Source organism: Oryctolagus cuniculus, chromosome 18 (genome assembly GCF_051225735.1).
Source record: "Oryctolagus cuniculus isolate XC-2025 breed Fujian yellow rabbit chromosome 18, ASM5122573v1, whole genome shotgun sequence".
Taxonomy (NCBI): domain Eukaryota; kingdom Metazoa; phylum Chordata; class Mammalia; order Lagomorpha; family Leporidae; genus Oryctolagus; species Oryctolagus cuniculus.
The window spans coordinates 51114646-51181979 of NC_142884.1; the positions used below are offsets into that span (position 1 = coordinate 51114646).

Consider the following 67334-nt stretch of genomic DNA (forward strand, 5'->3'; position numbering starts at 1 on the left):
GGCACCGGGCAAGCTGAAGGACACCGCAGCCACAAGGGGTCGCTCTGTGCAGTGAATCCGTGGGCTCAGATCCCCGGTGCCGCAGGCTGGAGGGGCGGGGAGATGGGGAGCGACGTCTTCCAGCGCTGGGGTTTCCTTTTGGGTGGTGAAAACTTTAACGTTTTGAAAATTTACTCGCGGGGCCGGTGCTGTGACGCACTAGGTGAATCCTCCCCTGCAGCGCCCGCATCCCATATGGGTGCCGGATTCTGTCCCGGTTGCCCCTCTTCCAGGCCAGCTCTCTGCTGTGGCCAAGGAGTGCAGTGGAGGATGGCCCAGGTCCTTGGGCCCTGCACCCCATGGGAGACCAGGATAAGTACCTGGCTCCTGGCTTCGGATTGGCGTAGCTCCGGCTGTGGTGGCCATTTGGAGAGTTAACCAATGGAAGGAATACCTTTCTGTCTGTCTCTCTCTCTCTCACTGTCTGTAACTCTGTCAAATAAAAAAAATCTAAAAAAAAAAAAAAATTACTCAGCAGCGTTGTGGTGCAGCAGGTTAAGCCCACACACCATATCAGCGTTGGTTCAAGTCCCAGCTGTTCCACTTCTGATCTGGCTCCTGCTATGGCCTGGGAAAGCAGCAGCAGATGACCCAAGTGCTTGGATCCTGCACCCACATGGGAGACCCCGAAGAATCTCCTGGCTCCTGGCTCCAGCCTGGCTCAGCTCTGGCCATTGCTGCAGCTTGGGGAGTGAAAACAGATGGAGGATTTCTCTCTTTCGCTCTCTGTAGCTCTGCCTTTCAAATAAATCAATCTTGGGGGGGGGGGGATCGAGGGAGGAAGGGAGAGGACGGAAGGGAGGAGTTGCTTGTCCTCACCCCCACCCTGCCCTGTCCTCCCCAGACCTGTCCCATGTGACAAGACAGCAATGCAAGGAAACAGACTGAGGGGACAGAAAGGACAGGGCTGCAGCCAGACCGGAAGCGGGAAGCTCGCCGACACTGCCTTGTGCACGTGCAGCCTGTCTCAGCGTGCAGGTGCCAGTGCCGGTGCAGGGGAGATGGGATTCGCTGCACCTCCTGCCCAGCGCTGCCCCCCGTAGGGAACCCTAAGTGATCCCCAGCGAGACTATTCCTTCCAGTATGGAGCAATGCTGTACCTCCTTTCTTCCAGTTTCTAGAAAATTTCTTGGATCATAACTTTCAGTAATTTTTTTTTTTTATTTCAGAGAGTTACAGAGAGAGGTCTTCCATCTGCCAGTTCACTCCTGAAGTGGCCACAAAAGCCAGAGCTGCGCCGATCCGAAGCCAAGAGCCAGGAGCTTCTTCTGGGATCTCCCATGCAGGTGCAGGGGCCTGAGCACTTGGGCCATCTTCTACTGCTCTTCCAGGCCATCAGCAGAGAGGTGGATGGGAAGAGGAGCAGCTGAAACAGGAACCGGTGCCCATATCGGATGCCGGCGCCACAGACGGAGCCCTGGCCTACTATGCCACAGCGCCAGCCCTCAGTCATTTTTTGTATAATTTTTTAATATTATATTTGTATTTTAGTTTTTAAAATGTTCCACAGGATTTATACATTTCTGTTAACATGTCCTAGTTTTTTAAATTTATTTGAAAGAGCAACAACACTTCATCCAGGGTGCAGGACTCGAGTACCCGCGCCGTCAGCTGCTGCCTGCCAGGGCGCACGTCAGCAGGAAGCCGGGTCGGAAGCGGAGCTGGGACTGGAACGCAGACACTCCAGTGTGGGGCGTGGGCGTCCCCGGTGGCACCTCGCCTACTGCACCAGATGCCCGCCCTCTCTGCCGAGGTTGGACAGCAGGCGGCCCTCCCAGCCTCATAAGTGGAGGCCACACGCGGGGGAGCCCGACACTGTTCCTGGCTCTGTTATTCTGAGCTTGAGAAAGGCTAACAAGTCCTTCCAGAAGTGCTACCTTCCAAAGCCACAAGATGTGAGGACGTGACATCACCCACGCATCTCCTTGCTGTACCAAGTTGTGGCCGAGTTCCACGGCCCAGTTGTGCACTGCTGATTGGCGGGCAAGGCCTCTCCCACCATCCCACACCCCTGCCTCTGAGCTGACTGGCTCCCCTGGGGACCTAGAGTGCCCCAGCCGCCACCACACGGGGCCATTAACTATGCCAACCATAGCATCATGGTTTTTGCCAGCAGTGGCCACAGCTCAGGAGTGCAGGCAGCCAGGCTCGTGGTGTGGCTAAGCCTGTCGCAGGTGGCTTTCTGGGTTGGGCTCTCGTCCTCAACCTGGAGGTAGCGTTCCTGGCCCTCTGCCTTGGCTGCCTGACAGATGTTAACATGAAACCCTCCCAGGGGCTGTCCTGTCTCCTGCTGCTATGTGACATGCCACCACAATTCAGCGCTTGAAGCTCCATTGATGAGCGGTTTCTGGGGGTGGGAGGCCAGGCAGGGAAGGGTGGCCTCTGCTCACACCTCCCCAGGCTGCAGTCACGGGTCGCCGGGCTGTGTCCTCTCCTGGAACTCGGGGTCCCCTCCCAACCCAGCGCCCTGCAGCCGCCAGCCTGGGGTCCCCATGTCCCGGTGAGCACCTGCGCCTGGGCCTCTCACTTGACAGCTTCTGCCAGGCCAGCAGAAGGACCTGATGAGGCCCTGGCCACACAGGGTGACCTCCTTTTAGCTACCTGACTCCGCAGGCCTCTGACTACACCTGCAAACCCGTCCCGCTGCTGCAGAGAATGGCAGTTGGCTACGCCACGGCGGGCACAGGCCGTGCTCACGCTCAGGGCAGGGACTGGAGCAGGGCCTGGGCACCAGGGGTCACTAACGCTGACCGCAGGGGTGTCCCAGTGAAACCAGAACTCAGCCACCCCCCTGACTGAGCGCCACTGGCAGGCACCGGGGAGAGCAAAGCTACCCGAGGACCAAGTCAACCTTCCCAAGGCAGATACCACTTGTATCACCAACTCCAGGGCTCTCGAAGGCACACAATCTGGGGCGTAGCGGGTGAAGCTGACCGTGTGCAACACCAGCGTCCCGTACGGGCGCCTGTTCATGTCCCGGATGCTCTACTTCCGATCTGTCTCTATGGCCGGGGAAAGTGGCAGAGGATGGCCCAAGTGTTTGGGCCCCTGCCACCCACATGGGAGACCTGGAGGAAGCTCCTGGCTCCTGGCCCAGCCCTGGCCATTTCAGCCATCTTGGAGTAGACCAGTGGATGGAAACTCTCTCTGTTTCTCTCCTTCTAACTCTGCCTTCAAATAAATAAATCTTTAAAAACAAAAAAAAAAGCACATCATCTCTCCAAATATTTGGCCAGCTGGAGTCCCAGTCTGTGCGGGTGGGCAGCAAGGGGACCACAGGGCTGCACAGCACAGCGCTGGGCCTCGCCGCCCAGCCCTGCCCTGCTTCTCCGCACGCCCCAAGCCACAGAGGCTCTCCCACAGCAGATAACACACACACACACACACACACACACACACCCCTCTCTACAAATGATTGTAGAAGTCTGCGGGTTTAATACCTGTAGGTTAACAGAAATGAAACAGGACACAGATCCAACACTACAGTCAAATGGGATGGTGGGAAGGGACAGAGGGACGCTGGACGGGACAGGGTCACAGCAACCAGTGAGCGATGGCTCCTGTGGTGCCCTGAAGACAAGAGACACCAGCCCGAGGCTGCCAGGCCCTGAGGGGTGCGGGGCAGCAGCCCAGACCTCCCCACAGGCTGTAGATTCAGGGGCTCTGGTCAGCGTGTTAGCAGCCGGAGAGGGGTTTCTGTTTCTCCTCACACTGGGGGAAACAGGCCCCCGCGTGGGTTCAGCAGGCCCCACAGTCCTTGGTCTTTGGATCCATAGCAGCACTGCGCACCACTGCGCCCACAGCCAGCAGCCCTGTCTGCTAAGCACCTTCTGGCAAACGGATTGCAAACGGAGTGGAGCACAGCCGGGGCGGCCTTGGAGGGGCGGAGTCGGCCGGAGGGCCCCTAGGCGTCGTGAAGGTTGCTGGCGCTCAGGAGCACTTTCTCCCCGGGCTTGAAGGCTGGCATCCCGAGGTAGGGGCAGCTGGCACAGCGGAAGGCATCGCCCAGGTAGCACTGGAGACAGGAGAGAGAGCCCGCAGGGAAGCCGAGGTCAGGGCAGCCCGGAGACATGGCCGCAAGGAGGATACTCCCGACTGCATAGGCGGCCGGGGGAGCGGGGACGGGACATGTCTTTGGGTTCAGGGCAGCGCTAGGCAGGGCGCGGTCCTTACGAGGCCGCGTGGCCTCAGTCTGAGAGCCTCAGAGCGCAGCTAAGCTCTTCAGCGGCCGAATCACCTCAGGACCCACCAGGAGGCAGGGAAAAGGGCTCCTCCCGCACAGGCCCGAGCGCGCCCTCACGCATCCCCGCCGCATGTGCATCCTCACACGCTCGCCCAGTGTGAGGGCAGCGGGCAGCGGCAGCGAGCGCCTGGGAGGCGGGCCCACGCCTGGGCTGGGGAAGGCTGACTCACGTTCCCGCAGGCCGACTTGGGCTGGGAGCTCTTCTGCTGCACCGACTTCTCCTTCTCCAGTTCTTCCGCAAGGCCGCAGGTGCTGTGGGGACAGCGGTCGCAGAATGGGATTCACCGCTGCCCAGACGCGAAAGCCTGAACGGCGCCAAGATGCGCCGCCATCTCCCATTCACACCTGGGTGTCCTAACTCAGCCGCGGGGGCGGGGGACGGGCAGACAAGGCTGACAGCGGGGAGACGGGGAGACGCTAAGGGCAAAGCGGAGCAGGAGGGCCTGCGCCCGTGGGCTGTCGCTGTCCTTGTCGCCGTGCGGGAGGCAGATCTAACGCTGTTGAAGAACAGAAGAGCACAGCGCTTCCTGGACGCTCACTGGGTCCCTGACCACGAGCGCCGGCAGGCACACACTGACACAAACTGCTGACGAAGCACGCCTGCACCTACAGGGCGAACGTACGGAACAGCACCGGCTCGGGTTCTTCCTAACTGAAGGCCATGTTGTCTGCGGGTTCACACCCGGGGGCGGGGGGGGAACTACTAACAAACCCAGGGATGAAGAACTCGAACTCAGGAAACCAGGCCCCTCCCGGGTTCCTGCGACTTCTGAGGCTCAGCGATGCTTAGGCTTCCGAACCTGGGTGGGCGGCACACGGGGATTCAGTGTGTGGTTCTTTAAAAGGTACCTGTTCAACTCCTGGCCCATGCCAGGGTGGGGACCTTTTTTCTGCTGACGGCCATTTGTATATTTATAACATAATTCACAGGCCATACAAAATCATCAACCTGGGGCCAGCGCTGTGGTGTAGTGGGTAAAGCCACCGCCTGCAGTGCCAGCATCTCATACGGACGCCGGTTCAAGTCCCGGATACTCTTTCTGACCCAGCTTTGAGCTATGGCCTGGGAATGCAGTAGAAGATGGCCCAAGTGCTTGGGCCCCTGCACCCACACGGGAGACTGGGAAGAAGCTCCTGGCTTCAGATCAGCACAGCTCCAGCTGTTGCGGCTATCCAGGGAGTGAACCTGCAGATGGAAGACCTCTCTCTCTCTTTCTCTGCCTCTCCTTCTCTCTGTGTAACTTTTTCAAATAAATAAATAAATAGATCTTAAAAAAGTCCACCTGAAAACTAGCCGGCTCTAGATGCACTGGATTTCGGATCCCACCTGCAGCTGTCTGGGCGGGGCCTGCCCAGCTGATGTCGTGCCTTCAAGTACAACCTGCGGGCTGGACATTCCCCACTGCTGCTCTACGTATAATACATCCAACATAAAACAGGCATTTAAAAAATAGTGAAGGATTGGGGGCCGGCATTGTGGCAAGTGGGCTAAGCCTCCACCTGTGGTGCTGACATCCCATATGGGCACCTCCTCAAGTCCTGGCTACTCCACTTCTGATCCAGCTCTCTGCTGTGGCCTGGGAGAGCAGTGGAGAATGGCCCAAGTGCTTGGGCCCTGCACCCACGTGGGAGACCCAGAAGAAGCTCCTGGCTCCTGGCTTCAGATCGGCCCAGCTCCGGCCTTTGTGGCCGTTCAGGGAGTGAACCAGCGGAGAGAGGACCTTTCTCTGTCTCTCTGTAACTCTGCCTCTCAAATAAATAAATGAAACCTTTAGAAAACAAACAGTGAAGGACTGAGATTCCTCGGGAAGCAGAAGCCGCCGGACGCCGCGGGGGCTGCCCCGCCCACACTCACCAGTTCTTGCAGGCCTTCCTCTTCTTCCCTTCCCCACAGGAGGCAGCCCTCAGGGAAGCTGGGTCTGGCTTCTTCAGATCTTCCGCGTCCAGCAGCTCGTCGGAGTCGATGAGATCCTGGAGTGTGTTCAAGGCCACCAGTGACGATTGCGGTCTCCGCCAGCGGCTGCACCCAGGCTGCCAGAGCAAACTCACGCGGCCCTGGGGCAGCCGGCCCCTGCCCCCGTCCCCGCCCCGTCCTGCTCTGGGTTGGTCATCTCGCTCAACCTGAACTACCCCATGTCCACAGAAGACGCTGCAGGACGGGAAGGGCCTGAGAACCGATCTACACGAGAAGCAGCTGGAACACTGGCTGGGGCGGGGAGGAGAGAGAGGCGTTGTATTTACTTGCACATGAGGTCATGTGAAAGAGGGAACTGAGTGTGTGCTACCTAATTCCAGAGAAGGGCAATCATTACAGACGCTCGTGGCTCTGGGCGGTGAGAACACGGACCAGGACCTGTTTTGCTCACCACTGTGGTCTCAGCAGTGCAGAACTGAAGCAGTGCAGAAGACAGGGCTGAGCAGAGATGCAAAGTGTTGTTTTTAAAACAGCAAGCATTTGGCAACCTGCCCAAAGGGCCCATAAAAATACCCTAGCTGACAAACTCCTTCCGGGTCTATACAGAGCCACAGGAATCCTTCCCGTACAGTATGGGGGGGGGGGGGGACAAGACACTCTACAGGAGAATGGAGACGTCAAAGGCCGCCACGTGGAGTTTCCTTCTAAATCAGAGACAGCAGTGAAGCCACAGCGTCGGGCTCTAAAAGCATTCACACCTCCAGGTCCAGAAAGGTCACCACGAACCACGGCCGCTCACCAGGGCGGGGCAGGACAGCAATGCAGCGGCCCGGGGCAACTCACCGTGCTCTCGTCATCCATGTCGTTGGCCGAGAGGGTCCAGAGTTTGGCCACGGCAGGGTCCACAGCAGGCTTCGCTGAGTCCCCCAAGAAAAGGAAAAAAGCCCTGGTCAGTGTGGAACAACGAGCCTGCCTGAGCACCCGCCACTGAGCGCCACAAACGTGGGCTCGAGGCCGCTCTGCCACTTAGAAAAGGCATGGCGGGGCTGGCGCTGTGGCGCAGTAAGTTAATCTTCCGCCTGCGACACTGGCATCCCATATGGGCGCTGGTTCTAGTCCCAGCTGCTCCTCTTCCAATCCAGCTCTCTGCTATGGCCTGGGAAGGCAGTGGAAGATGGCCCAAGTCCTTGGGCCCTGCACCCGCATGGGAAACCTGGAAGAAGCTCCTAGCTCCTGGCTTTGGATCGGCGCAGCTCCGGCCATTGCAGCCATTTGGGGAGTGAACCAATGGATGGAAGACCTTTCTTTCTGTCTCTCCCTCTCACTGTCTGTAACTACCTCTCTAATAAATAAATAAATAAAATCTTTAAAAAAAAGAGAGAGAGAAAGAAAGAGAAGGAGTAGCCCAGGCCACCCACTGTAGACAGCCACAGAGCCACCACCTGCTGGGCGGGCACTCCGCACCAGACGCTACACCAGGCACTTTACAGATGCAGCTAGCTTAGTCCCGCTGACGGCCTTAGGTGGCTGTCATCCCAATCTGACACCTGTGGACACAGGTTCAGCTCCTGAGGCCAGCCACACCAGGCCCCAGGTACGAACCCGTCTTAGGCTCTGAACGTCTGCTCCCTACTGCTTTCTCCGCGGAGCTTGGTTTCCACCCCATTCCCATAATCATGGGGCTGAGAGCGACACCCTCCTCCCGCAGCAGGGGTTCTGAGGACGCATGAGAAACGTATCCAAGGCTTCTTAAAGAGAAAAGCAGCAGCCTACTAACGCCTGCTACCCACAAGAAAACAGGCTCAGAGCTGCTGGCAGCAGAGTAGCAACAGACCTCACAGCCGCCGTCTAGGTCAGGACAGGGGACGGAGGAGGGTCCTGCGAGAGCAGAGACCCAGATACAGTGAAGGCCAGGCCTCAGACAGGGGAAGAGCTGGGCGCAGCGGTTACGACGCCGCCGGGGACACCAATATCACCTGTCGGAGTGTCAGGGTTCAGTCCCAGCCCTGCTTCCCCAACGAGCACCATGAGAGGCGGCAGGTGACGGCTCAGGACCTGGGGCTCTGCCACCCATGAGGGAGACTCAGAATGAGTTCCTGGATCCTGGCTTCAGCCTGGCTCGGCCTCAGCTGTTGTGGCATTTGGGGAGTGAACCGTGGATGAGAGCTCTACATCTTGGCTTTTCTAGTAAAAAAACAAAAATAAAAAAATTCTCGGACAGGCCTTGTGTAAGTGCACCCCCTAGTGACTGCTGTTAGAACTTCCAGGCCAGCTGCTCCAACCCATTCTTTTTTTTTTTTTTAAAAAGACTTATTTATTTATTTGAAAGGCAGAGTTACAGAGACAGGGAGGAGGAGATGGAGAAAGGGCTCTTCCATCTTCTGGTTCACTCCTCAAATAGCCCCAAAGGTGAGAGCTGGGCCAATGTGAAGCCAGGAGTTTCTTCTGGGTCTCTCACATGGATGCAGGGGCCCAAGAACTTGGGCCATCTTCTACTGCTTTCCCAGGCCATAAGCAGAGAGCTGGATTGGAAGAGCAGCAGCTGGGACTTGAACTGGTGCCCATACGGGATGCTGGCACTGCAGGCAGCAGCGTTAACTGCTATATCAGCCCCACCAACACATTCTAGAATCGAGATTCCAAAGGATTTCTTGAGACGTGGCTGACTAGCCCAAACAGTGCAACACTAATGTACCGGTAAGTGTCTGTTTAGTTGTGTGTTCCTCACAGCTGGGGCAACTTGGCATTAGACAGGAAAGCTTAGAGTGGTGGCAAAGCATGTGTGTGCACACAATTTTCTGGGAGGAAGAAACACAGTTTTACAAGTATCAAAGTGTGGAAGTCTTCAAAGTAAGAAAAGCTGCCTTTATCAGTATAGGAGAAAGCACGTGGGACCAGGATGAGGTCTTCTGAAGACAAATGCGGTGACTCTGGGGCCTGGAAAGAATTCATTATGGGGTGTGTGCCATAATGGGTTAGGCTGCCACCATCTGTGTTCTGGCTGCACCATTCTAATCCACTCCCTGCTACTGCACCTGGCGAAGTGCCAGCGGCTGGCCCATGTGCTCGGGCCCCAACACCCAGAATGGATTTCCTGGCTTCTGCACTCAGCCTGGCCCGGTCCGAGCTGCTGCAGCCATTTAGGGAGTGAACCAGTGACGGAAGAACTTGGTCTCTTCCTCTAACCCTACCTTTCAAATAAATAAATCTTAAAAAAAAACCAAAACAAAACAAAACAAAAAAACCTAGGAGAAAAAGAGACTTCATTATCTACACTACGTGACCCTGGAGGCCTCAGGTCCTCCGGAGCAGCAGGGACTGAACCATAAGATCTACAGATTCTGTCAGCTCTGGATCCTAAATTGCCTGGGATAAAACACGTTAGATACATCCTTCCCTCTGGAGGCGACAGAAATGGAAGGCCCAATCTCAAACCATCCGCGTCCCACCTCCATCCCTGGCCCTCCGGCCATTCGCCGAGAAGGACGTCCCTGAGCCAGTCTTACCTGGAGAAGGCTTCTTGGCGGAGGAAAGCCTAAGCTGACTGGAAGAACCCACTTCAAAGTCCGGCTTTTTGCCCGTGATCTGAACGGAGAGCAGGCCGTCACTCGTGTAACCCAGGTGCTCTTGGACGCACTGTGTTTCCTCGGGGCTCAGGGACTCACGCTGCAGCTGGAATTCAAGACACCCACAGGGTCACCCGCGGTGCCTCTGCGGACGTTACAGGACGCCGCTGTAGGCAGGGACTGGGGTGTGGAGCAGAGGGACCCATCCTCACTTCACTGCTCACGCCCAGAGTCTCGCTAGTCAGAGCCTCGAGTGCCATCTGCCTGCCTGTTCACTGGGAAGTCTCCACGCGCTTACATTAGGTACAAGGCCCTGGGCTGCCTGACCATGATCACAACGGTGCGGCAGACGGTCCCGCGGTACAACACAGAAACACGCCTGCGACAGACAGGAGAGACTGAACCCTAACAGAGCCAGAGGAGGGACGACCTCCCCGTGTCCCTCAAGAAGCAGCAGACAGCAAAGGTGGGAGAGAAAGGGTCGGGGTGCCACCTCTGTCCAATAGAGTCACAGGATGGTCACATAAACCAGGCTGTCAGTGGCATAGAACACTGGCACACTGTCCCTAAGCTCAGGGGAGAAGCACCTGGGATGTCCAGGGCTGCAGGGAAAGCGGGGCACTGACAACGCACACACGTGGTCCTACTTCTATTTGAAAAGGAAGTCTGCGCGTGCATGTGCGGCAAACAGAGGAGAGGTCCTGCACCCACACACAAACGCCTCGTGGCCCCCTCAGAGAGGGCGAGTACAACCAAGGGCTGGGAGGTCACTGTGCATGCTGTGAGCTTTAGTGCAAAGTGAGTTCCTACGAGCAGTCCTCGTATTTAGACCAAACACAGAAAGGAGACTAAGGAAGCGCAGACCTAAGGAATCTACAACCGGCCCTGGATCACGTAACCAATCAGACAACAGCCACGACCGTGTAACATTGACCTCTCGATACCCAGGAAAACGCTAGCCCCAGAGAGGAATGCAGATCCGGACACACTCCGTTCAAGCGTCTCGCTGAATTCTCAGGAATGGGATATCCCCGCGCCACAGCCTGCTCAGCCTGCCCGCAAACGCAGGGCTCCTGGAGGTGACGGCGCCTCACCCGGGCAGGGGGCCGGAGCCCGCGGAGACACAGAGGGGTGAGAGCAGAGCCACCGCTCCCCAGCTCCTGCACACCGCCACTGCGCCAGGACCGAGGCCAGAACAAGCTCACTCCAAGGGCCCCAGGGTGAGTCCCTGAGGCCCACCCAGCTCGCACGCACATTCTCTACTTGTTTCCTAGTCCTGTGCAAGGCTCACCACGCACATTCCTGATTGTTCTGACAAGGAGACTGGTTTGTCCCTCACGGTTTAAATTCCTAGCAGAGCAGGGCCTCTACAAACATACCTCTTTTACTTCCACGAGACCGGAGAGAGTCAGGGCCGAACACAGTTTAGACGCTGTCCTCACTTTGCCGTTGTTAACTGCCAAGAGGAAAACTCCAGTGAACAGCCTTACATGAAAAATATCACAGGCTCTGCCCTAGGTGGGCAGCAGGCACGCACACAGTCGCCCTTTCTGCATAATGTGTATATATTCCAGGGCCAACACTTTAGTTTGACAAATCCTTTTGGTGGTTGAAAGTGCTGATATATGTTCTTAAATATTATAATTCCATTATTATTGTTGCTTGTTTCTCTGCTTCTGGAACTTTCTTCTGGAGGTTGCCAGACAACCACTGTGAAAGAGGTTAACTGCGAGGTGCACAGGGCTACGAGTGCTCTGGCTGTGCAGCTCCTACAAACTGTTTCATTACCCAAGGCTTAAATTCCCAGCAGAGAAAGCTGATTTCCACCACAACGCCACAAGGCTGTATTTTCATATAAACGACAAATGCCTTTATGCATTTCAAAATAACTTTCACTTCTATTTGATGAAATAAATGATCACATTGAATTGAAAGTCTGGTGAAAATGCTACCAACTCCGGCACTAAATGGCCCTGGGAAAGAGGTTGCTTCATTACCTCTTCAGTCTCGGACCTTCAGCATTAGTTTTTCAACTTTTATTTTGGAAAAAATCCTACACATTTAAATATACTCATAGGAAGTAGCAAAAAAAAAAAGTTTAAGGAGGTCCATGGACCGTTCACCTCGTCTCCCCACAGGCCACATCTCATACCACCACTGCCCAGTGTGACCCCGATGGACCAAGTGCACCCTGGCTTCAGCAGTCTGACATGTGCTCCTCTGTGGGCTGTGTGTGCACATCTGTGCGACCAGATACACAATTGGGGCACAGAATCGTCCCACCACCACGCAGCAACCCCACACTCTGCTTTAGAGCCACAGACCCCCTCCTCCCACACCTAACCCCTGCAAGCACTAATCTGATCTCCGTCAGCACAGTGCTGTCAGGTCAAGGGCAGGAACGGAATCCCGCACATGGGATCTGCGGGGCTGGGCTGGTTTTCCACTGGGCACACTGGAGTTCACGCACAGATCAGGAGCTTGCTCCATTTCATTGTTGGACTGGTTTCCACATTATGGATACACTGAAGTTTAACCACTGACTGAGGAAGGACCCAGCCCCTTTCCAATGGAAGCTTCCTTCTAGTACCAAAGGACTCAGCTGCAGATCACCATTCCTTAGATTTTACCAATGTAGCCCTAAGGAGAAGGTTCTGCCAGGGGAGTGAGTATCTTTCTCCAAACAACGGGGAGTGCAGCCCCCTCAACTGCTGGAGTTCCCAGTGATTCCCATACCCACAGCCGTCTCCACTGGCTCTTTCAGGAAGAGACATCCCCCAGGCCGAAGGATCCGGGCCATCTCGGCCAAAACCTCAGCACTGTGTAGCATGCTGCTGCCTGGGACTACACCCGACAAGATCACGTCAAAGCTGGACTCCTTGTGGGCAGCTGCAAAGAAGGGAGACTCCAATCAGCAAACCCCCGAGCCCCAGAAGTGACCTCCCCGCCCTCCCCGCTCCCACTGAGGCCATCTGCCTGCTCCACACACACCTGCACACCACTAGCAAAAGGGCCTGCTTGCCCTCCCTCAGTCTTACTTACTGCAAATCTTTTACATGCTCAGGGAAAGAAATGAAAAAGGAAGCTGGATGAAGACTAAACTTTCTTTTTTTAAAAAAAAAAAAAAAGTATGGAATCGCTACTAAGAAACAAGTACACACTTGAGTACACTCCACGTCCACTATCTCCCAACTGCTAACAGCAGGGGCCCGGCCACTGTCCCACCTGCCACCTCAAACCAACCTCAGATACCAGGGAGTCCCAGAGACCAGCGCTCCCACCAACCCCGCCCCCGCCCCTCATCAAGGCGACACGGGTGGCACTCACACTGCAACAGCTGGTTGACGTTCTCCACGGACACTTGGCCCTCGCTGCCAGTTAACACATGAAGCTTGTCCACCAGCTCTTTCAGAGCCTCCACGGGGGACGACTTATCCCAGACCACCGCCACAGCCTGGCCAGCTGAGATCCCAAATTCCGCCATTTCTGTAGTGCTGATGGACCTAAAATTATCAGCCAAAAGAGAATCAAAAGTGAGCAGAAATAAAAGCATAATGAGGTACCATCAGTTACAATCACACTCCCAACCTCCCACCAACGAATGCTGAAGGTGTTAGAGGTCTTTCTTTAGATGTTAGAGCAGGAATTAATGAACCTTTCATCCAAGGCCTCATAACCCAACACTGCCCATCACGGCAGGCACAGAGAATCCTGACTTGGCAGAGTCAAGAGGGGTTTGAGTCACAGAGGAATTAGGCAGAAGCATGGCTCAGCACAGAAGACCAATAATTGAGACATAATCCAAGCACAAGCTTCATTTAAATTTTGTAAAGTGAATATTGATTTTCCCTTTCCACGGAATCTGCAGTGATCAATAGTCCCTACCACGTCTTTAACATTTAATGATAGCCAGACTGTTTAAAGCATCTGACGAACATTATCCCAACTGAACCCGAGAACAGCCTTAAACCAGACACTAGTCCCATTTTACAGTCAGGAAACTGTGACTTTGCACAAGTCACACAGATAGTGGGACGCAGATAAAGTAAGAGAGCGGGGATTGTAACTCGCATCCATCCGACTGGAAAGCCCACGCCTCTGCCTAGCCGGCGGCTTGCCTTTCTCTCCCACTTGATCCTCAGGTGAGTGTGTGCCATGCTCACAGGGCAATCAGGTCCCGAGGCAGCCGCGGCTCAGCTCCTCCTTTCCTTTTAAGCATTCATGCCCCCAGCTCCCTACCTCAAACAGCGCAAATGAAAGAAAGGCAGAAGCAGGGGCAGAGGGGTCCACTCCGGGGCTCAGTGCAAGCCAAGCGCTCTCTTCCTTCTTGAAAAATGTTCACTCCTCTCTGCCTATGAAACACGCCCATTAGCCAGAACCATCCTTAAAAGCTACAGGACTTCCGTCTGTCACTCCTTTTTAAAGCAGTCACTAAAGGTTTTATTTTCTAGAGCAAAATCAAAACGTCTAAGCGCGCTAGATTCAGGGCCCGCACTTCTTACTCTACAAAACCCCTCCATGGTTTCCCTCTCTCATGCCTTCTTTTTTTATTTTTTTATTTTTGACAGGCAGAATGGACAGTGAGAGAGACAGAGAGAAAGGTCTTCCTTTTGCCGTTGGTTCACCCTCCAATGGCAGCCGCGGCCGGCACGCTGCGGCCAGCGCACCGCACCGATCCGATGGCAGGAGCCAGGTGCTTATCGTGGTCTCCCATGGGGTGCAGGGCCCAAGTTCTTGTGCCATCCTCCACTGCACTCCCTGGCCACAGCAGAGAGCTGGCCTGGAAGAGGGGCAACCGGGACAGAATCCGGAGCCCCAACCGGGACTAGAACCCGGTGTGCCGGCGCCGCAAGGTGGAGGATTAGCCTAGTGAGCCGCGGCGCCGGCCTTCTCATGCCTTCTTTCCCAGTAACTTTACATAGAACGCCCACCCTTTATTATCTGCAGGCCTCGGCAAGAGGATGCCAACTGCCATCAGGCAAGCGGCATTTCTCATTTAGTGTGGGTTTTTAAATCCCTAAAGAGCATACAATCAAGAACTGAAACTTTGAAGTTTTTAATTGTCACACGATATTGAGGTAGAATCCTCACAAATCGTCCAGGGGAGCCACCTGTGATCAGTCACATTTAAGAACCAGGCAAGGAAGACGCGAGAGTCCAGACTGCTGGGTGTTGAATAATAAATGGCTGATTTCTAGGCTGATGTCGGAGCAGCCTCTCCCTTGGGACAAAAGTGCCGCCAAGCTCCTTGCCCACCACTGACTGCTACAAGTTTGTCCCCATAAAACTGCCCTCAGGAAGCAAACAAGGAGCCAAGGGTAGCTTCTTGGCCAGAGCGAAGCAAAGTCAATGTCCACGCCTTTCAGCAACTCTACAGAGGCAGCTGGCCAGGGCACAGGGATTTTTATTCATTAACAAACAATAATGGGGGTACAATGTGATGCTTTGGCCTATGTATACACTGCAGAATGATTCAAACTAACAAACATAGCCATCGCCTCACTACGTATGGGTATCTTTTTGTGGCAAAAATGCTAAACATCTATTTTTGAGCAACTCTGAATACACGTTATTAACTGTGATCACTCCGTGGGGCAACAGATCACTAAGACTCCTCCTCCCAAGCACTGAAACTCTGCACAGTGTCCCTACTACAGCGCGACACTGCGCCCTTTTTGGGTTCCACATACACATGAAAGTGAGATCACACAGTATTTGTCTTTTGGTGCCTGGCTATTTCTCTTAGCACAATGTTCTGTAGTTTTACTTATTGTTTCACATGACAGAATTTCCTTTTTAAAGGCCATATAGTAGTCAGAAGTATGTGTGTGTGTGTAACATGTTCTTTATTCTATCCATTCATCAACTGATGGATACCAAGGTTGCTTGCCTACCTTACCTACCGTGAACAATGCTGGAATGAACATAGAAGTGCAGTCGCTTCCACACACCAATTTCAATTCCTCTGCAAATACACCCAGAACAGGATTGCTGGGTCATATTACAGCTCTCTCTTTAGTTTCCTGAGGAACCTCAACACCATCACAGCCTCTGATGTGGATGTATTAATCTACATTCCCACTCACAATGTACAAGGTCACCTTTTCGCCACATCCTCACCAACACCTGGCATCATGTGACTTTATGATAACAGCCATTCTTATGGGTGAGGTAACATCACACTGAGGTTTTGATTGCATTGCCTTCATTAACGATGTGAGCATCGCTGTACACACACCTGTTGGCCATTTGTATCTCTTATTTTGAAAAGTGTCTGCTCCGCTCCTTTGCCCATTTTTAGTTGGGTTCTTTGTTTCGCTATTGAGTTCTTTATCTATTTTGGATATTACTCTCTCATGAGACATACAGCTTGCAATTTTTTTTCCTAATCCATGGATTCTCTCTTCACTGTTCATGTTTCCTTCACTGTGCAAGGGCCGTTTAGTCTGAGGCAATCTCTTATCTATTTTTGCTGGCGTTGCCTGTGCTTTGGCAACAAACCAATGCCCTGGAGCATTTTCCTGTTTTCTTCCAGTAGCTTTACAGTTTCAGGACTTCTCCTTAAATACTGGACCCACCTCGAGTTGGCTTCAGTATACGGTGCAAGATCAGGGTTCAATTTCGGGCTTGTGCATGTGGATAACGTTTGCCTACCACCACCTGACAGTCCTTTCCCCATTGCCTAGTCTTAGCACTTCGGTGGAAAATCCATTGACCATGAACACTGGGTTTACTTCTGGGCTTTCTATCTTGTTCCACTGTCTGTCTGTAAGCCAGTACCAGGCTGTTTTGATAACAATAGCTATAGAATGTATTTTGACATCAGGGTAGCACACAGGTGGTGAAAACAGACGGACTGGAGTGTGTGCACCCTTAGATCTCCTTATCAGGTCCACACCCTGGGTAAGTGTTAGCTCCCTGATCCCATTTCTCACCAGTGAAGTAGGAATAACCTCACACTTAGCAAGGTTGCTGTAAGTAGAGAAGAGAAAAACACGTAAAGCCCTCAGCAGAGCTGGGCACCCACAGCTCCATGAACCAACCTGGGAGGACCCTGGGCCGCTGCCCTGCCGGCCAGTGTACTGCCTGTACAGATAGACCCCTCTTCCCTCGCGCTCAGTCACCTCTGCGGGTGACTCCGCAGGGAACTACGGGAAGCATCTTTCTCACTGTCAGCTCTACAGGGTAAGAGCCGCACATTGTGACACCTTGGACAGCCCTGGGGTAGGACTGCGGCAGAAAATTAGGCAAACATCAATGCTTTGCTTCCTGTGTTCCCCCAATAATCCTCTGATGGAGAGAGAGGGCTGGCTCATAACATAACTTGTTAAACACCGATCCTCAAGGAACAGGCACAGCCACCTGTTTTCAGTGAACATTTTCCAAATAAAACAGCCAACAATGTTCTTCTAAATATCTAAAAGCCAAAGTGTGATACTTTTCATCATCAGAGCTTTGTGCTATGGCTGTGAAATCTGTCTTTAAAAACAAAAACCTATAAGGAAAAAGTGGCTGGCACCTAAGCCACACACTCAGAAGCTGTGACTCATGACTACAGAGAGGTGGGGCAGAAGCCAGTCACGCCGCTGACCTTGTCCACACACACAGGCCCCACAGCTTTTAGGAACTGTCACAGGCAGGCAGCACAAGGCGAGGCCTGAGAATCACTTCCGGAGAGGCACTTGTTCAAGAAACCCAGTGAGCATCCAACCTTGAGGCGTTCGGCCCCTCTTATGGATAAAAGCAGCCAAAAGGAAAAAAAAAAAAAAGAAAGAAATGGAAGACTGTGTCTCCAGGTCATTAGCTGGGGGTCAGGGACAAGGTTTCACAAAGGACACTCAGGAGTTTGCTCCCATAGGAGAGGCTCCTTCGAAGACCAGTGGACAAAACTCAGAAAACAAAACCTCCCGAAGAGATCGCTGCGGCTTTACCTAAACCCGGCGGTGTGGACCTGGCATTCTAACGTCTGGGCAGAGTTCTGGCTTGGGAGGTCTTTGCCACGCTGACGCAGGGGGGACAGGATGGTTAGAAAGACCACAGGAGCTCATCAGAGGGGCGCAAAGCACAGCTTCCACCTACTACAAAGGCAGGGCCTAGCTGCGAACACACACAATCTACAGGATGACATGCTCCTGTCGTCCCTGACCCCTAATCCCAAAACCGCTCACTGCTCCCTGTTAGGTCTTCCCTGCTGCTACCCGCATTTGTGATCCGTGACCGCACCGTGGCCTCCTGGAGCCCCCAAGCAATGTGAGAACGAACACCGGCCATCCCAGACGTTCCTCCGCACCGGCGGGGCACACCCAGACCAAGTGACTCGACTCCCCGGGCAGCAGACAGGGCTCCCCGGATCTCCCAAGTCTGGGAGCGACTCGACTCCAAACCCTGGGGGCTCGGACAGGTCACAGGCTCAGAAGTCCAACGTGTGGGCCCCAAGCTTTGGTGCTTTGTCACCATGTACCTTCCGAGACCCGAAAACCGGAGACTGAGGCCCAAGGTCACAGCAGTGGCTACGGGTAAAAGCAGGTTTAAGATCTGGGTTTCTCGGGTCCCAGCTCGGAGAATCTTCCTTCTCAGAGTGCTGTTCCCGGGAGCGGACGTTCGAGAAACAAAGCAGCCTAGGAAAGGGCTGAAGCCCCAGCGTCCGGAGCCCAGGGCAGGCCGGCCGGCCCCTCACACCCGCTTTCCAGGGTACAAGCCCTCCAGGGTCCTCAGGGAAGCAGCCGTGGCCAGCGTGCCACGGCGGGACGGGGCTGGGGCTAGGAAAGGAGAGGCTGTGACGCAAGGTGAGCCGGGAGGGGACCGTTGGGGAAGGTCGGGCTCTCAGATCACCCCAACCGCGCTCACCTGCCGCCCGAGCTCGCTCCGGGTTTCTCCGCGGCCACCGGCTCCGCGCCTCGCGCCGCTCGAGAGAGGCGGAGGCGGCGCGACGTCAAGAGGGCGGAAGTGGCCGCGGCGCGGCCCTGACGCTGCCCGTTGCGTCGCCGCCAGCGGCGTGCCCGCTTCCAAGATGGCGGCAGCGGCGGCGGTGTCGGGCGTGCTGGGCCGGGCTGGCTGGAGGCTCCTGCAGCTGCGGTGCTTGCCGGGTGAGCCCGAGGCTGAGTCGGGGAAAAGGGAGGAGCAGGGAGAAGGCTCGAGGCGGCGGGAGCTGGGTGCGGGGCGGGAGGTGCCGTCGTGGCGGCCGGCGAGCAAGGTGAAGTGAAGGGCAGCAGCGCGGAGTCCCCGGCGTCGCGAGCTGGAGCGGGCTGTGTGGCCGGCTTTGGTCTTCATCTCGAGCTGTGAGGGACGAGAGCGCTGGCGCAGGGCCTGTCACCCCCGTTTCTTGGAGCTGACGGAGCCTCAGCGAGGGCTGGGGACGCCCAAGGTCACACAGCTCGTCGGCTGCGGGCCTGGCAGGCGCGGCCGTTCTCGGCCCCTTTGCCAAGCGCCGGGCAGGACCGCTGGGAGGACCTTGGTTCCCTGCAGCCGGTCCTGTCCCCGCCCTTCGCCAACTCTGGGATATTCGCTTACCACCTGTGCTGCTGTAGGCTCCGTGTTTTTATTTCTGTGTCCGAGTTCTTAGGAACGGACCTTTGCATCACTACATAAATGGAAAGGCCGTGTCACCCTTCGTAAATGGAATGTGTGCACTGTCGCATTAGCTTAAACATACAACTCATGGTGTAGTCGCCTGTGTTTCTCCTCACGTCTCAGCGGCCCCTCCTGTGGGGCCTCCCCCTTTTCATTTCAAAGTTTTCTCCAGTTTTTTTTTTATGTGCATACAAGAAAATGTTGATATTTTTACTATGCATCATCCTATTTCTTTTTAAAAAGTTTCCTGAGTTATTGTGTAGTTTTTTTTGTAAAAGATGAGTGTCCATTTTGTTGTTTTCATACACAATGTCCAATTAAAGATCTTTAGTAAAATCAATGCCTGTGTTAAGTATTTACCCAACAGAAAACGATCTGTCCCATCTACAAGTCTACAAAAAGGTGTGCATAAGTGTATTCGTACCAGCCTTATTCATAATAGCAAAAGGTGTCCATCAACAGGGTAGTGAGAACTAAACACGTGTCAGAGACAAAGCGTAGCTGGGACAGATTTCCATCCGTGAGGACTTAGAGTGGGAACAGGAGTCGGCTGAACTGGCCGCGGCCTTGAGAGTCCAGCTGATGCAGATTGGCAGGAACCTTGGTCTTGGGCTTCCAGCCTCCGGAATGATGGGAAGATACGTGTCTTTTGCTTATCACGGTCGTTTGTAACGGCATCCTGAGTTAACCGAGACAGATGTGGGTACCAGAAGGGTGGTACTCCTGTGAGAAACACCTGACAGTCTGGAAGTGGCTTTGAAACTATCATGGGTCAAAGTTGGAGGCGCTCTGAGGTCCCCGGGAGGAGGGCGGAAGGGGGCTCAAAGCAAGGAGACAGAAGAAATACAAAGGGTGAGCGTGAGTATGGTTAGCCCAGCTGTGCGTGCTAGCAGGTGAAGATCGAAGTTAGAGCTCTCTCCTCCCAGGGAGACGGAGGCCCTGTCCTCAGGTGTTAGCTGGAACAAATGATTTTTTCTTTTTTTGCCATTCTTGAGTTTTCCCAGGCGGTAACTTTAAAGGGCTCTACGTCATCTTAGGGACGTGGCCTTGAGTTAGACTACAGCGGAGTCTGTTCAAGTCTTCACAGGCCAAGGTCAAGGCCCCTAGTTAAGAAGTCAGAAGACCCTGACTAGAGTTTGGTTAAGGAGAAAATCTTGTCAGATCTACTGATGGGCACAAAAATATGGCTCAGTCTCAGATAGACTGAGCGAAAGATGCCTGACAGAAAATTACATAGAGGTGAACTCCTAGGACAGGCGAAACTAAGACGAGCAAAAATGAATCCAGGGTGAAAAATTGGGGGCAGTGTGGGTGAGGAATGCCTGTGACAGGGCGTGGGGGCGGTGTGGGTGAGGAATGCCTGTGACAGGGCGTGGGGGCGGTGTGGGTGAGGAATGCCTGTGACAGGGCATGGGGGCGGTGTGGGTGAGGAATGCCTGTGACAGGGCGTGGGGGGCTTTCTGGGCTGATGGTAATGGTCCCTCTGTAGATAGGGCCAGGTGTACACTTGTTCAGACTCAGAATGGTAGACTGAAGAACTGTGCAGTGCCTTGTGCATAAACAGCCCATCAAGAACAGTCAGCACCGAATTCCAGGAAGGACACGTGTTAAGGTGTTTAGGAACAAGAAGATTGAACCTGCGGCCAATGCGTGAGCAGGGAGTGAAAGCCGTGACTACAGGGGTGTAGCTCCTGTGGCAGACTCACAGCTCTCATCCCGCGGGTCTTCTCTTGTCTGTGTGTTTAGTTTTCATAATAAAATATTGGGAAAGAAAAAAGTAGTTTGAGTTTATGCTTAGGAAATATTATGGACCTTTCTGAAAGTAAGTGGGGTATTGCAAGTGGGGTACTGTGACTTTTTTTTTAAAGATTTATTTATTTGTTTGAAAGGCAGAGTTAAGGAGGGAGGGAGGGAGGGGGAGAGAGAGAGAGAGAGAGGGCTTCCAACTGCTTGTTCATTCCCCAAATGGCCGCAATAGCTGGAGCCGGGCCAGGCCAGAGCCAGGAGCCAGGAGCTGCTTCCGGGTCTCCCGTGTGGGTGCAGGTGCCTTAGCAGAGAGCTGGATCGGAAGTGGAGCGGCTGGGACTCTAACTGGTGCCCATATGGGATGCCAGCATTGCAGGTGGCGGCCTTACCCGCTATGCCACGGTGGCAGGCCCCCATCTGTGATTTTCAAGGCACTTGCTCAGGCCTCACAGCATAGCATACCCATGGAGCGAGTAGATTACTGTCAATTTGCAGATTTGAAAACCTGCATGTTGGAGTGAAGTAGCCATGTACCACATGGCTAACATGGTAGAAGCAGGCCGATGAGCCGGGCAGGGCTGTTCTGTGGCTCATCGCTGCTGTCACCATGTCCCGTTCAGAACTTCGCGTTCCCCTGTGGCTTTTGTGGGACCCGACTCTTGGCCCTGTGGTCCTGGAGGAGCCTGTCCTGCTCGTCCTCCCCATGTGGGGCACTGCCCCGGGTCTCACGGGGCATCCTCTGGGCACATCCCTGACCGAGGCCGGTTTCCATTTCAGCGTCCCGCTGCCGAGCACCCCTGGCGCCTCGTGCCTTCCACGCTTCCGCGGTGGGGCTCAGGTCTTCAGAGGAGCAGAAGCGGCAGCCTCCCCCCTCCTTTTCTCAGCACTCAGAGACACAGGGGGCAGAAAAGCCTGACCCGGAGTCTGCTCGGTCACCCCCCAGGTAGGCACGAGTCAGCCTGCCCGCTTGGCCGGCTCTGGTGTCTGCTCTCCCCCGTTTCCTCCCTCTCCACCTTCCTTCCCTTCCCTTCCCTGTCTCTGAGAAGAATGTGTTGTCTTTATCAAGACGGTGCCTGGGCCTTGTAAAACACCTGAACAGCACAGGGTTCGCAAAAATTAGCCTGGGAACCTGCTGCTTTTTTTTTTTTAATCCTTTTAGATGTTTTCCCTGGCACACTTCATATGTGATGTCTGTATACTCACACAGTCACTCTGCTCTGCTGGTTCACTCCCCAGTGGCAAGGGCTGGGCTGAGTCAAAGCCAGGAGCCAGGAACTAAATCTAGGTCTCCACATGGGTGGCAAGAAGCCAAGTACTTGAACGGTTCCCACTGCCTCCGGGCGTCCTCAGCAGCAGGGAGTAGGTACTGAAGCCAGGTACTTCCATGTGGGATGGCAGCACCTGCACTGCTACGCCAAGTCCTTGCCCCAGATCTCTTTTATTGTGATTTCCCTCACTCATGTGACAGATAACGGGGTAAAGTATATGAGTCTCTCCGTAGACCGGGGGGGGGGGGGGGGGGGGCAGTGAACCAAAAGGTATGAATGCTGCCTTTTGTTCCATATGCAGGAGCTGATGACCCTCCAGAAAGGTAATAATGTATGTTTCCATTAGATTGGTTTTTCTTCCTAATCCTGCCAACACAAAGTCAGATCCATGTGTTTTTTGCTGGTTTCCTAATTAAAGTTCTTTGCATTTCAATTCTATACATATTTTTCAAGACCTTATGAATAATATAACTATTGCCCCTGCCTTGTGGACTTACAGCCTGTACAAATAAAGGTAAAAACAGGCAGACAACCCTCCGAGCACAGCACGCTGAGGGCTGCACACAGGGAAACCCAGGGTGCTGTGGGAACACAGCCTCTCGTGTCACTGTGGCAGGGCGGGTGACGTGTCAAAGCCTCCATGCTGCCGTCCAGGCAGACGCCCTCACAGCGTGCACTGACGGGAGACTCAGCCTCTGGTTTTTGCTCAGGCCCGTTTTGCGTGCCAGGCAGGAGCAGTGAGCTGAAGCGTGCCGGCCTCTGTCCCCACGTCTCAGGTACACGGAGCAGAGCGGCGAGGAGGACGAGGACTACGAGAGCGAGGAGCAGCTGCAGCACCGCATCCTGACAGCGGCCCTGGAGTTCGTCCCTGCCCATGGCTGGACGGCAGAGGCCATTGCAGAAGGAGCCCAGGTGCGTGGAGGGAGGCGGGCCAGCCTCTCCAGGAGCCAGCGGGCAGAGCAGAGGCCTCCTGCTGTCTTCCAGTCCAGCTCCGAGCCCCGCAGAGCTACACGGTTTTTGTGGAGTTTTTGTTTCTTTCCCGTTAGGGTGGAAAATTAGGTTTACTTATTTAGTTGGTTTAAAAAAGATTTTATTTATTTATTTGAGAGACAGAGCTACAGACAGACAGAGGGAGAGACAGAGAGAGAGGTCTTCCATCCACTGGTTCACTCCCCAAATAGCCTCAATGCCTGGAGCTGGGCTGATCCAAAGCCAGGATCCAGGAGCTTCTTCCGGGTCTCCCACACGAGTACAGGGGCCCAAGCACTTGTCCATCTTCTGCTTTCTCAGGCTGTAGCAGAGAGCTGGATTGGAAGAGAAGCAGCCGGGACATGAACCGGTGCCCATATGGGATACAGTGCCACAGGTGGAGGCTTAGCCTACTATGCCAAGGATTGATTTTTTAATGACAAAAACTGTATACCAGGGAGTTTGTTTCTTTTTTTTTTTTTTTGACAGAGTGGACAGTGTGAGAGAGAGACAGAGAGAAAGATCTTCCTTTGCCATTGGTTCACCCTCCAATGGCCGCCACGGCTGGCGCGCTGCGGCCGGCGCACCATGCTGATCCGATGGCAGGAGCCAGTTGCTTATCCTGGTCTCCCATGGGAGTTTGGTTCTAAAGGCAGCCTATTGGGCAAGAGTTGTCTGTGATCAGAACTACCGTATTTCACTGACTGAGATGCCAGCGATACCCAGGAGCACCGTGTTTTTAACACATCACAGAAATAAAAATGTTGCCTTAGTAAAGTATTACACATCATCAGTTTATGATTCACACCAGCATTTTTAAAATGAAAAAACAAAATGTGCACCAAGTTAATGAGATCTGGGGGCTGAAAACCCCCAAGGCACCACTTTGTAGACCAAAACATCTGTTTTTTCCTCCATGAGTGTAAGAATGTTTCCTCCAGGGATGTCAGACTGCTGCTTTAGGTTATACAAAGACTGTGCTTAGGCCTGTGTTGTGTCACCTTGTTCAGCACAGTGAGATCAGAGGCGGGGTACTACAGCCACAGCTCCTGTCCCACGGCCCCTATCCCAGGGCAGCTGCTCTTGGACCATGGACAAGTTTGCCACCCTCCTGAAATTCAGCTGATAGTTTTTGTCTACTCCCACCCTCTCCCAAGAGCACATGGTAACTGAAGTCACATTAGTGACATGTCTATACCCTGGGAGTCCACTGTATATTCATTGTAAAAACTTTGAACAGTGCAGACAGAGGTAAAAAAAGAATGTAAAAATCATCCATGATCAAAGATCCTGCTGTCAACATTTTAATGCCTGTCCTTTAAGTTTAAAAAATGTTATTAAGCATTCATGATTTAAATATTTATTGAGCAAATAGTGTGTGTTAGACACTGTGCTAGCCCCTGGGGATATAACAGCTGTCATGGAAGGCACGGTCCCTACCCTTGTCGAGCTTCTGTCTAGTGATGTTAACCAAGTACGTATGTGATGTGTGCATCAAGAACAGTCGCTGGAGAGACCTAAGGAAGGGACCTGCTCCAGGATGGGGTGGGGCGGAAGAGAGGCTTGGAGCTGGTAAGTGAGGCAGGAGTATGTTTTGACTGGTGTGCCTGTGGTAGGAGGGCATGGACAAGTCCAAGTGGAGAGAGAGCATGCAGAGAGGGAAGAAGCCTGCGGTTAGAAGCCAAGGAAACCACCGTGCAGAGAGGTTAGGGAGAGAGCCTTTGCATGAGGAGTGTCAGTGAAGGCAAAATCAAGCAAGACCCTCAAGGTCCTGGTAAGGAGCTGTGCTTTTATTCTAAGAATAATTGGAGACGCGGGATTCAGTTTGGCATTTCACATGCACATTTTGGCTGCTGGATGAGAAGTGGATCGAAGCAGAGAGAGTTAGTCACCCAGCAGAGAGAGGTAATCTGGCCCAGAGGCGCCAGACAGGCCAGTGGGTTTGCTGATAGATGGTCATGGGAGACAGTGACAGTGTGCAAGTGTGGATAAGTGGTGGTGTCGTTTGCTAAGGTTGGGCCATTGGAACAGGACAGGGTTTAGGAACGCATCATGGGTACAGTATTATCTCTGATAACCCCGTGGAGACATCAAGCCCACAGGGCTGGAGCTAGAGGAGAAAGCTGGACTGGATGCTACGTTTGGGCATCATCAGCATATATATGTGATAAGTAACTACAGAAGTGAGTGAGATTGCCTAGGGCCACAGTGTAACATGGTAAGGGAGAGGCAGCTACACCCTCACGGAGCTCTGACATTTGAGGGGGTGGTGGTGGGGAGTAAACAGTCGGAGTTAGAGCATCCTGGTGTAGGGAGGCGCTGGGAGGGTGGACTGCAGCAGAGGTGAGGCGGTGGCGCTGCATGTGACTGTGCAGGCTGGATGGGAGCTAGGGTGTACTGGTCAGGGGAGATGGGATGGAAGTTTGAGCATGATTGAATGCTGGTGGGAGGAGTACAGAAACAAATGTGGCAGTGAAGCTAGAAGAGAAAATAGGCAAAATCAAAAGCCTGAGGTTCCAGGACCGGCGCTGTGGTGTAGCAGGTAAAGTCTCTGCCTGCAGTGCCAGCATCCCATATGGGCACCGGTTCCAGTCCCAGCTGCTCCACTTCTAATCCAGCTCTCTGCTATGGCCTGGGAAAGCAGTGGAAGATGGCCCACATCCTTGGACCCCTGCACCTGTATGGAAAACCTGGAAGAAGCTCCTGGCTCCTGGCTTTGAATCAGTGCAGCTCTGGCCATCCTGGCCATCTGGGGAGTGAACCAGCAGATAGAAGACCTTTCTTTCTCTCTCTCTCTATCTTTCTCTCTCTCTCTCTGCCTCTGCTTCTCTGTAACTCTGCCTCTCAACTAAATAAATAAATCTTTTTTTTTTAATTTATTTATTTGAGAGGTAGAGTTACAGACAGTGAGAGAGAGAGAGAGAAAAGCTTGCCTTCCGTTGGTTCACTCTCCAAATGGCTGCAACGGCCGGAGCTGCACTAATCCGAAGCTAGGAGCCAGGCTGCTTCCTCCTGGTCTCCCATGTGTGTGCAGGGGCCCAAGCACTTAGGCCATCTTCTACTGCTTTCCCAGGCCATAGCAGAGAGCTGGACTGAAAGAGGAGCAACCAGGATTAGAACCAGTGCCCATATGGGATGCTGGTGCTGCAAGTGGAGGATTAACCTAGTGCCCCATGGTGCTGGCCCGTAAGTAAATAAATCTTTAAAAAAAAAAAAATCTTGAGGTTTCTTTTCCTTTTTTAAAAAAGTTGTGTTATTTATTTGGAGCAGCAGAAAGAGTTCTCTATCTTCTGATTTAGTCCCCAAGTACCCACAATAGCTGGAACTGAGCAGGGCTAAAGCCAGGAGCCTGGAACTCAATCCAGCTCTCCCACGTGGGCAGTAGGAACCCAGTTACTCTGAGCTGTCGCCACTGCCTCCCAAGGTTTGCATTAGTAAGAAACTGGAGGCTGGCGCTGCGGCTCACTAGGCTAATCCTCCACCTGTGGCACCAGCACCCCAGGTTCTAGACCCGGTTGGGGCGTCAAAATTCTGTCCTGGTTGCTCCTCTTCCAGTCCAGCTCTCTGCTGTGGCCCGGGAAGGCAGTGAAGGATGGCCCAAGTGCTTGGGCCCTGCACCCGCATGGGAGACCAGGAGCCGGGCTCCAGGCTCCAGGCTCCAGGCTCCAGGCTTCGGATCGGCGCGGCGCCCCAGCCATAGCAGCCATTTGGGGGGGTGAACCAACGGAAGGAAGATCTTTCTCTGTCTCTCTCTCTCTCTCTCACTATCTAACTCTGCCTGTCGAAATAAATGAATGAATGAATGAATGAATGAAAGAAACTGGAGTCAGGAGCCAGAGTTGGAGCTAGAGATGAAACCAGGTACTCTGATCTGGGATGCGAATGTCTTAACTGGCATCGTAACTCCAGGCTAAATCTAGATCTGGAAACAGCTGGAGGGACTGGCCTTGGATGTATCAGGGGCACATTTGGAGAAGGTGCTACAGCTTTAGGGGCATCCCAGGGGCTGGCTCCTGCTTTTCTCTGAAGTAAGTGTGGTAGTCCTGTGGCAGGAGACAGAGGTTCGGAGTCAGTACAGAAAGTGGTGGAACCAGGAGAGGGCAGAAGGGTGTCAGGGTTGGTGGAAAGTCAGATTCGGCCGAGTGTCCGGTTGACTGGCTGCTGTCACATCTTCATGGTGGCTGCGTGATGTTTATTATATTTCCTCAACTTCAGCTGATAAACGAGTTGTTTCCGGTTTTTGTGTTGCACACCTGCTTGTACAACATAATTTGGGTATGTTTCTCATTCATTTCTTTAGGATAAATGTCAAGAACTGGAATTGCTTTTCAAGAAGTGTTACTGGTCAGGGTTCAGTCAGGAGACAGAAAGCACACCAGTTACTGGAACAGAGAGAGTTTCCTACAAAGAACTTAGCCAGGCGCAAAGGTACTGAGAAGGCAGCAGCCAGGGGAACAGAGAAGTGGACTGAGCACAACTGGAGGCTGCAGGAGGGAGCCCTGGAGGGACGCCCAGACTCTGAGCAGGAGGCACTGCCCTGCTGGCTCTGGTGTCTGTGAGCCTCAAGGAACTGTCCTTTGGGGCTGGCACCTGACCCCGGGGTGCTTGGGAGGGCAGGGGAAGGATGGCAGCTTGATGGAACCAGTTCTACGAGTGACAGGAGACTGCACGCTGTGCTCAGCCGCCACCTGGCTGGGTGAAGAAGCATCGCTAGGCTGATGCTACATCGGGCAGCCAAGAAGTAAACACGCGGCACGCGGGCAGGAAGTAAACAGGAGGAAGCCAGGCCCTTCTTCCTGCTGCCTCCATTGGCAAAGCCTAAGAGGGAGCCAGAAATCGGATTTGTAGGCCCCAGCCCCTGCTTCCCCAGCTGGGTCTAGACGGGCAGCTTTGCAGCTGAGAGACAGTGACTTAATGTTTGGCCCAGAGAGTGTGGGTGTCTGTTTTGAGGTTCTTGTTACACACGTGTTGGAGGCAGTCTGGCCTCCGTCTCCTCATTGGGAAAGTGTGGGTGATAAGGGAACTCCCGGGCAGCCCTGTTGTGAAGGCGCAGGGAGCCAGTGTAGGCCTGCGCCCGGCAGGCAGCTGCAGCCCTGTGGTACTAGACCAGCCGGTCCTCTCCAGAGGTTGTGTGCTGTGGTGCGGAGGTGGTTTCTCTGCTCCAGTAGGTGCTGGGTGGTGGCTGTCTAGCAGGAGTAGCAGCGGGTGTCGTGGCTCTGTCACCCCTGCCACGGCGCATGCAGAAAAGCCCTGTTGTGTTAAACCGTTAGAGACCCAGTTTCCCTAAGATTTCAGGTAAGCGGCTCAGTCAGGAAGGGAGTTGCCAGCGCTCTTGCCCAGCTTCTTGGGTATTAGCACTCTGTGGGCTGCAAGTGCCAGAGCCCGCCTCTCACTTCCGCCGGACAAGGAAAGTTCTGGCTCATTTTCTGCAGAAACGTCTGAATGTAGCTCAGACGCAGTGTTCTTGGGCCGCACCACCAACAGCGGTCCCTCCATCGGCTCTGCTCTGCTTTCTCCGTGGTGAGCGTCCTTCGCACAAAGAGAGAGAGGCAGGGACTTGCATGCAGGACTGAAGACGGCTCAGCAGCTCAGGCCTAGCAGAGTCCTGGGTGGACTCTTCAGGCCTTCATGTCCCCAACCCTGAGCTCACTGTGAACTCCAGTCCCCACGCGTGGATCCGTGCCTGGTGTACAGCAGGAGGGACTGCTGGCGGGACGAGAGGCGGCGTCCCACTGCAGACCTAGCTGCTGCTACCGGGAGAGGCACCTGGGCTGAGCAGCCAGCACCTGTCCTGCCCGCCCACCACCTTTCTGTCTTCTCTGTCCCCTTTTGTAGTCCCTGGGTCTCTCCAGCGCAGCAGCCAGCATGTTTGGGAATGATGGCAGTGAGCTGATCCTGCATTTCGTGACCCAGTGCAATGCTCGGCTCACCCGTGTGCTGGAAGAGGAGCAGAAACTGGTCCAGCTGGGCCAGGCGGAGTAAGTCCTCTGGTGTTATTGCTCAGGGTGGCAGCAAAGGATCGGGCCCCAGGCCTCTCCAGCCGTCCCCAGGAGGCCACTCCAGGCAGAGGCAAAGGAGAGTAGCACTGAGCAGCCCTGCGGCTTGGATGGGACTGAAACTCCAGCGCCTGTCGCTGACGGCTCTGGCCGGGCCAACAGCAGGAGCCGGTGGGACCGTCCCCCCCAGGGCTGAGTACACAGTGGAGTGCCGAGCCCCTGCCTTTGACCCAGAGACACACTATTTTCTTTTCCCTCTTCCAGGAAGAGGAAGACAGACCAGTTCCTGAGGGATGCAGTGGAAACCAGACTGAGAATGCTGATCCCGTACATTGAGCACTGGCCCCGGGTAGAGTCCATGTCCAGGCCCCAGAGCAAAGCAGCAGTCACATGAATATTTCCAATTGTCAGCACCTCTCCCTCAGAGGATTTGGCGCACCGTTGGGAAGTTAGCTCCTTAATCTGCTCCACAGGCCCGGGAGTCCTTAGTATACAGCATTGAACCTTGGGAGCATCGAAGAATAATCCTGAGTTTTGGGGACTATGAGTGGCCTGGGGACAGAGTCACATCCTGGGCAGGGTCCTGGTGGTCAGAGTGCCGCCGAGTCTCCATTGAGGGCAGAGAAGTAGGAAGATTTTAGCGGCCATCGTCAGCTTCAGGACAGCCTTGTCATCTTTCAGGTCTCAAGGACTGGCACTTCCCATCCCAGTGTCAGTGATGCTTGGGGCTTGAGGCAGTCATCCCAAGGGCTCTATTCAAACCCTTTCTGAAGCGCTTTTTTCTTCCGTTTCAAAGCACGTCACAGTGTGGCCCCGTCTCTGAGTTCAGGAAATGCATAGGCGAGAGGGCCTCCGCCGCGCTGTCCTCTGCCCAGCTGGGGGTCACTGTTGAGCGCGTGGTGTCAGCCATGCAGCCGACAGATGCTTGCACACCTGTGGTGCCCCTCGCCCCAGGCTGAGTCCCGGCCCCTGCTTGCCATGCGCATGTCCGCGTCCCTGGCCCGTTCTGCCTGGCGGGTAAAGCAGTGGACCTGGGCTGCCTTCTTGGTTCCGCTCAGCATTTCCCCCGGCTACCTCGTTCAGAGAGAACTAGCCAGCCGATGCAGGACCTCTGTCCAGCTCCCTCTGGCTGTGGCACCATGGCGGGACCCTGTTCTGTCAGGAAGGCTGATGTCTGCTAGGGGAGGGGTCCCTGGTTTGGGCCACCACTTACATTAGTTAAAGAACTTTTGGTTTCAGGAAATAGATGTCAACTTGAGCTAAGCAAGAAAAGATGTGGGTGTTTGTTACGATGCCACGGTGAGGCCTTGAGGTCAGGGGAGCCGCCTGGTCTGTGAGCAGCCCAACGTTTGGTATGCCCAACTCAGCTCCTGTCTCTGCTGCTTCCGTGTGACAGGATGGGGAACGCTCCCTCATCCTTGCCGTTAGTAATCTTCCGGAGACAAGGGAGCCTCTCCGCCATCTGCCTTCCAATTCCAAACTAGCGCTGGAGAACGTGGCTGGGCCAGGTTTGGATGGGAAGATGCCCCGGGCTCCTGCCAGGTCAGCTGCAGGCAGGACCGTTGGCTGCTGGGAGCTCACACCAGCGGGTGGAGACGGTGGGGCCCCTCGGATGCGTCTCTGGAGGGGCGTGATGCCAGCCACCTCTGCACTGACCTGTTGCTGTACCTGTTCCTCTGTCGGTTCCTCCTCAGGCCCTCAGCATCCTGCTGCTCCCCCACAACATCCCCCCGAGCCTGAGCCTGCTCACCAGCATGGTGGACGACATATGGCATTACGCCGGCGACCAGTCCACTGACGTGAGTGCCCCTGCGTGCCCACGGGACGTTGGGTTAAGCATCGGCCCAAGGAGTTTGTGACATTCCTTTGAGCCCAGTCTCTTCTGGGGGCTTGTGGTGTCATAGGGTATGAGGAAGTCCCTCAGCCAAAGTGGGATGCAGGTCATCGCCCTGCAGGGACCGGCGCCTGGCCCCGAGCTTGCTGTGAGCACGTGAGGGCGGCCTCGGGGCCTGTGCCCCTGCTGTGGCCATTTCCCCTCCCTGGCAGCCATGTGGATTCTGCATCAGGAGTCCTCAGTGTGTGTCCCTCCTGAGACTGCTGGCCAGAGAAAAGGACACCATGGGGACGCAGCCACTGCTTTGAAAAGAAACCCCACCCCACCCCCACCTCCCGCCTGCACCCGGGTTGTGGTATAGTTAAGCCCAGCCTGCAACACTGGCCTCCCATACGGGTCTGGGTCAAGTCCCCACTGCTCCGCTTTCAATCCAGCTCTCTGCTAGTGCACCTGGGAGGGCAGCAGAGGAAGGCCGCACGTGAGAGACCCGGATGAAGCTCCTGACTCCTGGTTTTGGCCTGGCCCAGCTCCAGCCATTGTGGCCATTTGGGTAGTAAACCAGGGTATAGAAGATTCTCTCTCTCTCTGTCTCTCTGTCTCCCCCTTTCCCCCTCTCTCTCCCTCCCTCCCTCCCCCTCCTCTTGTCCTCTCTCCCTCTCTGTATCTCTTGCCTTTCAAATAAATACATCTTAGAAAACAGGACTGCCCCCCCACCAGCTTGGCCTGCTTCCTGCAGAGATCAATAAGCCCCTTTAAACAGGCACTGAGAAAGATCTGCCTTACGAGTGCCATTGTATTTGTGTTAGGAAATTAAAAAAGAAGTCCACGTTCACTAGAGACATTACCACGTGATGGGATTTGGTGGGCTCCAGGATGAGGGGGCGCCGAGCGGCTCCCGGCACAGCCATAACAAAATGCTGTAATAAAGCGCGCCTCGTGGGGACACAGCGCGGCAGAGGTGGTAGGGAACTGACATGAGAACGCAGCAGGCCGCGAGCCGGTGCTCTGAGGAGCACTCGGCCAGGGCATCGGCAGTTGCCGAGGGGCTGTGCTGTCTGCCGTGCGCAGGTCTGCTTTCTGTCCACGCTCTGCCACAGCCCACACTTCACTGCCGAGCACGCCAGCGTCCGCTCCTAACTGGCTGGTCACGGCCCCAGGCGCCCTGGGCCTGGGTCCTTTCATCGGCTGCCCCCAGAGGGATGGGAGAGCACCCCTTCCTCTGAGCTGCTTGGTCACAGCCTGAGCGCTGGCACTTGACTCAGACCCACTGACTAAACTCGGCCCAGGAGCTTACGTTTTCAGTCTCCCAGGTGATTCCTAAAAAGTTTATTAGGCAGAAAGAGAGAGAGCGAGTGAGCGAGGGGTCCCCTTTGCTGGTTCACTCCCAGATGCCTGCCACGGCCGGGGCTGGGCAGGGCCCGCAGGCTGGAGCCAGGAGTACATTCCGGCAGCCCAGCTCCTGCCTCCGAGTTCTGCCTTGACAGCAGCGGAGCTGGGAGCCGCCCTTAAGCGCTCTGATGCGGGGCGGGGGCATCCTGACCAGCAGGCTGAGTGCCTGCCCTCCCAGCAGTTCTGGTGGCCAGCTGCCGCCAGGCGCTCTGTGCTGCTGAACAGAACACCCGAGACTGGGCACCGTGGGAGAAAGAGGTTTGTTTGGCTCACCACGCTGGTGGCTAGAAGGTCCAAACACTGGCTGTGGCATCCGGCGAGGGCCCCTGGTGCGTCACCACGTGGTGGCGAAGTAGAAGCAGCAGCAGACACTTGCAGACTCAGGAGCTACCGGGCTTGCTGTACACCAGCCTGCTCTTTCAGTAGCCGACTCAGCCCCGTGAGAGAGAGAGCTCCCTTGAGAAGAGCATGGATCCTTCTTAAAGGCCCCGACCCCTCCTGGGGGCCCGACTTCCCCGCCCTGCCACACTGAGGACCAGGCGTTGACATGAGCTTTGGTGGAGATGAGCCACGCTCGAAGGCCAGCAGCAGTGTTGTCAGAGGACCCTGTGTCCTGTGAGGGAAGGAAGCCCGGAGGGAGCCTGGGACCCCTAGGGCAGTGGCTCAGACCCACACCCCGGGCTGTCTTGCAGTTTAACTGGTACACGCGCCGCGCCGTGCTGGCTGGCATCTACAACACTACGGAGCTGGTGATGATGCAGGACTCCTCCCCGGACTTTGAGAACACCTGGCGCTTCCTGGAGAACCGCATCAGTGATGCCATGAACATGGGCCACACTGCGGAGCAGGTAGCTGGGGGCTGGCCGTTTGGGAACATGTTGTCCTTGGGCCACAGCTGGTCACCAGCCCTCTCTTACCTTGGCTTCAGTGGACGGTCGTGAGGGCCTTCACAGCATGCCTGTGTGGTCTGCCTCACACCAGCCCTTCCCTGAGAGCCAAGCTTTGTGACGGGGCTGTCCACAGCCCTTCCTCTGGGATGCAGGGCCCCGACTCCTCTCGTGGGGGCTCCCAGGTTGTCTGATTTGGGCCACCTTTGAGCTCGTGTTGGAGACTTAGGGGGCCCTGCCTTCCTTTCTTTAGGTGAAGTCCACTGGCGAGGCGCTGGTGCAAGGACTCATGGGTGCAGCAGTGACGGTGAGGACTGCCCAGCCCTTCCCTGCCTACCCTTGCTCCCACTCCGGCCCCGTGATGGGGAGCACATGCCACACACCCCAGAGTGTGGCGCCTAACCCAAAAGCTAATAAGAAGGCCGGGCCTGGTTCCCCCACAGTGTCTTGACCCTAAGTCCCCACCCCTTTATTTCCCACCGGCATCACGACACATCCCTGAGCTCTGAGACCTGGGGTGTCCCGTCACAGCCACACCTACTACCTGGAAAACCCGGTCCCTCGCCTTGGCTTCCTGGAGCAGGGCAAAACCTCACCACTCTGTTTCCATCCCTGTGTCAGCTCAAGAACTTGACAGGTCTGAACCAGCGCCGGTGAGGGGAGGACAGGAGCTCGAGTGCCCGGAGGAACGCGAGTGGGAGATCGAAAGGGCTTTGGGAAGCGTGAAGTGCCATCCACCTAAGGGTGCTAACCAGGACACTCTGGAGGGCTCCTGAACACCCCAGCGGCCACCTGGAGACCACAGGGCACCTGACGATCGGGCCACTTCTGCAGTCCTGACACCTGGCCACGCTCAGTGCATCCTGCCTTGCGGCTTGTGATGGGAGAAATGAGACTCCCCGGGCGCTCAGCCAGCACGTCCCTGCATGGTCTCACGGGCTCCCTTGTGTCATAACCTTCCTTGAAACGGTTTTGGGGGCTGCTAAGGCTGAGTCAAGGCTGGTATCCACCGGATGGTGGCAGCTCACTGCCAGCACGCTGCAGGCATCCTGAGATGTTCCCGGGGACCCCTCAGAGAGCTGCCTCCCCAGAGACAGGTGCCTGCTGGACACTGAGAGGCGTGGCCCAGGCCTGGTGTCGCATCACTCCAGCACGCACTGCGGGATTGTTAGTGTATTCAGAACCTGTAAAAATTATAATAAATGTTTGAGGCTGCTTCCTTTTATGTAGTTTGTTTCCATATAGACTGTGATAGATGTCCCCAGCGGGAGTTCTGGCCCTGGCTCTGCCTAATACATGCTGGGGGGTTGGACAACTCTGCCTCTGAACCAGGTCTTCCCATCAGTAAAATGGGGGCAGTGGGGCCTTCCCCAGACACCTTGCTCCCTTGGCCCCTCTTGTCTGTCACCATTTTAGTGATAGGTTCGTCAGTGTCAGTAATCTCAGCCTGTGCACCACCTGGGCTCCCTTGCACATCTGCTTTGCTCTGGCCCACGTCTGCCAAATACTGATAGAGGAGTCAGAAGTGGACGCATTTCAGATCCCTGTGGGCCTTCCCCGGGCCCCGCGCCTCTCTGGTTACTCCCTGATACCTGTGAGGCTCCTGCAGCAGCTACCCACGTTTCATCGCATTCATCACATCCATGTTACACTCAGGAGATGACCGTAATTCTTAACCTACTGAGATGACAGGCAGGCAAGAACCGCCTCCTGCCCTTCCTGTGTCTCAGGAAGAGGTGCGCCTGCTGCTAAGGTGAACCCCTTCCTGGGTACTCTACTGCAGCCACATTCCATTTTAGGGTCTCTAGAGCCTTTTACGGAAGTGTCCACAAGTGCGCGACCCGGACTTGAGGGTGGAAGGGAAGGACATACACCATCATTGAGAGATGCTTTGCTGAAAGTTGCCACGCATTGTTTCCCATGGGTGTTCAAATTCACATCATCCTCAAAGGCCTCATGGTATGCCTATATGTATCTATTTAACCAGGTCTCTATGCATAGACCAGTCTTGTTTACCTTTTGCTATTACAGTACTGTCTTGAATGTCCCTGTAGCTTTGTTTACAACTGCAAACATCTTGGCAGAATGAATTTTTAGACGTATTATTGTTGATTCAAGGGCATATGCAGGTCTTGCCAAGTTACCTTGCAAGTTGGGTGAGACTGGTGGTGGGGTGGGGAGTAGAAAATGCGGGCCATGGTGCAGCCGCAGCCTCCCAGCGGCAGGGGGCGCTGCTCGCGCGTCTCGGCGGAAGCTGCGGGGGCCGCGCTGTCCGGCTTCCGGTGACAGAGCCGCGCAGGCGCGACGGGGGCGACGCGAGGGGCCGGCTAGGAGGCCTCAGGGGCGCGATGCCGTACGCTAATCAGCCCACGGTGCGCATCACCGAGCTCACTGACGAGAACGTCAAGTTCATCATCGAGAATACGGACCTGGCGTAAGGCTGCTGAGGGGAGAGGCTGGCGGCCCTGCCGAGCCGGCCCGAAGGGTGGGGGTGCCCTCCCACGGCGGCCACCGTGCCAGGGCTTTAGCTTTGGGAGCCCGGGGCCGGCCTGTCGGGGCTGCGGCGCCCTCACGCCTCTCGCTTTCTCGTCCTTCAGGGTGGCCAATTCTATCCGGAGGGTCTTCATCGCGGAGGTGCCTATAATAGGTAAGCGAGCCCCGCCGCACCCTACCGGGACCACTGGTTCCCCGGCTTCCCAAGGCCCCACGCACCTGTGCCGCCTCCAGGCCTGGCTTGGGGGTGGAGGTGCCGAGGCTGGGTCGCACCCGGTGCCTCTGGCCCGGCTGCCCCGTTGGCCACTTCGGCCCCCCTGCCGTGTGCCTCGCGGAGCAGCACGGGTTCGGCAGGGGCTGCCCTGGGCTCCGATGCGGTTTCCACGCGCGCGCTCGGTGGAACTTAGGCAAGTCGTGACCCTTCTGTGTGCTGCTGGTTCTCATCGGAGACATTGGACGCTGGTGTTACTCACCAGGCCGACGGCGGGGACCAGTGAGTGAGCGATTCTGATGGATGTGCACGGGGCTCGAGGACCTCGCAGCAGCGGCCCGCAGGGGTGGGAGGGCCTCTGGCCTCTGTGCCCCAGTGTTTTCTGCGTTGACTGTGCTTGTGTAAAATACCAGGGGTGTTTTGTGTCAGCTCAGTGAGTTTGCGTTTGGCAAAAGAGATGTTGTGGCTGCTGCATCAAGTGTTCAGACTCTGAAGGAAGCGGCACACACCAGCTGCTTGCTAAAGCCGCCGCCTCCGCCCCCCGTCGCCTCAGCCCCGCTGGGCCTCGGTGGGCCCCGCTTTTCACATTCTCAGCTCTGCAAATGCGCACCCATGCTGGGCAAACAAAGGCAGCTCAGACCCGGCCTCAAGGAATTCTCCAAGCCTGCGGTGGGGATGAGACACAAATCCGACACTGAGCAAAGCATGACCGCTGTGCTAAGGGGAGTCAGAGCTGGCCTTGTCCGAGCGGGGTTCAGAGGCCGGGGGTGCTCACGGCTCAGTCTGAAGCGCAGGCGGGACTCGGGTTTTAGGCTCGGGGGATTTGGAGCTGCACGAGGAAGGAAAGTGCGGGCCAGGAAGCAGCCGGGGTCCGGGGGTACGTGAAGAGGCAGAGGGGCCTGGGTTGGGGCCTGAGACGACTGGTCCCCTTCTGACCTCTGCTCCCAGCGGCCATGCCCCCCCTGGCAGCTGGGCAGCAGCCCTGTTTGATTTCGGCGTTTGTATGAATGAGTGAGTAAAGTGGGGTTGAAGTCACGTGGGTGTGAGACAGTCCTCACCGTGCTGCCAGCTCGTTGCTGGCAAGGACCGGTTTCTCTGTAAGCTGCCTGGTTCCTGACAGGACGCAGTAACCTGTGTCGGCTGAGTGATGAGGAAATGCTCGTTGGGTGGGCCAGACGCGGTTCCTGCTGTCGGCCTGTTCGTTGTTCGTGAGTTTCCCTCATCGCAGTGGCTGAATCGTTTGTGTTCCTGGCTGTTTGGCACTGGCACAGGTGGCAGATACATTGGCTTCTCACAGAAATCGGCAGCAGGTGTGCCTGCTGCGGTGAGGCGCTCTGAGCCGGCGTTCCCATGTGGTCCAGGAAGCCCCTGCCTGAACTCCCCCCCGGGCGGGCAGGGGCCGCGGTGCCTGCGTGGTGCCTGAGCCCTGCCCGGTGCTGCTGCAGTCAGTCCCCGGCCGCCCGGCCTGGCCCGGCCCGGGCATTCCTGAATCTTGGCACTCACTGCCCTGAGCTTTGGGGAATTTGGTTGCTGAATGAAGTCTCACCTCCGCCCCTTCTCGTTTTAGCCATTGACTGGGTTCAGATCGATGCCAACTCCTCCGTCCTGCATGACGAGTTCATCGCGCACCGGCTCGGTGAGTGCTGCTCTGGGGGAGGTGAAGGGACGGTGCGGCCGATGCCGCAGGAGGCCTCCCCACCGCGGGGCGCCTGTGGGCTCTCGTTTTGGGCATGGCTGTCTGGCTGCCTTGAAAGCGCGGGTCTGTGTCTTACAGGCTTGATTCCTCTCACGAGCGACGACATCGTGGACAAGTTGCAGAACTCCCGGGTATGCTGCGAGAGTGGCTGTGTGTGGCTCGGGTAGGGGCTTAAGGGCCCACAGGACTTGTCCTTGGCATCTGGCTGCCAGCATGGACTGCGCCGTGGTTGTAGGGAGACGGCGGAGATGTTGTCCAGAGCCCGAGGCAGGTGTCTTTGGGCTTGGTGCTGATGAGGATCCCATTGGTTATGTCCGTCTGGAAGTCTCAGGAGCCAGTCCCACAGAGGGGCAGCCACCAGGGGGCCTGCCTGTGCAGCACAGGGGCTGTTGCTTCCACAGCACCACCACCACCCCTGCCCCGGGGTCGGGGGGCAGAGGCACAGAGGTTGGTGTAGGTGCGGGCAAGGAGCAGAGGGGCTGGGCGCTGTCTCACAAGAGCAGCACCCCCTGCACGCAGGCAGCGGCTCAGGGAGCGGGCCGAGCAGGCAGCTGTGGGGCTTCCCGGCTCTCCGTGGGCTCCTTCCAGCTTCCCTCTCCGCTCAGGACTGCACCTGTGAGGAGTTCTGCCCCGAGTGCTCGGTGGAGTTCACCCTGGACGTGCGGTGTAACGAAGACCAGACTCGCCACGTCACGTCCCGAGACCTCATCTCCAACAGCCCCCGCGTCATCCCGGTCAGTGTCTGGAGCGCCCCCTCCCCCGGGGCTCTGCCATGGCCGGCTTTGGCGGCCGGAGGGCTCGGGTCCCGGTCTGATGCCTACCAGCCTGGTGCTGGTTTCTGCTCGGGCAGCAGCAGCACTGGGGCTGGCAGCTGCTGGGGTGAGAGAAGCGGCCGCTGACGATGCAGTTTAGGTTTTCTTTGTGTCCGTCACCCAAGGGCCCTCCGAGAGGCCGGGGTCTTGACCACACCATGGAGCAGGCCCCTCCGCCGGCCCCTCTCGCATCCCGCGCTTGCGCAGAGTGCAGTCTGGAGGTGCTGTGGGAGGAGCAGCTGACAATTGCCTGGGTTTGGGCTCCCTACAGGTGACGTCCCGGAATCGAGACAATGACCCCAACGACTACGTGGAGCAGGACGGTAAGGGCTGGAGAGCGTGCGTGCGTCACCTTTGATAGAGCCTCTCCTGCCGCCCGAACTCGTGTAAAGTGGCCGAGGGCCCGTGTTTGCGTCGCGTGTCACCCTCAGCGGCACTGTCGGTCCACGCGGGGAGAGCCACGCTCCTGGCCGGGACTGACTCGCACCTCTCCTCGCAGACATCCTCATCGTCAAGCTGAGAAAGGGCCAGGAGCTGAGACTCCGAGCCTACGCCAAAAAGGGCTTTGGCAAGGAACACGCCAAGTGGAACCCCACCGCGGGGGTTGCTTTCGAGTACGATCCAGACAATGCCCTGAGGCACACGGTGTACCCCAAGCCCGAGGAATGGTATGCTCCAGGGGGAAGGCGGGTGTGCAGAGGGCTGCTGGTGCCGGAGGTGGGGCAGGCGGTCTGGGAACAGCAGCCTCTGCTTCTCTGACCTCAGGCCAAAGAGCGAGTACTCCGAGCTGGATGAGGATGAGTCTCAGGCTCCCTATGACCCCAACGGCAAGCCCGAGAGGTGAGACCTGGTCGCACGGGGGGCGGGGTCTTAGTGCATGGCGTCTGCCGCAGGCTCAGTCATCAGCCGAGGGGCCGCTGCTGCTCACCACTGAACTAAAGTAGTGCTGTGTGCACATGCCCTCTGGTTACGAGAAAGGGGCTCTCCACTCACCCAGATGGTTCCCATTCTGATTTCCAGCCCCTAGTGTGCAGACTGTTCAGGTCCAAGCCAATTTACACACATTTACGTACATAGTTAGAGGCAGAGCAGGGCTCCATCTGCCCGTTCCCTGCTCAAATGCTTGCAACAGCCAGGCCTGGGCTGGGCAGGCCTGGAGCCAGGAATCAATCTTGGGCGCTCAATTACTTGAGCCATCACTGCTGCCTGCCAAGGTGAGCATGAGCAAGAGGCTGGAGTTGGGAACCAGGAGTCAAACCCAGTCACTCCAGCGTGGGCGTCCTAACCGCTGGGGGCAGACACTTGGCCCACAGCCCTCAGTAAGGCCCGCGGAGCTTAGCGTGCAGTGTGGTCTCTGCCTGCGGCTTTCCCACCTTCCCCCGCTGTGGAATGCATGCGTAAGGATTGTTGCAGGGTTTTCACCTCCCTGGGGCTGTGGAGCCCCCTGAGGTCCTTCAGTTGAGTAAGAGGCTTGGGTGCAGGGGGGTCGGCCCTGGGGCAAGGTCAGGTTCTTGGTGGGAGGCCCAGAGGGAGAGAGGGTGGTCTGCGGCTGACCAGGCCGCTTCGCGAAGGCTCTCACTGGGCTCCTCTCCCAGGTTTTACTACAACGTGGAGTCCTGTGGCTCTCTGCGCCCCGAAACCATTGTCCTCTCAGCCCTCTCGGGACTGAAGAAGAAGCTGAGTGACCTACAGACGCAGCTAAGCCACGAGATCCAGCGCGATGTCCTAACCATAAACTAGCTGCTGCTCGCCTGCTGCAGCAGGGAGCCCTCCAGCCTCTCCTGGAACCTGAGACCCGGCCTGCACTTGCTCAGGCTTCTCGGCGAGTTGTCCGTACCACTAGGAGGGCGTCACAGGTGGATTCCAGGGATCCACTGGACTTGAGCAGGGCCTGGTTTTCCTGGCCAGACTGCCTCTCGCATCCTGCTACTTGGCATGCTTGTCCGTGTGAAGAGCCACTGCGCCCGCCTTCTCCCGGCTCTGTAAACCCTCTCTCCAAAAGGGGGACATTCGCAGTTGCACCTCAGGCTGGGTGCTGGAACCTTCCTCAGGCTGCCTGTAACCCTTCCGCTCCTTTCCCCAAGGCACCTACTGGCCCTTTAAATTCAGGTGCCCGTAATTGGAGAGGTAGCCCCATGGGCATAGCGTTAGCCCCTGGCTGCCCCCTGCCCCCCAGATAAAGATGCTGTTTCATTCTTTGCATTGGCTACCAGCTCCTTCCCCACCCCACCAGGAGCCTGACCTTTCCGTTGGGTGAAGGTGGCGGTGGTGAGGGGAGGCTGGGCCCAAAGACCACCTCTCCTGATTTCTCCTGGTGAAGCTTTGGGGCCTGACCCCAGCACTGTCTCCAGGTAGGAGCATACCCAGAACAGCTGATCAGGCAGCCGGGAGAACGCCGGAGAGCGGGTACAGAAAGGAAGGGCTATCGATTAACAGTAGTTGTATTTTTAAAAGTTTTTATTTTTGGCAATAAAGAGCACAACATAATCTCCTTCATGCGTCATCGTGCCACTAGCTGAGCCAGCCAGCCGGGCCTCTGTCCCCAGGGCTTGGGGCGGCCAGGCCCCAGGTCAGGAGCTGCGCTGGCTGGGCGGGCTCCCTGGCTCCAGGGCTCCTCTGGGAGGGGCTCCCGTTTTGTCCTCCTCCTGCCTCGGCTTCAGCAGTGGTTATTTACAAGAAAGTCTAGTCCCACAAATCAGAACCCCAGAGTATTAAAAGAAACAAACAAAACCCCACCTCACACAACTGAAGGTTGGACGTGAATAAAAAGATAGCCCTTCTGCACTAGAAAATCAATTGCTTTAATTGCATCTCAGCAGGGAGCCTCAGCACCATAGGGGGAGAGCAAGTGGGAAGGGCTTGGTTTCTGAGTGCTTCTGGCCAGCCTATGGCTGGCCAGACCCGGGGGGAGGAGCTCCCTCTGCTGGGGCGCTGTCCACCCTGGTCAGTGAGGGGCAGCAGGGGTGCCTGGCCCAGCCCTGGGGTACTCAGCACCCCACCCCAGGGCCCCTTAGCCTGCTGAACAGGAAGGAGCCTGCGCAAAAAATACGTTTTCAACCAGATGTCACCTCTGCTTAAAACGCCCGAGTGCAAGGCCGCTGAGTGGCACAATCCAGGTCCTCCCTGTGCCACTCAGGGACAGTGAGGCCACCTGCCACCCTGGCCCCGGGCTGCTTAGGAGAAGGCAGCGGTCAGCGCCAGCTGTGAGTGAATTGTCCCCCTCCTCTGGCCCTGGCAGTTCAAAGCAGGTCCTGGTACAGGAGGGCTGCACCATGGAGGGCGGGCAACCTGCTGCCCTCAAACTCAACAGCAGCCTTGACCCTGGCCTGGTCATGGGATTAAGAAAAGTGTATGTGTTGGCGGGAAGGGATAGAGGGGGGAATCTCATTAATATAGAATATGTCATAAGCCATATATATTAAAATCATTAACAGTATATAGTCCCGCGGAGCTCCAGCCCCTCACACATGCTCAGGCGGTGTGGCCAGCCCCTGGCCTTGGTCCAGCCTCACCCTTCTTCGGGGCAGAGAGGGAGCAGCTTGCTCCCTTCCTCCAGGCTCTTGGCTAACAGCCCCTTGAGACCGTCCCGCAGGAGGCCGCAGTCCGCCCTGCCGCGGGCGGCCCGGCAGTCATCGGTGCGTGTCGGCCCTGCCGTCACTGGGATGGGGCCTTGGTCTCGCTGCTGTCGCCCTGGCTCGACTTTGGCTTTAGCAGGATGAATCTGTTGAGGAGGTCCGTTTCCGAGCTGGCCTGGGCCGCCCCGTACCCCTCACCTACGGGCACAGAAGTAGGCTCAGAACTCAGGTCCAGGGCACGAGACCCCTGCCCGGTAGGCCGTGTCCTCCCCGGGGCGTGAGGCAGAGCAGCAACCCACCGGCATAGCTGGCGGACTCGGCGATGTTCTGGGAGCCTGTGATGTGGTGCCAGTAGGCGCTGCGGGGCAGCATGGTGGTGGGCGTGCAGGGATACGAGTAGTGCTCCGTGCCCTTGTTCAGCAGCTGTGGGCGGAGCAGCGGGGCCTCCCCGTTAGCTCTGAGGACTCTGGCTGCTACACTCCCTGAGCCGCCGGCCCAAGCCCCCGCCCACGACGGCACACGGGCAGACGTGGCTGCCGGACCCCAGGACCCTGGCCTCACCCTCACGTTCTTCTCCATCTCCAGCAGAACCCTCTTGTGCTGCTCGGCGATGGCGAGGGTGGCGCTGTGGACCCGCTGGTAAATCTGCTCCCCCTCCTGCGTCTGGAAGGTGTAGAGCCCCTCGCCAGCGTCGCACATCCTGGGGAGACAGCACTCACCTGCACACGCTTGCCCAGGCGGGGCGTGGTCAGGGCTCTGCCACGTGTGCCACGGCTGGGCTCCCTGCTTACGACCAGCAGCCCATTCCCTTTCCACCACCCACTCGGGGCTAACTATTCATAGTTGCCTTATTGTCATGCATGTTCTCAAGTCGTACACACAGGAAGCAGGCTCATGGGCGCCAAGAAACAGCGCAGATGGTACAGAGGGATTATACAGAACGTACGCGGGGCAGCCTGGCCCTGGGGCTGGAGCTGGGTAAGGTCAGCGGTCAGTGCCGCCTTCCTCCCGTTTCATAGGCCACGCAGGGGAGACAGCTCCACTCACGTACCCAGTAAGTGCCAGCATTTGATCTGAACCCAAGCAGTTGGCTTTTTCATTTTCTTTTTTTTTTCAGTTTGGGAGGCAGACAAACAGTGAAAGGGACACAGCAAAAAAACCTCCCATTTGCTGGTCCACTCCCCAGAGGCTCCCGATGGCCAAGGCTGGGCTGAGCTGGGCCAAAGCCAGGAGCCAGGAACTCAGTCCAGTTCCTGCACATGGGTGTCAGGAACCCAATTATTTGCCTGCCTCACAGGGTCCATATTAGCAGGAAGCCAGAGTTGGGAGCCGGAACCGGGACTTGAACCTGGGTATTCTGGTAATGGGACACGAGTTCCTAAACCTCTAGGTCCAACTTCCGCGCCACATGAACTCACGCGATTTTTGTAAATGGTCTCACATAACCCACCTGTCCTGGGTAAGTTACTTCTCTGAGCCCAGATTGCCTCTATAGAATGGGAATACTACATTCCTCATGGGACAGCGAGGCTGAGAGAGGAAGCTCTCAGCACCGTGTCTGCCTGGAGTGGGTGGCCACCAGCACCGTGCGGACGGTGGGACGCAGTGGGAGGCACGAGGGTCCTACCGGCCAGCCTCGAAGGTGAACCGTGTGGCATCCCGGCCGTAGCGGCGCAGCGAGCAGAGCGGCCACGAGACGAGCTTCACGCGGGGGTTGTGTATGTCCCAGAGGTAGATGTTCTCGTGGGTGATCTGCAGCTTGCACTCGCCGTACACGTCCAGGTTGGGGCAGGGCAGCAGGAAGACGTTGAAGCGATCTGGAGCAGCCGAGGACAGGGCCTAAGAGGGGGCCTCGCCCTCTGCAGCCCCGCCCAGGGCCAGGGCCCCGCCTCACCTGTCTGCTCACACTGTACCCCAGGGGCCAGGAGGTCGGGCTCTCCCAGGCTGATGTCGTTGAGCCGCGATCCCAGACACTCCACAGACAGGGTCTTGTACCATTCCTCCGCCTCCAGCTCTGGACGAAACAGCACCTTGTAACCTCCCCAGCACAAGGCAGGGTGGGCGGGGCCCGTGCAGCGCACCCGTGAAGTCACCCCCAGCCCCAGCCCCAGCCCCAGCTCCAGCCAGCCTCTTCCTGGACCACTGGCTGAGCAGCACCTCACCTGAGTCGCAGGTGAAGGTGCGTGCCGAGTCATCAGTGAATATGATGGCCACCGCTTGCCGCTTGGTCTCCTTGGGGAGCCTCGTGACACACTTGACGTTGCTGATCTCAGTCACCTGGGACAACACCATGCACAAGGGCCTCAGCTCAGCTGCCCCGAGCGTGGGGGTGCTCTCAGGCGCTCAGCAGGCCCAGGCCCCCTCACCTTAGGGCAGCCTCGGAGGCACACTGACTTCTCGTCTGGATACTTCTCCAGCCGCTGGGGTCCCTTGCTGGAGGATTTCCGGAACACCAGCCAGCACCGCCGGTAGATCTGTGGGACGAGACCACAGGGGATCAGGCGCCCCGGACCACTCCCACCCCAGGTCCCCCACCTGGGGCCACTCCCACAGTCACCTGTGCCTGCTGCAGGCGGCAGGGCCACACAGCCCTCCCTGAAACCTGGGGATGGTGGTCACCGCCAGTGACCCACCCTGGCCCTCTCCTCCAGTCTAGCAGGCAGTCCCTTCTGGGCTGGCTCTGAGCGGCTGTTCCACCAAGGGGGCGCTCCAGAGTCACTGTTGGCTACGGCCACCACTCCAAGTTTAGTGTAAGTAGCTGACGTTTGCTGAGAGCAAGTCAGCTCCAAGTCATACAAGGCACAGTCCCAGAGTTACTCTTGAGATCGCTGCTCTTATCATTCCCATTTTATAGACGGGGAAAGTGAGGCACGAAAGAGTAACAGCTAATAAAGGGCAGAGCTAGCATTTCAAACGGGCTGTCTAGACCCCGAGCAGATACTTGCTGCCGGCTGCATGGACCTTCTGGCCAAGGCTCCCACTGTGCCAGCCCCAACAGAGGGAGGTGCCGAGGGGCAGGGGCAGCCCCTTGCCCACCGCCATGGGCGTCGCTGACACCCACTCCTGTCTCCAGGAGCTCACACTCACCCTGTTCGGTCTTTTATCAGCCCTGGAGAGCAGGGGGCTAGGGTGGTTTCCCTGTTGCAGCGGGCAGAGCGGAGGGAAAGGGGCGGAACGGAGAACCCAGGGCTACCCAGCAGCAAAGTGCCTCCCCTGCCAACGTCCTGTGCCTGAAGCCACCGGAACTCGCCACAGCTCCCCGGACTCCTCCTGAGACGCAGGGGGCAGGCAGGGAGTGGCAGAGGTGAGGGGATGAGTGACTGTGCTGTAGGGCTAAAGGCCACTTTGGCCTTTCCAACTCCTTGAGGCCCAGTCTGGCCGCCTCCCTCACCTGCTGACTTCCTGCTATGGCCCTGCCCTCCACCAGCCAGAAGCGGATACATGGGTGGGTGGGTGGCCAGGATGCCCACCCCTTTCAGTGGCAAAGCCCCTTGCCCGGGCAGCTCTGGGGTTCCTCTCACTGGCCAACAGCAGGGAGACAGAGGCAGCCCAGAGCTGAGCGGACGGGGGCCCCTGGACCGTACTCCCCAGACCCTGCCCTCTCCCCAGCCCTGCTCTGCCATGGTGTCCCAGGTCCTCGACAGCCAGGGTCACAGGCACTGTGGCCTAGGCAGCCTGCAGGCCAGGAAGCCCCCAGAGCCAGGCAGGTTTTCTGGCTCCTGTATAGGAGCTGAGGAGGCGCATGCGCCGCCGGCCGCCGCCCTGGCCCGTATCCCCAAGCCCCAGCTCTCGCTGCACAGCTCCTTTAAGGCAGGGGTGACTTTCCTCTCGGGATCTCACGCCTATCCTGGTAGCCTCATTCACACAGCACTGCCGAGCAAGTGAATGACCACGGCAAGGGACAGTGAATGGGCAGCCGGCCGGGTGAATGGATGCTGCTGCCCCAGATGCACCCTCCCGGGCCGGGCTCCGTCGTCGAGTCGGGGCAGAGGGCCCAGAGGCCCTGCACCCCGGTTGCCTGGTTACAGGAGACACTCATGCAGCCCCAGGGAGCCGGCGCTCCACAGCCCTCCTCCCCACTTCTCCCAGGTCTTTGATCAGCACTTCAGAAACACTCTGGCAGGGGAAGGCCCTGGCAGGTAGGGGGTGGGCGCCTGGTGCCTGGCCGCCCCTCCCCCTTGCCTCTGGGGGCTGAGAGGAGGATGGCTGCCCCTTCACAGCAGGGAAGCACAGCTCAGGTGTGCAAAGGGAAGGGGGGGACGGCGTGGGGGGGAGGCCAGGCCTGGCCACGCCCCACTGCCCAAGCCCTCCCCGTGGCTGTGCCCACCTCTTCCCCTCGGGGTTCCCAGATCTCCTGGAACAGATCTGAAACAGCTCAGCTGAGCCCAGCCCGACCCTCGGCCCCCAGGACTTGCCAGGTCCAGGCCACGGGGAAGGAGGCGGATGGTCCACACCGGCCCCTGCTCCCTCGGCCCCTGCCCTCGGCCTCAGCCTCTCTGTGGTATGCTCCAGGTCAGTGGGCTGAACCCCGCTCTAGGGGACGAGCCAGGGCCCAGTCTCCACTGGACGGGGCCCAAGGAACCCAGAGGGGGAGGAGGGAAAGGGCCATCCCTTTCTGGGGCCGGCGCTCCGGATTGGGTCTGCTCCGCTCCGGACCCCCACCAGGCTGAGCCAGGAACACCTGGGCCGTGTGGCTCCACCCCACGTCAACACAGGGAGAACAGGTACAACTAGATGTAGGCCACTGGGTGTCCAGGGCTTCCTTCCTACTGGGCAGCTGGGGGAGCAGCTGGCAGACCCCCACCCCGAAGGCAGGAATAGGGGAACAGCCAGGGAAACTGAGGCAGCTCTTGTGTAAGTTCCCGGCAATCATGAAGGTGATCCCTGGGTACCCTGCTCTTGCCTTCTGGCGGTGCTTGCCCCAGGAGGGGACCTGCAGATCCGGGGAGGGGTCCACGGCCGCTCCAGCTCTCAGCTCGGGCTGGGCGACAACTTGGAGGGAGGCAGCGGTCCCAGAGCCGCGAGCCTGAATGCCTTAAGTTCTCTACAACCCACAGCCGCGGTGGCTTCTGCCCCTCACGCCGCCCCGCCCCGCCCCGCCCCGCCCCCGCCGGGCCGGCCCTCTCCTTCCACGCCGAAACCCACCGCCGCGGCCAATAGCTACACAGCCGGGGCAGCGAGCACGCGGCGGCAAGCGCAGAGGGCTGACTTCAAAGAAAAGAGGCCAGGGGAGGTGGGGACAGCAGAGGGGAGGGGCCGCGCGGAGGAAGCCAGGGGAAGCGAGCGGCGGCTCCCGCCGCAGCCGTGGAGGTGACAACTTCAACAATAGCCGGGGAGCCGCCTGGCCAGCGGCCACGGGCACCGCTGGCCAGCGGCCGGGGTGCCGGCCGGTCCGGCTGGGGCGGGGGGCGCGCGCCAGGCAGCCCAGGCGGTGACAAGCCGGGAGACCACACACACCCGACGCCCCGCGTCCCCGGCGGGAGGGGGGGCCCAGGGAGGGTCGCTCACCCCCAGCTTCCTGCTCTTCATCCTCACGTAGCCTTGCTTGACGATGTCGTTGAAATTGGTCGCCATGGTGGCCTCGCGGGGCTCTGGGGTGCCAGGCTGGCCCAGGGCAGGGGAGGGGAGGGGAGGAGACCCAGGTGGCCCGGGCTCCGGCTCCCGGGATCGCCTGTCCCGGGCGCGCCTCGGTCCGTCGGGGCTGCCGCTCACCTCGCCCGCCTCAGCATTGTTCTAGCAGCTCCTGTGCCGGGCGCCGGCTGCAAACAAAAATGACAGGGAGATTAGAGGCAGTGACATCTTTCTCTTCCCCTAGCTGGCTCCTCTTTTTCCCTTCCTCTTCCCACACTCCTCCCTCCCGCCCTCCCTCCGCCCGCCCTCCTTCCTTCCCTTCCCTCCCCACCCCAGGACGACAGAACCATTCAGGAAAACCGAGGTGGAGGCAGCGCCGGGGAAAATGGTCCAGCCCAGTCCCCTCCCTCACGGCTGGGGCTGGCAGTTAACCCCTTCCTGGGAGGACTGGCTCCAGCTCCCACCGTGGAGGAGGGGGTGGCCAGCCCGGGGACCCCGGCTGGGCCCAAGGAGCCGCTGCTGTCCCTGGGCTCTTGGCCATGGCCCCTTCTCCTGGTACAACTTCGAAGCAGACACAGGGCAAGCAACGTGCACGCGTGGACCCCCACCTGGGCACAGGAGCCGCCGGGTAGAGCCTTCGCGGGCAGGCGGTGCTGGGAGGGGCAGGCGGTCCCCGGAGTTGGCTGAGTGAACACCAGGCTCCCCGGGGTTAAAGACCACCTGCCTCTCTGGCCTCAGCAGCCCCCCCCCCACACACATATGCCTCTGCCCCACCCTGGCTGTACCCCAGAGCAGCTACGACTCAGCCTCTGCAGCCCAGGCCCTGGAATTCTCCCCTGGTGCCGCTTCCTGGGTGGGAGGGCAGAGTCCAGCGGGGCGGGCCTCGAGATTAGGCTGAGGAATGTGCTAGGCCGGCTGGATGTGGCCACTGCGGAGGCAGGCGCCTCCCCTGGCCACGCAGTGGGGAGGACCCCGTAGGCTGCTGGAGCTCCTGCTTGGTCCCATGCAGGGAGGGGGACAGGAGTTAATTACAGGAGAAGCAGCCAGGGCCTGGGGCACCTCGGGGAAGCCTGGTGGGGTGGGGTGGGTGGGTGGGGTGCCAGCGATCAACAGATAAGAAAGCCCAGACTCAGAGGGATCTCCGTGGTGACCCAGTCTAGCACATTTGAAAGGTGGGAAAAGAAAGATGCCCAGAGAGGGCAAGCCACCTGGCTATGGCTACACAGCAAGCACAGAGTGCGGCCATGGCTGAAGGCGTGGTTCCAGGGTGGGCAACTGAGGTCAGCCTGGGCCAGAAGGCCGATGTGTGGACCGCCACTGGCTGCCTGCCACCAGGTGAGCCTGAGGGGCGGGGCTGTGCCTGCCCCCGCCCCCAGCATCTCCCAGATCACCAAGGGAGAAGGCAGCGGCATTGCTGGGGTCAGCTGGGCATCTGTGCCACCAGGCCGGGGCCCTGGGGCAGGCATCCTGTTGGATGTGCCAGCAGCTTGGCATTAATTAATCTCCAAGAGGCCTGACTGTCGAGTCCATAAGTGGAACAGATGGGGCTACCCGAGTGGCACATGGAAACTAGGGGCAGGGCCGAGGGGCACCGCTCCTAGACCCCACGCCTGCCCTGAGGGCCCCTCGGTGCGCCCACCCATCCCCTCCTCTACCCCAGCGCCCGTGCTGCCTCCCCACAGCACTGTCACCCCTGGGCTCGGGCACGCAGAGCGGTTCATTTGCCCGCCTCTGTCTCTGCTCTCTGCAGGCTGGCCACTGGCTGCCGGCCCCACCGCGTGGGAGGCCCCTCTCACAACACACCTCCAGGAGGCCACGGCCCACAGCGTGAGTCCAGCAGGCTGCCTGGTCCTGGGCACGCCCCTCAGCTTCTGTGGGCCTCAGTTTCCCCAAGTAAAAAAAAAAAAAGGAGGCTCTGTCCACCTACAGTAAACGAGGAAATGCGTCCAGGAAGCACCTGCCTGGCGGCTTTGGACCCAGAGCCTCATCTCGCAAACTCTAAGGGATGTTTTTCTGTTTGGTTCTCTTTTCTCCCCAGGAGTTGCTGCCCATTCAGGGCCACCACCAGGAGCCAGGCTTCCGCCCGCCCAGCGCAAGCTGCCTGTCCTCCTGCACTGCCCGCACCAAGCCCCAGGCCTTGGAATCAGCCCCTATCCTCAGGGACTCCAGGCCAAACACAGTCCCAACTGAGATTTGAAGAGGGAGCCTCAGCTGGGGACCTACAATGGGCTGTGGGGGGTGAGGCAGGGGAAGGGGCAGGAGGGAGCAGGAAGGGCCAGCAGGTGGACCCACAAATTTCGCAGGCAAGGGGAGGCAAGGGGGGGGGTAGCCCAGAGCCAACCCATCCCCCAGAGGGACCAGAGGGACAGCCGTGAGGAAGTGTGAGGCAGGCCAGCACTGGGCCAAGGCGCCCGTGCCCGGGGCCACTGCCCTCTCGCTCCGGAGCCACCAGCCGCCTCTCCAGGCCTGCAGCGGGGACTTGAGTCCTCAGGCCTTTCCCCAGCACTGGGTAGGAGGCCAGGGAGCTCTGAGCACCCAGAGGCACTACGCAGGGTGTCCCACAGCCCCAAGGCCCCCCACCCCTCCTCCCAGCCTGGCACCAGCAGAGGCGCTCAAGCAACCAGACACGACCTGCCCTGGGCCAGGCCAGCACAGCCGCCCCGGGAGCCGGGCAGGTGTGCGCTGGGGAGGGGGCAGGGAGGCTCCCTGGTGCCCAGCAGAGGGGTGGGGCCGGCCGCCCTGCCCACCTCCCCACGGGGCAGCCAGCTCCCCGGCTCCCCACCTGGATTCTGCCCGGAGGCTTTGGCTCCAGAACAAACGCTACTCGCTGAGGCTGGCAGCCAATGAGAGCGCGGGAGCGGCGCCGCCTGGCTGGGTCTCCACCCCCCTCCTGCCGACGGGATCTTATCAGGGCTTCAGGGACAGCCCTGCCTGGACACCATCTCGCTGTCATCTGGCTGTCTCTGCCCCACGGCGAAGATCCTATCTCGGGGTTCTCTCCCAGCCCTGCCTGATTGCTATCAGGGGCCTGGGACACCAATCCCGACAAGGGGCCGCCCTGGTGGGTGGCAGCAGACAGACAGCAGACAGACAAGTGCCCAACTGGCCGCGGTGAACGCTGGGAGGAGGGGACATCTGCATCGCCAGGGTCCCCCAGACCCTCGGGCCAGAAAAGCGGCGCTGTGCCCCATACCACTGCCACTCCGCTCTCAACAAGCCAGCTGCCTTCCCGCACAGAACTACTAGGCCTGCCGGTCCCCCATACAACACTGGTCCTTCACCTGGCCTCAGCGTTCAGTCCACTACTCCAATCAGGTCTCAGCACAAAGGTCACCTCCTCTGAGAGGCCCTCCCTGACTACTCCCGCCGAAGGAGCCCCGCCTGTGAGCATCTCTCGCAACACCCAGTGTCCTCGGCACATGCGTCATTATGGGATTTTCTTGCTCCTTCATCTCTGTCTGTTACTCAGCCAGACAGAGACACCCGGCACCCCACAGCTCGGCCTTGCCTGCGTAGTTACCAGCTACCTACTGTGGAGCAGGTGCACCGTCCTGGGGTCTGAATGGACAACCCTCTCCAGGATCTGTCCTCCTCGCCCCCTCTCCCACCATCACCAGCATCCATCTGGCCGGCCCGGGCTCGGCTTCCACAGGTGTGTGAGCAGTGGCCAGCTCCCGCCTCCATGCTCCTGGAGCTGTCACGGCCATGAGACCTGTTACTGGACTAACAGCCCGGCCCCAAACCCCAGTGCGGCTCAGAGCTGCCACAGGCGAGCACAAGGTGTCCCCGCTGTGTCCGGCTCTGGGGTTGTCGGGTGAGGCCGTGCCCAGCCCTATCTCCGTGTCTAGGAGGAAGCAGCTCAGAGAAGCTACCCACCGGTGAGAGGGGGCTCCGCTCCTGGGACCCACACCGGGCGGCCTGGGCTGCCGCGCGTCCCTCTCCAAGGGACCAGGACAGAAGGAGGACCAGGAGCGCCCAGCTTCTGGCAGGGCCCCTCCAGGCCCTGGACTTTCATGCCTGTCCACCCCAAGCCCACCTGCAGCAGCTGCCATGCACCCAACAGCACAGACAGGCTGCACCCAGGCCCTGCTTTGCCCACCCCATCCGGGTGCACAGCCTCTGCTCGTGCCCCTTTGCAGGAACAGCAAAAAACCGACCTGGAACCAGGGCCCTGCTTGGGGGAGGCAGGGGCAGGGCTCCAGAGCAGGGAGGAATGGGTCGAGGCCGACAGGCAAGCTGCCAGGTCGGAGCTCCATTAGCAGGTGGGGACGGATACTAGGAGCCAGCGGTTGGGGGGGGGAGGGGAATAATCTCTTGGGACTTGGGGGAGGTGAGCACGCAGGGAGCCCCGTGCGAGTGGAGAAGCCAGGAGGAGGCTGGGGGCTGCCGGGGCTGGTTGGCAGGCGCCCATACCGCCGGGCCTGGGTTTCTCCGATGGAGTGTGTTGGGGGGTGCGGGTGAGGTGAGGTCCCGACCTCGAGTCGCCGGCGAAGAGAGCTGGGGGCGGGGGAGAGCTGGGGGCGGGTCCCTGAGCGCCCTCCACCCTTGGTAGAAAGGTCTCGCGGGTGGCACAGTCTGCAGGATCTGGAGGCGAGGGAGGGTCTTGCGAGCTCGACGCGGCCCAGATTCCCCCTCCCCACCTCTCTTCCCCCCCTCCTTCATTTACCTGGGCGCCGAGGCCCGGGCCGGGGGCGCTTACTCGGCGGGCCGCGAGGCAGACTCATGCCCGCGTCACCGCGCGGCCGGCGGGGGCGGCAGGGCGGCGGCGCCGGGCTCCGGGCGGGGATGGCGAGGGAGGCGCGGCCGCCGGGCTCGGGCTCCGGCTGGGGCTCGGCCGCGCTCGCAGCTCCGCCCGGGTCCCGTCGCCCCGCCCCGCTCCGTGCAGCCCCGCCCCGCCGGCGCGGCCCGGGACGGCCCCCGCCGTATTCCTCCGAGCCGCGGGACACGCGCGTCCTCCCGGCTCTCCGCCCTGCAGGGCGCCCTCGGTGCCCGCGGCTCAGCCCCACCGCGCCGCCGTGGGCCGCAAAGCCCGATTTCGCATGGCTGCTCAGCCTGCGAGAGCAGGGCCCCGCATCAGCTCCCCGCCTCGCCCAACTCCTGCAGCAATCGCTACTCACCCACGGCTTCGATCCCCTGCTCTACCCCTGCCCGCCCCCCCGGAGGGGGAGGTGCCCAGTCACCTCCTCGGTCCCCTCCCACGCTTACCTGACTGCCTGGTCGCCTGTGCCAGGCCGGGACGGGGCTGTGGCCTGGTGCCTGCCCTCTGCACCCTGCTATCCTAGTGCTTCTCAAAGCGCTGACCTTGGACCAGGCACATGGGCAGCACCTTGAAGCTGGCCAGAGATTAAAATTCCCTGCCCCACCCAGACTAGGAAACCCAAATTTCTGGGAGCCGCCAACAGAAATCTGCGCTTTACAGGCCCCGAGATGGGTCTGACTCAGCCTAACCTTCGTGAGCCGGGCTCTAGACCCTATATACAGAGCAAGAGAAAACCCACACCTGAACAGTGGAACTAAGACACGGCAGGACCTCCAAGCCCCACCATCCTCAGAGAGAAGGGCTTGCCCGGAGGAGCCAGGAGCCCCCACATTCCCCAAGGAGGCCACTCCTCTGCCTCCAGACACCCGGGCCTCAGCCCTGCCCTAGGAACTCCTGCAGGGGCCACTTCCCTGCCCCCAACCATTTCCCTGGGTGGCCCCCAGCCTGGAACCTCCAGAGGAGGAGGGGCCCCGCTGCCCTGAGTCCCGACCTTCTGACCTCTGCAAGCATCTGCCAAACTTGACCCCACCTGCTTTGCTTCAAACCGCAGCCCATAAAGCCCCCGGCACCCGATCCATCACCGCAGAGCCTTTGCCACCAGAAACCGCAGGAGGCGCGGTTTTGGCCAACTTAACAAGGGTTTTGACAGTAAGCAGGCGTCTTCAGAGGAGGGGCTCCAGAACTCTCCCTCCCCCCAGCTCTTACTCTTTGCCCAGTCCACTGTCTATCTGCACCATTGTCCCCTAAAACGTTTCAGTTCAGCGAAAAAGCATTGGGTAAGACACAAATGCAGACAGGTTCTGAGCGCTCCTCGCCCCACACCCGGCTGCGGTAACTGGGCGGCATCAGCACCGCTGGGCTGATCCAAAGTCAGGAACCAGCAGCTTCTTCCAGGTCTCCCACACGGGTGCAGGGGCCCAAGCACTTGGGCCATCCTCCACTGCTCTCTCAGGCCATAGCAGGGAGCTGGATTGGAAGTGGAACAGCCAGGACTCAAACTGGTGCCCATATGGGATGCTGGCGCTTCAGGTGGAGGCTTATAGCGCCGGCCCCTGTTACTACTTTTCCCCCACTCTGTTACGTGTGCTGTGCATTATCACAGCGGTTTTACTGAGCATTTCCCGAGTGGCCGGGATGCTGACCAGGGGTCCACGGGCAGTGTGCTGTCTCTGTATCTTCTTCAACAATGATTCGCTTCCTTGCCGTGGAAGACTGAGAGTTCTTTATATATTCTAGCTACTAGTCCTCTCTGGGCCTGGTGATTCGGAAATATTTGCTGCCAGTCTGCAGCCTGTCTTGCAATCCACCTACTAGGGTCTTGCACAAAGCAGAAGCTTTTTGCTCCGACAAAGCCCGCGGTCTCCATTTTTCCTCTTATGGATCATGCTTTTGGAGCCAAGTCCAACAACCCTCTGGACTCCCGCCTGTGCTTTCTTATGGAAGAGCTGTAACTTCGTGCTTTCCATGGCAGTCTGTGGTCCGCGGCCGAGGTTTCATGAGCTTTGGGGCTTGCTTCTTCTGTTTGTTTTGCCCATGACTCGGATGCTTCTAGCACCGCTTATTGAAAAGGCTCTCTTTCTTCTGTTGAACTGCTTTTTCAATTTTGTCAAAAACCCTCTGGATCTATTCCTGGGTCCTCTATTCTGTTCCAGAAATTGTTTTTGAAATTATATATATATGAGGGATCTTGAGAAGGCTCGTGGAAGGGCCAGCATCTGGCACAGAGGGTTGAGCTGCTGCCTGTGACACCAGCATCCCATAGGCGAGCTGGTTCAAGGCCCAGCTGCTCCACTTCCCATCCAGCTCCCTGCTAATGTGCCTGAGAAAGCAGTGGAAGATGGCCCAAGTGCTTGGGCCCCCACACACATATGTGAGACCCGGATGAAGTTCCTGGCTCCTGGCTTCAGCCTGGCCCAGCCCCGGCTGTTGTAACCATTTGGGGAGTGAACCAGAAGACAGAACATCTCTTTCTGTGTGTCTCCCTGTGTGTGTGTGTGTGACTCTGCCTTTCAAATAAAGAACTTTTAAAAAATAAATGCATAAGAACAAAGTTTGTGGAAGATGCCTATTATGGAACAACCTGTGAATGGATTCCAAGGTTTTCGCACCAGGCCAAGCTTACATGCCCATGCTGCATCTCCACACTGCTTCAAGAACCTTCAGACAGTGTCTGCAAGACACGGAGACTGCGTCTGGTAGGATTCTCCAATGAAACATCTGCATCGGGAGATTTCTTTGTTGGATGCTGTAAAATTTGAAACTTAATTTCCCTGCTGCTCTGGGTCTGCTCTACTGACCGGTCCGATGTTGCTTGTGTTTTGGGGGAAGTGGGCCTTTCACCATGGTTGTTAGACTCCAGTGTGCACAGTTGTTTGAGTTTCCTCTTGCTGTTCCTCTCCCGTGCCAGCAGGGTCTGTAGTGCCGTCCCCCTCTGGTTCCTGATGCACCTTGTCTTTCTTCCCCTCGGCCAGTCTGGCAGAGTTTTGTCAATCGTATTGGTCTTTTCAAAGGACCAACTCTTTATTTCATGGATGTTTCTCCACTTTAAAAAATGACTTTGATTTCTGCTCTTGTCTTTATTATTTACTTCTTTTTGCTCACTTTGAGTTTATTTTGCTCATCTTTTTCTTGGTCCTGAAGACAGGAACTTGGATTATAGATCTGAACCTCCCTTTCTTTGCTTTTCTTTCTAAAAATTTTTTTTTTCATTTGAAAGGCAGAGTTACAGAGAGGCAGAGGCAGAGAGAGAGAAAGGTCTTCCATCTGCTGGTTCACTCCCCAGATGGTTGCAATGGCCGGAGCTGTGCCAATCTGAAGAAGCCAAGAGCCAGGAGCTTTTTCCAGGTCTCCCACATGGGTGCAGGGGCCCAAGGACTTGGGCCATCCTCCACTGCTATCCCAGGCCACAGCAGAGAGCTGGATCAGAAGTGGAGCAGCTGGGACTTGAACTGGTGCCCATATGGGATGCTGACGCTTCAGGCCATGGCTTTACTCACTACGCCACCTCCTTTCTTTTCTAATATATGCATTTAGTGCAACAAATTTTCCTCTTAGCTCTGCTTTAGGTGTACCCCACAAATTCTGATACATTTTACTTTCATCTGCATTCAATTCAAAGTCTTTTTTTTTTAATTTCCTTTGATTTTTTTCCTCTTTAATCCATGGATTATTTAGAAGTGTGTTCTTTAATTTCCAGAATAAAGAATATTTCAGTAAGTATGTGAAGAATGGAATTAAAACACATGTTTATTTCACTGCAAAAAATATTTGAAATCCATGCATAATTTGTTTCATAAAATGCATTTTCGTGAATTTTGGAGACTCCTCAAGATGGATTTCAAAACATTTTTTGCAAGAAAGTAAACTTATCTTTTAATTCCACTTTCCACAAACTTTCTGAAGTACTCTCATATTTAGAGATTTTCCTGTTATCTTTGCAGGAAACATAGTTTGGTTCCATTAAATCAGAGAGAACACTTTAAGATTTCAACTATAAATGGGTTGAAATTTGTTTTATGATCCAAGATATGGTCTATGTTGGTATACGTTCATGGGCAATTGAAAACAACATGTCTGCTGTTTTAGGGTTGACCGCTCTCTACATCCCCATTTGGTCTTTTTGGCTGACAGTGTTGCGGGTGTCTCCGCACTTTCTGGTTTTCTGTCTGGTTGTTCTGTCAATTTTTTTTTGACAGGCAGAATGGACAGTGAGAGAGAGAGACAGAGAGAAAGGTCTTCCTTTACCGTTGGTTCACCCTCCAATGGCCGCTGCGGCCAGCGCACCGCGCTGATCTGAAGGCAAGAGCCAGGTGCTTCTCCTGGTCTCCCATGGGGTGCAGGGCCCAAGGACTTGGGCCATCCTCCACTGCACTCTCGGGCCACAGCAGAGAGCTGGCCTGGAAGAGGGGCAACCGGGACAGAATCCGGCGCCCCGACCGGGACTAGAACCCGGTGTGCCAGCGCTGCAAGGCGGAGGATTAGCCTAGTGAGCCGCGGCGCCAGCCTCTATCAATTGTTGAGAGTGGGATGTTGACATTGTCAACCATAACTGTGGATTTGCCCATTTTTCCTTTCGACTCGATCAATGTTTGTTTCACGTATTTTCTAATTCTGCTATTTGTCGCATACACATGTAGGATTTCTCTGTCTTCTTGGAAGATTGACCTTCTCATTATTGTATACTGTCCTTGTCTGTCTTCGCAAATTTTCTTTGCTCTGAATTCTACTATGGATGATACAGATGCAGTCACTCCTGTTTTCCTTTACTGGCTGGTGCCTGATGTAGCTTTTTCCATTCTTTAATGTCTAACTCGCCTAGGAAAGCAGTGTAGGCGCCCATATGGGATGCCAGCACTGCAGGCAGAGACTTAAACTTCTACACCACAGCACCGGCCCCCAAGGATTTATTCATTTATTTTAATTCTGTACTTTTTTAAAAGATTTTATTTATTTACTTGAGAGAGTTACAGACAGTGAGAGGGGGAGACAGAGAGAAATGTCTTCCATCTTCTGGTTCACTACCCATATGGCCGAAACGGCTGGAGTTGCGCTAAACCAAAGCCAGGATCCAGGTACTTCTTCCTGGTCTCCCATCTGGGTGCAGAGGCCCAAGCACTCAGGTTATCCTACACTGCTTTCCTAGGCCACAGCAGAGAGCTGGACTGGAAGAGGAGCAGGTAGGACTAGAACCAGCTCCCATATGGGATGCTGGCACCGCAGGCAGAGGATTAACCTACTGCGCCATGGGGCCAGCCCTGGATTTATTTTGTTTATTTGGAAAGGCAGAGTTGCAGACAGAGAGAATGGAAAAGATAGGGAGTGAGGTCTTCCATGCGTTGGTTCACTCCTCAAATGCCTGCAATGACTGGAACTGTGCCAGACCAAAGCCAGGAGCCAGGAGTTTCATCTGGTCTCCCACATGGGTTCAGGGGCCCAAGGATTTGGGCCATTTTATGCTGCTTTCCCAGGCACATTAGCAGGGAGCTGGATCCGAAGTGAAGTATCTGAGACGTGAACTGGTGCCCATTGGGAATACAGGTGTCTTAGGCAGTAACTTAGGCTCCTACACCACAGTGCCAACCCAGATCGGGGAAGCTGTTAGCCATTATTCCTTTGAGCACATTTTCTTTTCTTTTTTTTTTTTAAGATTTTTTTTTATTTATTTGAAAGTCAGAGTTACACAGAGAGAGGAGAGGCAGAGAGAGAGAGAGAGAGAGAGAGAGAGGTCTTCCATCTGCTGGTTCACTCCCCAGATGGCCACAATGGCCAGAGCTGAGCTGATCCAAAGCCAGGAGCCAGGAGCTTCTTCCAGGTCTCCCACACGGGTGCAGGGGCCCAAGGACTTGGGCCATCTTCTACTGCTTTCCCAGACCATAGCAGAGAGCTGGACAGGAAGCAGAGCAGCCGGGTCTCGAACCGGTGCAAATATGGGATGCCGGCACTTCAGGCCAGGGCATTAACCCAGTGCGCCACAGCGCCGGCCCCTTGAGCACATTTTCAGCCCTGTCTTCTTTGTCCTCTCTTTGGGACTCTGATGACACAAATATTAGATCTTTTGTTACAGTCCTAAGGGTCCCGGGGGCTCTGTTCATTTTTATTTTATTTTCCAGGCTGTTTTGTCTCTCTTGCTCGGCTTGGGCAATTTCTATTGTTCTCTCTTCCAGTTCATGAATTCCTGGCTCTCTTCCCTCTAATCTGCTGTTACCCACTGAGCGTTTCATTTCCATTATTGAGTCTTTCAGTTCTAAACTTTTCATGTGGATCTCTCTCTCTCTCTCTCTCTCTCTCTTTTTTTTTTTTTTTTTTTTTTTTTACAGGCAGAGTGGACAGTGAGAGAGAGAGACAGAGAGAAAGGTCTTCCTTTGCCGTTGGTTCACCCTCCAATGGCCGCTGCGGCCGGCACGCTGCGGCCGGCGCACTGCGCTGATCCGAAGCCAGGAGCCAGGTGCTTCTCCTGGTCTCCCATGCGGGTGCAGGGCCCAAGCACTTGGGCCATCCTCCACTGCACTCCCGGGCCACAGCAGAGAGCTGGCCTGGAAGAGGGGCAACCGGGACAGAATCCGGCGCCCTGACTGGGACTAGAACCCGGTGTGCCAGCGCCGCTAGGCAGAGGATTAGGCTAGTGAGCCGCGGCGCCGGCCGGATCTCTCTCTTTTTTTTTTTTAAGATTTATTTTATTTATTTGAAATACAGAGTTACAGAGAGAGGCAGAAACAGAGAGAGAGGTCTTCCATCCACTGGTTCACTCCCCAAGACGGGAGCCAGGAGCTTCTTCCAGGTCTCCCACACAGATTCAGGGACCCAAGGACCCGGGCCATCTTCTACCGCTTTCCCAGGCCATAGCAGAGAGCTGGATTGGAAGAGGAGCAGCCGGGACTAGAATTGGCGCCCATATCGGACGCCGGTGCTTCAGGCCAGGGTGTTAACCCGCTGCACCGCAGCACTGACCCCCTCGTGGATCTCTTTATGCCTTCTATTTGTTTGCTGAGACTTTTCACTTGTTTTGTTTCGAGCTTATTCATTGTTACTCATGGAAGCATTTTGACGACCACTTTAAAGTCTGTCAGATTGCAGGAGCATCTGTGTCAGTGTAGGCTGGAATCTCTTGTCTTCTGTGCGTCCAGCCTGAGACTTGCCCGATTCTTGGTCCGAGTGCTCTTCAGGAACCTGGGCATTCCGGGTTGTGAGATGAGACTCTGGATCTCGCTTAAGACTCCCACTGTAGCCTGCTTTCTCTGAAAAGCTCCAAGAGGGGAAAACGAGTGGAAAAGCACCGCTGGGTCGTTGCTCAGGTCCCACTCCCCACCCCCACCCCCGCCTGTCTGCCTTCTTCTCGCCAACTTTCAGTTTGTTTCGCGTGTCAACTCAGAGATGCTAGGTGCACGCTTAGAGACGGGAAGAGGAAAAAGCAAGCCTGCCGCATCTTCCCAGAGGCAGAAGAGCTCCCTTGCTTAGAGAAGCCATAAACCCTATCCCCGTTCTGCCCTGAAATGAAGCGATGATATCCGTGAGGGCATCTCCATGCCGGTGAAGACATTCGTGTCCCGTTTCAGACTCCGGGGCTCGACTCCTGGCTCCGGCTTCCTGCTAGTGAAGACCCTGGGATGGCACAAGTTGCTGGGTCCCTGCCGTCCACAAGGGCGACCTGGATTATGTTCCCAGCTCGCAGCTGTGGCCCCCACCCCTAACCATTGCAGGTGTTTAGGGAGTGAACCTGCGGATGGGAGCTCTCTCTCTCCAGGGCTATCTGTTTCTCTGCCTCTGCCTCTCAAAGTAAGTTTGAAAAGCATGAATGGGGCCGGTGCTGCGGCTCACTAGGCTAATCCTCCGCCTTGTGGTGCCGGCACACCGGGTTCTAGTCCTGGTCAGGGTGCCGGATTCTTTCCCGGTTGCCCCTCTTCCAGGCCAGCTCTCTGCTGTGTCCTGGGAAGGCAGTGGAGGATGGCCCAAGTGCTTGGGCCCTGCACCCCATGGGAGACCAGCATAAGTACCTGGCTCCTGCCATCGGATCAGCTCGGTGCGCCGGCCGCAGCGTGCCGGCTGCGGCGGCCATTGGAGGGTGAACCAACGGCAAAAGGAAGACCTTTCTCTCTGTCTCTCTCTCTCACTGTCCACTCTGCCTGTCAAAAAAAAAAAAAAAAAAAAAAAAAAAAAAAAAAAGAGAGAGAGAGAGAAAAGAAAGAAAAAAGAAAAGCACGAATGGGAGCAGGGCTGCCCCAGATCTCCAGGAGAATGCCCCCTCCCCCCGGCACTGACTAGGGGCTGGGTAGGTGCCCAGTGGTCGTGCTCTCCAGATCCTGTGCCTGCTGTAGACATCTCAGCCCAGCATTGCTGCTGGGCTGGGGCTTAGGCTCAGGCAGGGTGGGGAAGCATCGTGGTGCCCGGCTGGGTTTGCATTGCTGGATCCTCTGGCCCAAGCCTGCCAAGCTAAAGGCCGCTGTCCTAGGAAACTCACAGGCTGTTGGTTCCCAAATGGTCCATGCCTGGGCCCCTCAGCCTCACCAAGGAGATGGACTGAATTTGATTACATTTTCATTCCACAAACCACACACTTTCTCATCGGGAGCCAGACTTTTCTTCTCCCCTGGGTACTCCTAATGCTTTGGGTGGCTCTGGGCGCTGACTTGTGGTCAGGTTTGTCTGCGGGAGATTGAGCTGGAGTGGGTGCCATGGAGGACACAGCGCCCCGCTTGGCCCTCCCTGGGGCAGTGTCTGGGTGAGCCCAGGCGCCACGCCACCATGAAGGTGACGCCTGGGGTAGCCCCAGCCCCAGCCCCTGCAAGCACTTTCTTTCAGGGTCTGTCGCCTTCCCTCCTCCTCCCTGCTTCCCGGCTCCTCAGGGAGAGCAGTACCTGCTGGGGGATACCAAGGCAACAAACAGCGCCTCGCCTCCCCTTCCCTCTGAACAAGGCAGCGGCCGAGCCTGCACAGCTTCCCGGGGTTGGGGGGGGGGTGCGATGCTCCAAGGGTCTCGGGCCCCAGGCAGAGAGGGGCAACTCTTACACCTGGGGGCCCTGGAACCAAAGCAGCGAGTTCACTCCTGGTTCCTGACTTGGGCAACTGACACAGCCTCTCAGGTGATGAAGGTGATGATGATGACGAAGACAGGACCGTCTCCCCTCCTAGGAGTAGAAGTAGGGAGGAGGCAGGGTCCCGGGCATTTGGAACCCTCACCGAGGACCCAGGCAGGAAGGAATCTGAGGCCACTCCTAGCTCCTCCCCGGGACCCTCTCCCCAGGGCACCTCACCTTCGTCCCCTGGCAATGGGTGCAAGGAGAGCGAAGTGAAATGATGCCTGGGGCGGGGGGTGGAGGGATGGCCGTTAGCAGGAGGCACTGTTTTGAATACTGACCCCATCAACAACTCATCAATAATTAAACCAACAATTTATTAATAATCATGTCAACAATTCATTAATGATTAGATTAATAATTAAGGATTTCTTGGCATTTACATTAATAATTGAAATAATAATGCTCTTTAGGCATCAGAGATTACAGTTAGGGGTAGGGCTAGGGTCAGGTCTGAGGCCTTTTTAGAGCAATTTTATTTATCAATTTTCATTTTATTTGAAAGGCAGAGATGCAGAGAGAGATCTTCCATCTGCTGATTCATTCCCTAAATGCCCATAATAGCCAGGATTGGGCCAGGCTGAAGCCAGGAGCCCAGAACTCAGTCCAGTCTCCTTGTGGGTGGCAGGGGCGCGAGCACTTGAGGCGTCATCTGCTGCCCACCACGGTGTGCATTAGCAGCCGGCTGGATCGGGGGCAGAGCCGGGATGCAGCCAGGCGCTCACTCGGGGACGAGGCGGTCTTAGCCGCTGGGCCAGCAGCACAGTGTTCCTCTCAGGAAGAGCCAGCTCCTCTCTGGGGCTGAGCCCTCTGTTCCCTCGATGCTCGATGCTCCCCGGCCCCGTGTCTGCACCTTGCTTGGCGCTCTCCAGGACTTGTCCATTCTGCAGCCGCGTGTCCAGCACCAGCTGCTCGAGCCTCTGGTGACCTGCATACACCTGTTCGCTCAGCATCTTTCCCTACAGCATCTCCCACTTTTCTTTGCCCAGGAGCAAACTGAATAAATAAAATACCTTGAAAACAGGGCCAGTGCTGTGGCGTAGGGGGTAAAGTCGCTGCCTATGATGCCAGCATCCCATATGGGCGCTGGTTCACGTCCCGGATGCTCCACTTCCAACTCAGCTCCCTGCTAACGCACCTGGAACAGCAGTAGAAGATGGCTCAATTCCCTGGGCCCCTGCACTCCCGTGGGAGACCTGGGTGAAACTCTTGGCTTTGGATTGGCCCAGTTCCAACCATTACAGCCATGTTGGGGAGTGAACCGGCAAATGGAAGATCTCTCCTCTCTCTCTCTGTAAATCTGCCTTTCAAATAAATAAAATAAATCTTTTAAAAAATTGGAAATAAAGCATGCATGTTAGGTTCATGTTCGCACCGTGGGCTGCCTAAAAAATCCTTAGGACAACTGTTAAACAGAGTGCAGCAAGTGTGTGAGGCAGGAACCCACACTCACACTGCCAAAGGCTTTCTCCCGACAACAGTCAGAGGATGGGAGGGGAATGGCGTCGTGTGTGGCCCAGTGTTGGGTAGGGGCCACCGTGTGGGTGTGACCAACGGCACTCCATTGCTACGCAGGCGTGAATGTGCACCTGCGAGAACATTGTGCCAGCTCCTGGAACCTCACAGGTGCAAGCCAGAGCAGGCTTTGCAATTCCCATTTCACAGGTAGGAAAAACTGAGGCCTAGTAAGTGGAAGAATTCATCTAAGACGACACAGTCACGCCACGACTTGAACTGGTGACCGTGGAAGCTCTGCTTCTTGGGACTTGACATAACCCAGATGGATGAGGACGTCTGACCATGTTGGCCTTGGGCAGCGGTCTCACTCCCCCACATCCCAGGTCTGCCAGCCCCAGAGGAGATAAGTGTGGAGCCATGGGTGTCCCTGGAATCCCGGGCAGGCTCACCGCAGCCAGGGCAGTGGTGAATTCTTTCCAGTGTTGGCGAGAGGCGGTAGGAGCACTTGGGGCCGGGGCCAGTGGCCCAGTCACGATGAGGCCCCATCCCATCCCCTCCCCCAGCCTGACAGTGACACAAGCCAGCCTTCCTGAGAAGCTGGACATCAAAGGCGACTACTGATCAGGAGGGGAGTGCAGAGGAAGGAGATGGGGCCCCTGTTCCTTCTGCTTCCTCCAGGAGAGGCTGGGCGAGGGCTGGTTTCCGACAGACTCAGGAAGGAGCCCCAGGAGGACATTCCAGCCCCACCTCCCAGCATGTGGCTTGCTGCGGACATCTCTCCTTGGGTCGCCTCTCTGAGCCCATGTGTGATATGCCCACAGCAGGTTGACCGGCTGCCCCCTGGACAGGCATGTCCGCCAGCAGCCCAGGCAGGCAGGGTGCTTGGCCACCCTCCCTTCCCCCATGGGTTCGTTGAATAATTCAGCCAACTTCTGAGCCCTGCTTCCGTGCCTGGAGTTGAGCACCGAGGTCCACAGAACCGCGCATGCCCTTGAGGAGTTTGTGGTCTTATGTAAGGGACGGGTGTTGACCTGAGAAGTCCACAGTTGCAGGTGCAGCTGTGAGAGGAGCAGAGAGGAAGGGAATAGGCCACGTGGTCCTGGAGGAGATCTGGAAAGATCTGACTTGCCCAGGGATGGAGTTTTAAGGGGAAAGCTAAAGAGTGAGTTACCCAGGTGAAGAGGAGAGGGAGAGTGTTCTGGCTTGCGGGCAAGGCCCTGTGGCAGAGACAGCCCAGCCTCCATAAATGCATGGGAGGCGGCTGGCACACAGAGGAGGTAACATGGTGCTTGGTGAGGCTTGCCATGCAGGCTTGCGAAGGGTTCAGCCTTCCTCTTAGCAGTAATGGGCAGCTCATCAGAGATTTTACACGGAGAAGGGGGTTGGATGCAATTTGGCTGCTCCTATAGAACAGAGGCATCTGGGAAAAGTGGGGGGGGGCACAAGGGCAGCAAGGTGAGGCCTGCAGTGGGCAGTGGTAGAGGGGGCAGCGGAAGGCTCTCTGAGACCCTTAGGAGGTCAGGTGCCCTTGGCTTGTTGGCAATCGGCCATCGGAAGCCACAAGGTCAAGAGCAAGGGGGAAGAAAAGTGATGACCCCAAGACAGGAATGGCGGTATGGAGTCTTGCAGTGTGTACAGACCTCACAGGGCCCCGGCTGTGGGCACACTTTGTCCAAGGCTGATTGCTCATGGATGCCCTCCACTTTCGCTGCGTGGCCTGCAGGCCCTACGGGACCAGCCCGACCGCTGGCCACTGAGCTGACTCTATTTTTGCTTTCGTAACCACCACCACAATGAGCACTTGTGTGGTTAAATATTTGCACCCACACTTATAGATTCCACGCGCTCCCAGGCTTCCTCAGGATAGATTTCCGCGAGTGCGCAGCCTCTGTGTGTGCTGCCCTCTGAGGACAAGCGTGGGGGGAGGTCAGTGCCCACAAGGTCAATGCACTTGCCCTTGTCTCCAGTCCCCAGGGCCGGGCGCTGTGGCGTAGCAGGTGAAGCTGCTGCTTTTGACACTGGAATCCGTGCCGGGGTCCCGGCTGCTCTGCTTCCGATCTCGAGAAGGCAGCAGACGATGGCCCGGGTACCTGGGCCCCCAGTGTGCTCCCCACATCGGAGACTGGTGGACTTCCTGGCTCCTGGCTTCAGTCTGGCCCAGCCCTGGCTGTTGTGGACACAGGGAGAGTGAACCAGGAGATGGAAGGCCTCGCTTTCTCTCTGATGCTCTGTCTTTCAAACTCATTTAGTAAATAAATCTTAAAGACAAAAATCCAGTCCCTGAAGCCCTCCCCCAAACACGCTGACCCAAGGCTCTTAGGAACTCCGAAGGCGATTCCAGTTAATTCGTACATCACCAGTGATGTCCTCTGAGCTGCCGCTTGACAAGAGTGGTGACGAGGCGTGGCTGAGAGGAGGATCGGGGACACGGAGCAGGGGCCTCCCTTGCACACCAGGAGAAGTCATTGTCCCCTCATTGCTCTTCCACTGGAGGATGCGGTGAGGACCTGGGAGCTGGGGGCGGAGCCAAGGGGAGCGGAATGAAGAGGGGACCGAGTGGGAAGAAGGGGAGCCCTCTGGGGGGACATCCTCAGCTTACCACAGGGGGGCCCTGCCTTGGGGCCCACCTGTGGCCACTTCCTGAGGCAGCTCTGTTCCCTGATGGCAAGACCAGCCAGAGGGCCCGGTGCAGAATGAAGAGGTGGGACAGCGACTTCACAAAGTAGTCATCAGCTCCAGGCGGTGACCACACAGCACTAAAGCAAGTCCAAGGCTCTTCTGAGTGTCTCCCTCCCAGGGGCCAGGGACAACCCGGGGCCTGACTCACAGAGTGCAGTGCTCCCCTAAGGTGTGGGGGCGTGGACCCCACCCACGCCGCCTTCACCTTTGACCCCTCTTGGGCAGGGGAGGGGGCCAGGACCCTGCCCCCTGCCTTCCTCAAGGGGGTCAGTCCCAACCTGCCGGGACCCAGAGCCAAAGCCAGCCCAGGCGTGTGCGCTCTCCCCCCGCCCCCACGGGGCCCTGGCGCCCTGGTTACTGCAGCCGTGCGGCACCCGCCCACTGTCTCGGGGTTTGATCGTCCATAAAAAAATTAATGGTCCCTGCAAAGAAAGCAACACAACAGAGGAAGGCTTTTTAGACAATCAATTAAAAGCCTAGGAGAGGGATTATCTCACTGAAATATCAATTTTTAATCACGCCGCATCTCTGAGTTTCCTCTCAAGAAACTTCGCCTGTGTCCCTGCCCTGGTTTCCACTCCATCCCTCGCTGCCAGTGACCGACCTGTGCCTTTGGGTGCCCAGAGCAGGGGCCTGAGATGGAGCATGGACGGTCATTCATTCACTCACTCACTCATTCACTCACTCACTCACTCATTCAGTGCTCAGTGGGCTCCTGCAGCGGGGCAGGCGTAGGTCTGGGGGTGCCATGAGGACAGAGAGGAAGAATACACGGGCTGTCAGGCAGCAGGAAGTCTGAGCGATCCCAGGGAATAAACAAGCGATTACAAAGGCCGAAGCCACCTGGAAGAATGCACGTCCGGGGTCAGGGACGGAGGTTTATGGGGGCAGCCTTAGGACGGGAGTGTCCATGTGGCTGGAGGAGTCACGGAAGCCTTGGCCACTTCCTGCCCCCGTGGAGGGGACATTGAGAAGGAGGCAGGGGGGATGGGAAGGGGGGCGGGGGGTTCCAGGCAGAAGGAACAGCATGTGTGGAGGCCCCGAGGCAGGACGGGGCTTGGGGATTGGAGGAGGAGGAGGCTGGTGGCTGGAAGACAGCCGGCGAGGGGGGACGGTGGGACAAGAAGGGACCCTAGAGGCCACCGAAGCATAACATGGACAGCCGTGGAGGCAGCGGCGTCGCCAGCCCCCGCTCCGGAGAGCGACCCCAGTTCAAGCCGGGCATCTTAGTTGCCCGGAGCCCCCAGAAGCTGCCGGAGGCCCTGGCCTGGGCTTCCTCAGCTGTCGGCAGGATCACAGCTGCGAGCAGCTTGCTGGCCGGTCAGGAGCACCCGGGGAAACAGCAGGGGCAGCCGCCTGCCCGCGCCGCCCGCTCTGCCCTTTTCCCACCTCTGCCCTTCCAGGAGTGGGCAGCTTCCTCAGGGTGCCCTGCAGGGCTTGGGCTTGGGGACGACCTGCTGAGAGTCCCACCAGGCGCCTTGTTCCCGCCACGGGAGAGGGGTTGGCAGGAGGGGCTGCGGGGCCGGCACGGGCGGGCCCCACAGCATCCTGGATTGAAGACTCCCGGGCACCTGGCTGAGAGATGGG

The 67334-nt window shown here is 57.2% G+C and overlaps 4 protein-coding genes across 7 annotated transcripts; 2 read left to right on the plus strand and 2 right to left on the minus strand.

The window, feature by feature from the left end:
• Nucleotides 1-3451: 3451 nt before the first annotated feature.
• CIAPIN1 (cytokine induced apoptosis inhibitor 1) lies at nucleotides 3452-18742 on the minus strand. Of its 2 annotated transcripts, none has more exons than XM_002711542.6 (9): nucleotides 18611-18742; nucleotides 13091-13266; nucleotides 12500-12652; nucleotides 11143-11219; nucleotides 9704-9869; nucleotides 7041-7114; nucleotides 6138-6253; nucleotides 4453-4534; nucleotides 3452-4054 (listed from the first exon to the last, which is right to left on the minus strand). In XM_002711542.6, exons 2-9 carry the CDS (start codon nucleotides 13245-13247, stop codon nucleotides 3944-3946), a joined length of 936 nt encoding a protein of 311 aa, XP_002711588.2. In that variant the 5' UTR covers nucleotides 13248-13266; nucleotides 18611-18742; the 3' UTR covers nucleotides 3452-3943. The 2 variants fall into 2 exon arrangements, with proteins under 2 accessions (XP_002711588.2, XP_051702763.2); XM_051846803.3 differs by having other exon boundaries at nucleotides 18225-18625.
• Nucleotides 18743-18749: 7 nt separating this feature from the next.
• Nucleotides 18750-34647, plus strand: COQ9 (coenzyme Q9). 2 transcript variants are annotated; one of them, XM_017342242.4, is made up of 9 exons: nucleotides 18750-18849; nucleotides 21857-22022; nucleotides 23124-23259; nucleotides 29152-29294; nucleotides 29577-29661; nucleotides 31007-31111; nucleotides 33228-33383; nucleotides 33676-33729; nucleotides 34044-34647. In XM_017342242.4, exons 1-9 carry the CDS (start codon nucleotides 18774-18776, stop codon nucleotides 34077-34079), a joined length of 957 nt encoding a protein of 318 aa, XP_017197731.2. In that variant the 5' UTR covers nucleotides 18750-18773; the 3' UTR covers nucleotides 34080-34647. The 2 variants fall into 2 exon arrangements, 1 of the variants encoding a protein (XP_017197731.2); XR_016225037.1 differs by lacking the exon at nucleotides 29577-29661.
• A 1072-nt stretch (nucleotides 34648-35719) lies between these two features.
• POLR2C (RNA polymerase II subunit C) lies at nucleotides 35720-41125 on the plus strand. Its single transcript, XM_002711543.6, has 9 exons — nucleotides 35720-35856; nucleotides 36020-36069; nucleotides 37694-37762; nucleotides 37901-37953; nucleotides 38428-38556; nucleotides 38906-38957; nucleotides 39134-39302; nucleotides 39400-39474; nucleotides 40230-41125. The coding sequence occupies exons 1-9, from the start codon at nucleotides 35771-35773 to the stop codon at nucleotides 40372-40374; spliced, it is 828 nt and encodes a 275-aa protein (XP_002711589.1). The 5' UTR covers nucleotides 35720-35770; the 3' UTR covers nucleotides 40375-41125.
• On the minus strand, nucleotides 41074-52601 carry DOK4 (docking protein 4). 2 transcript variants are annotated; one of them, XM_051846801.3, is made up of 9 exons: nucleotides 52447-52601; nucleotides 47718-47968; nucleotides 44576-44683; nucleotides 44372-44486; nucleotides 44104-44223; nucleotides 43837-44026; nucleotides 42771-42909; nucleotides 42509-42632; nucleotides 41074-42407 (listed from the first exon to the last, which is right to left on the minus strand). In XM_051846801.3, exons 2-9 carry the CDS (start codon nucleotides 47781-47783, stop codon nucleotides 42289-42291), a joined length of 981 nt encoding a protein of 326 aa, XP_051702761.2. In that variant the 5' UTR covers nucleotides 47784-47968; nucleotides 52447-52601; the 3' UTR covers nucleotides 41074-42288. The 2 variants fall into 2 exon arrangements, with proteins under 2 accessions (XP_051702761.2, XP_089175895.1); XM_089319769.1 differs by lacking the exon at nucleotides 52447-52601 and adding an exon at nucleotides 48389-48593.
• Nucleotides 52602-67334: the final 14733 nt, after the last annotated feature.

Bases quoted from the DNA above. Each gene is read 5' to 3' on its own strand.
- CIAPIN1 (XM_002711542.6), bottom strand. From the start codon at position 13,247: ATGGCGGAATTTGGGATCTCAGCTGGCCAGGCTGTGGCGGTGGTCTGG. The intron at 9,870-11,142 runs GTATGTTTGTAG...CTTGAATTCCAG, and splicing joins GTCTCGTGGAAGTAAAAGAG to CTGCAGCGTGAGTCCCTGAG. The intron at 6,254-7,040 runs GTGAGTTGCCCC...AACACACTCCAG, and splicing joins ACATGGATGACGAGAGCACG to GATCTCATCGACTCCGACGA.
- COQ9 (XM_017342242.4), top strand. From the start codon at position 18,774: ATGGCGGCAGCGGCGGCGGTGTCGGGCGTGCTGGGCCGGGCTGGCTGG. The intron at 18,850-21,856 runs GTGAGCCCGAGG...TTTCCATTTCAG, and splicing joins GCAGCTGCGGTGCTTGCCGG to CGTCCCGCTGCCGAGCACCC. The intron at 22,023-23,123 runs GTAGGCACGAGT...CCCACGTCTCAG, and splicing joins TCTGCTCGGTCACCCCCCAG to GTACACGGAGCAGAGCGGCG.
- POLR2C (XM_002711543.6), top strand. From the start codon at position 35,771: ATGCCGTACGCTAATCAGCCCACGGTGCGCATCACCGAGCTCACTGAC. The intron at 37,763-37,900 runs GTGAGTGCTGCT...TGTGTCTTACAG, and splicing joins GTTCATCGCGCACCGGCTCG to GCTTGATTCCTCTCACGAGC. The intron at 38,958-39,133 runs GTAAGGGCTGGA...CTCTCCTCGCAG, and splicing joins CGACTACGTGGAGCAGGACG to ACATCCTCATCGTCAAGCTG.
- DOK4 (XM_051846801.3), bottom strand. From the start codon at position 47,783: ATGGCGACCAATTTCAACGACATCGTCAAGCAAGGCTACGTGAGGATG. The intron at 42,910-43,836 runs GTAGGACCCTCG...CTGTCTCCCCAG, and splicing joins TTCACCTTCGAGGCTGGCCG to GATGTGCGACGCTGGCGAGG. The intron at 42,633-42,770 runs GTGAGGCCAGGG...CTCCGCCCACAG, and splicing joins AGATGGAGAAGAACGTGAGG to CTGCTGAACAAGGGCACGGA.